General features: G+C 42.4%; 5 protein-coding genes across 7 annotated transcripts; 3 read left to right on the top strand and 2 right to left on the bottom strand.

The window, feature by feature from the left end:
* Positions 1-7,550: 7,550 nt before the first annotated feature.
* On the bottom strand, positions 7,551-14,726 carry LOC114784938 (NF-kappa-B inhibitor zeta). Of its 3 annotated transcripts, XM_028970825.1 has the most exons (12): positions 14,624-14,726; positions 14,370-14,542; positions 13,351-13,472; positions 13,251-13,269; positions 12,730-12,776; positions 12,048-12,595; positions 10,477-10,582; positions 10,235-10,381; positions 9,677-9,737; positions 9,175-9,338; positions 8,737-8,872; positions 7,551-8,663 (listed from the first exon to the last, which is right to left on the bottom strand). In XM_028970825.1, the coding sequence occupies exons 2-11, from the start codon at positions 14,500-14,502 to the stop codon at positions 8,744-8,746; spliced, it is 1,476 nt and encodes a 491-aa protein (XP_028826658.1). In that variant the 5' UTR covers positions 14,503-14,542; positions 14,624-14,726; the 3' UTR covers positions 7,551-8,663; positions 8,737-8,743. The 3 variants fall into 3 exon arrangements, with proteins under 3 accessions (XP_028826658.1, XP_028826657.1, XP_028826659.1); XM_028970824.1 differs by having other exon boundaries at positions 7,551-8,872; XM_028970826.1 differs by having other exon boundaries at positions 7,551-8,872; positions 12,048-12,121.
* A 10,785-nt stretch (positions 14,727-25,511) lies between these two features.
* snx19b (sorting nexin 19b) lies at positions 25,512-33,513 on the top strand. The gene is made up of 12 exons (XM_028970553.1): positions 25,512-25,663; positions 26,394-28,003; positions 28,119-28,257; positions 28,549-28,649; positions 28,733-28,852; positions 29,195-29,316; positions 29,409-29,502; positions 29,593-29,743; positions 30,415-30,541; positions 31,237-31,421; positions 31,512-31,599; positions 31,804-33,513. The coding sequence occupies exons 2-12, from the start codon at positions 26,402-26,404 to the stop codon at positions 31,943-31,945; spliced, it is 2,871 nt and encodes a 956-aa protein (XP_028826386.1). The 5' UTR covers positions 25,512-25,663; positions 26,394-26,401; the 3' UTR covers positions 31,946-33,513.
* A 2,834-nt stretch (positions 33,514-36,347) lies between these two features.
* pou2af2 (POU class 2 homeobox associating factor 2) lies at positions 36,348-43,432 on the top strand. The gene is made up of 5 exons (XM_028970808.1): positions 36,348-36,491; positions 37,685-37,785; positions 41,187-41,223; positions 41,321-41,604; positions 41,992-43,432. Exons 1-5 carry the CDS (start codon positions 36,482-36,484, stop codon positions 42,370-42,372), a joined length of 813 nt encoding a protein of 270 aa, XP_028826641.1. The 5' UTR covers positions 36,348-36,481; the 3' UTR covers positions 42,373-43,432.
* A 1,020-nt stretch (positions 43,433-44,452) lies between these two features.
* On the top strand, positions 44,453-47,181 carry linc.pou2af1 (lnc RNA pou2af1). Its single transcript, XM_028961693.1, has 6 exons — positions 44,453-44,459; positions 44,879-45,040; positions 45,807-45,904; positions 46,031-46,082; positions 46,251-46,465; positions 46,634-47,181. Exons 1-6 carry the CDS (start codon positions 44,453-44,455, stop codon positions 46,967-46,969), a joined length of 870 nt encoding a protein of 289 aa, XP_028817526.1. The 3' UTR covers positions 46,970-47,181.
* Positions 47,182-54,187: 7,006 nt separating this feature from the next.
* Positions 54,188-64,175, bottom strand: pou2af1 (POU class 2 homeobox associating factor 1). The gene is made up of 5 exons (XM_028970072.1): positions 63,308-64,175; positions 58,831-58,964; positions 55,549-55,591; positions 55,211-55,464; positions 54,188-54,489 (listed from the first exon to the last, which is right to left on the bottom strand). Exons 1-5 carry the CDS (start codon positions 63,321-63,323, stop codon positions 54,223-54,225), a joined length of 714 nt encoding a protein of 237 aa, XP_028825905.1. The 5' UTR covers positions 63,324-64,175; the 3' UTR covers positions 54,188-54,222.
* Between the last annotated feature and the right edge of the window lie 1,094 nt (positions 64,176-65,269).

Genomic DNA, 65,269 nt, shown 5'->3' with positions numbered 1-65,269 from the left:
GAATTAATACGAAAGCATTAATACATATCATATCATCTCAGCCTCACCATTCGTTTCATAAATCACCATAGCAAATCAAATGAATGAATAGATTTTAATCCAACAGAAATTAATGATAAATGTACAGCATTTTTCATTTTAAACAGCTATTCAAGGATAAAATCATCATGTTGCATAATCTCAGCTGTTTTATTAAAAATGACGTGACAAAACACATAATAATAATATGTAAAACAATATAACAAAAAAGCCAATGCTGTAGCAACACAATATACAAACCGATCTTTAAAAATGTTTTTAAAATATATGAATAACTTGCTATATATGTTTCTAATCCATAAATAATCAACATGACCAAACATCAAGGCTCTTTTCTTATATCAATAGTTTTATTTTTAATTTAGGGAATCCATAAAACATTGATATGATGTCCAATATAACAATACTGTTGACTCTTTGATATTCTGTACTTATCAGTTCTTTTTGAAGAAGAAAATAAGATGAAATTTTCTCATAAAAAAACTGCATTTTTAAAAATAAGCATTTTAACATCTAACATAAAAACTGTCTTACGTTGTTCCCTCACACACAGCTTCAGCTTCCCTACATCGATACCAGTACATGACCAGAGCTCAGTTGGTGCCGTATCTTTTGTTCCCACCTTAAATGTGCAGACAATAGTGTATGTGTATATAAATTTTGTATATTTAATTATTTAATAAGCAGTGTATTCGCATCAGGCAAAAATTCACATTTTATTCAGTTTTGAAAAGCTCAGTGTCATGATATTTTATAAAGCTATAGAAATTTACATTAATCTGGAACTCATTTTTCACTCTCGATGCTTTTGTAACTCTCTCTGTGGAGCAACCCTGTGATGTTTCTTATTATGATGCTAGAAATATTGATTCCCGGTGTCACGTTTTTTGATGCTATTACTGTATTCAGAAGCAGATCTTTAACTGGTTTTACACGTTAAATTAATTTGCAGTGTACACTGCTCAAATGCAGTGTATTAAAACGCACACATTTCATAATAGGCGATTGAGTATATTAAATGTAGCCAGCAATTCTAGCCAGAAAACTAGAGGCCGGAACGTGTTTTTCCTCTTTTATTAAGTGAGAGGGATTTCACATTTCCAGTGAAATCTGTACTGTGGAGTCTTTATACAGACTTATCTCAGTATGCTTGGAATAGCTGTCTCTATCACATGGTTATTTTATTCATGACAATGCAACTTAATGAAATTAAATGACTGTTTTGAAATGTATTGTTCAAAAATTTTTTGTTAATTTTCTGTCTCACTGTTCAAACGAACCTGCCATTTAAATGATAGACTGATCTTTTCTTTGTTAGTGGGCAAATTTACAAAATCAGCTAATTTTCTATGACTATCCCATCAATGTCTGTTCTATGGCTTATCAAAAATGAATAAATAAATTGTGCATTTTACTTAAAATATAATTTACAAGACATAAGAATTTTTTGACATATTCTAAATCATATTACACTTGGTGGAATGTGTGAAATAAACTACAACTTGATGTAAATACTACTGCCCCTTGCTGGCTGAAAGATAAACAGATGATGAATGGCCAGGCGGGGACATGTCCCTGCCTTAGCCTACCTGATGTCAAAAAGCTTCATAAATGTATTGCAGTTTTGGTGGGCATAACCAGAATTTGTGATGCACGTTTTGAGCAACAAAAAATTAAACATATTGAAGCTCACAATAATCCACTTGGAAGAGCAGAATATGGCTCTGCCGAACCCTGCACTATGGGAAGAGGGCAAGCCAAACAGTGGCCCAGTCACACTGCAAAAATGGTTCAAGGTTGCTTTCAAGGTATGGACTCAAAAATTTCACTATGATGAATCCAAGTGAAAATATATAGAGGATAACATTTTGTGGCAAAAAAATCACCAAACTTTTAATGTTTCACTTAATCAGATTTCCCTGGTTTAATCAGATTTTCCATACATGAAGTTTTTACGTGCTGATAGATATTGAAGGCGTAGTATTGACTCTTACAAATAGCTGGAAAATACCAATACCAAGATGTCTATAGAGAGACAAGACATAAAAGGATTTTGTTAAAAGGGTTCAATGGTCTGACCTCAGAAGATCAGATCTTGACCAGAATTAATGCATTGTCATAAATACCAGAAAGTCAGAAGTCAGAAAGTCAGAACAATTTAATGCCAGAGTCCTTTGTCTTTTCTGACATTTTAATATTATGATTTTTTATAACTGTTTTTTTTTCTTTAGTGAAATTGATCGAATCAGTAAAATCACTGTTTTACTGGGCCAAATCATAGACAAACAGCAATCCTCACTTTTGTATTTGCATACAGACAAGGATTCACACACTTTGCTGAAGATCAAAAGATAAGGTTTTGAAGTGTTTATTTGAGAAGAATTAAACAACCAGACAAGCAAAAAACACCACCACTACTAGAATTACCGATAATGCTTATAATGCTGATCGTTTCCACCAATCTCTTTTCTTCATTGAACAGGGACAAATGTAAACTTTATCAAGCTTTATTTTAAATAAAAAAAAAAATGATTCAGCACCAAATACCAGTTGCCTTGTCGAAGTCTGGAACCACTCAGCCCCACCGATAACTGGTCCATATCTGTCTGCAGTCTCCCATCTAGGACGGCGACCACAACATGTTATGGCTGATGCAGCACGCCAATGTGGCCTGTCATAGCTGAATATGAAGACTGTTGTTGCTCTTATTTTTGTCAGTCTGTTTCATTGTTTAACCTACAACACTACATCAGTGAAACCTGGATGTGTACATTTTCTTTCACTGCTGTGCACAATTATGCACAAGGTTCTTGTATTGTTTACATTATCCCTTTGGTATAGAATTATAATAATACCACAACGTTGCTTAAGTTCACCTTGGGTTATTAGCCAGAAAGCTTTCAGCATCAGGCATGTGTACCATGAATGTGTTACAGAATCTCAGTGCATGTGCAGAGCACATCTGACCCCATGGATGGGACTGGGCGGGGCACGATCAGGGTCAGGGTCAGGGTGGTAATGGTGGAGCAAGGGTTTAGTGGAATGTCACTCTTACCTGTCTTCAAAATTTGAGTGCCCACAATCTAATTAGCTTTCAACTAAATCAAGTTTATATTATTTTGTGTTTCTTTATTTGAAAGTGAAGTGATTGTCCTCAGTGGCACCTTGGCGGCCACCTCTGCCCCCAAAACCACCAAATTTATTAGGACCAGCACAACCCACCGCCACCACCACTCTCACTCCAAGCATGTCTTGATCTGCTTCGGAAGGGGTTACTCCAGGTGTGGGATCTGGACCGGAGTTTCATGTTTGTCCTGTGTAATGTTTCCTGATTGTTTTCACCTGTTTCTGCCTGTATAAAGCTGCCCTGTTTGTGTCTGTTCGCAGTTGGGTCATTGTTACATGTTACTTCCCTTCGTATGTGTCCTTCTTCCTCGCCATGTCCAGCCATCGTTCAGATCTACTGCCTCGCCATGTCAAACCAACGTGACAAAGCAAACTTCAAATCTTGAGAGCTCTGATGGCAAAAATAATGTCTGCGATTCATGCTTTGAATAATAATTTTTTAAAAAGACTATGCGGGAAGGAAATCTGAACAGATGGCCATGAATGCAAACAAGTTGACTTGTTGATAATCACACAAAAGCTGGTAATACAGCTTTGAGCACTTTCAATATATTGCTCATGTTGTGCCAAAACATTAAATGGGTTTGGCATCTAGTGGCTGTGAGAAAGTGTATCTGCTATCTATTGTCCTCATGTCTACAGATGTATATATGCACAAAAGATAAGTGGAAATATAACTCCCACAATTGTTTGAAATTAAATGTACTTTTAGGATTAATAATTAAACAAGAAAGGTTGTGCCATGGACGTAAATTTGTACATTTCCCACTTGTGGAATTAATAAAGTCCTTAAGAAGGAAATAAACATAGCAGGTTTGGGGAATGTCTTTTTGTAGCACTTGTGTTTCTTGTAATATTCCTTATAGTATAGACCATTTACCAAAACATTGTAGAATTACATTGAAAAGTTCACATTTAAATTCACATTTTGCCAATCAATTGCATATACAGTAGAATGAGTAAGGGTCTGAGCGACATCTATTGGAATTCGAGTGAATTGCAGTTGTTTAATCTACCATTGCCAAATTATTGGTAAAAAAAAAATACAATTGCAAATTCACTCAAAATCCAATAGATGTCGCCAAGGCCCTTTATGATTGTTTATACAATTGATTCTTTTCAGGCCATGTGTCTGATCTTATTGAGTTCTATATTTATCACTTTTCAACATTTTGACAAGGGAATGCAATTTATATTCTGATGAATTGTAACGCACAATAATTGTAACGCACAATAAGCTGGTGCTACAAAACCACATTAGACAAAATATTTCGATTTTACCTTCTTACTTTACTGCTTCTGTAGTAAAAGTGAAGTGATTGTCATTGTGATACACAGGAAGCACAGCACATGGTGTCACAACAAAATGTGTCCTCTGCTTTTAAATGTCACCCTTGGTGAGCAGTGGGCAGCCATGACAGACGCCCCGGGGAGCAGTGTGTGGGGTGCTTTGCTCAGTGGGCGGTACATTGCCCACTGCTTTCATATTATAGATCTATATAGTTCTGCAGGCATGAAGACAATAAATCTGAAATAACAGATTTCTTGTTGTTTGAGAAAATTCCATCTTTCAGCCCGTATTATTGTTTGATGGACTTTGTCTGCCAGATCCATTGCCATTGTTTTATGGCCTGAAATATACCTGTAGCTGAAAATAAGTGTGCTTTAAATGTGGACTTCTTGTTACAGGGTCTGTTAGGTATAAAAGCACAATTAACTATGATGTGATGTTCCTTTTCTAATGGTGAGACCCTTTATCTTAACTATTGTCTCTGATCAGCTCGGCCAGCGGCTCAATGCTGACATCAAATGCAATTTTCTTATTAGTTAGGCCATCTAATTCTCCGTGTGTTTAGTAGATTAATTGTTCTCTATGTGTAAACCTGAGGAGGCTCTGAAGCCAACAATTTCATAAGAGGTAATTGCATTATTTATTGGTGTCTGCAATGGGCTGGCATAAGTCTCTGGGATGTATTGAGTTCCTGGATGGGCTCCAGCAGCTGCGACCCTTCTTAAGAATAAGCAATTACGGAAAGTGAGGGTAATCTCTATATGACCGAAAACTTAAAACGTTAATGACAATTAAGTATTGAATGTTAAACCGTTGACGTATTCTTTCTGTTATAGCACCTGCTCAACTGTTGCATCAGATAAAGACGAATGGATGATTGCACTTCATACGATTCTGTGTTGCTGCTTGTTTTTTGTGTGTTGACTTTGCCTCATGCTTACTTTTTTCATTACTTGTCTTCTCTTCTGAATTACAGCAGAACCTACAGCAGCTGGACAATGCCCTCGCCACCCAAAGTCCCCTGGTGAGCCACTTCCCTGTTTCCAGCTCCACGCTGGGCAGAACACCTCACCTGTTGTCATCAGGGGTGTGCTCTCATCGACTCAGGGGCAGCCATGATCCTGATGGATCAGGATCTGGCCACCAATCTGCAGCTGCCTGTCGTAACCACCCCCAAGAGCTGTCCAGGGCCTAGTCTGGGGTTCAGGGCATTCCTATCATAGGCCTGTTGGGCACTCTTCTTTACCCAATTCCAATTCATGCTGTCATAGTGACCAGAGTCCAAGAACACTCTTCGTGCCTGCACCTGACATGGATGCACCATTCATGGACACCATACTTCCCACACCTCCCATCCATGCACAAGTACGTTGGGCACTGCTCCAGAACATGGTGGTGGGTCACCACAAGAACCACCACCACCAGAAACCTCTCTGGACTGGACCTTTGTCCCCGTGGCCCTGTGCCCTCATGTCCTCCAGCGTCCATAGGATCTCTTATTGCCCATGCTGGGCCCTCACCACCCTTGGTTTCACATCACTTTGTGAAAGGCCTACCCACCCCTGACGGCCACACAACCATTCTAGTGTTGGTTGACCAAATTTTAGATATTGTTCTGAGGGAAGTGGTGCGGTAGCACAGACCCCCAAAAATCTTCTTTCAGACAGGGAACCCAATTCATCATCAGGTTCTGGCGCTACTTATAGAGTCAGTTGGGGGTCTCCATAAGACGTCTCCATGGCTACGGACATCTCCCCTTTTGAGGCGGTCACCGGGCACCCTCCCATCTGGTTCCCCACTGATACGGCCAAGGGCCCAGTACTGTCTATCAATCTTTGCCTGCACCACCTTCACTGGTCATTAGACCTCGTTCACCGGCTCGCACCGCCGTCATGTGGGCTTGGGCTCTATACTGTTTCCCTGCACCCAAGCATTTTCTCATCTTCTACCTCTAAGTACCATCCGACCTCTACAACTCATACAAAATGCAGCAGCACGACTGATCTTCAACCTCCTCAAATTCTCCCACACCACCCCTCTGCTACGTTGCCTCCACTGGCTCCCAGCAGCTGCACGCATCAGGTTCAAAATACTGATGCTGGCCTACAAAGCCAAACATGGAGTAGCACCATCCTACCTCACAGCCCTTATTACACCACGCACTGCACCTCATATACTCTGAGCCTCCAGTACTGCTCGCCTGTCCCTGCATCACTAAAGGTAAAAGGAAGACACTCATCTAGACTCTTCTGTCTTGGCCCCTCATGGTGGAATGAACTTGACCTCGAGGTCAGAACAGCTCAGTCACTGAGTATTTTCAAACGGCAGCTCAAGACTTTCCTCTTTAGAGAATATTAGATTAACTTGTAATGTTCTTATTGTCGAACTTGTGTACAGAATCTACAACAGAGTGAATAAAAAGGTTGTATTCATAGTTGGGGTCCTAATGAACCGGAACTGATCACTTCATTGATGGTAACTTGAAAGCACGTTGTAAGTCGCTCTGGATAAGGCCGTCTGCCAAATGCCTTAAATGTAAATGTAAATGTAAATGTAATCTCCTGCCCTGCAGCCCACTCCAAACCATGCCCTCCTCCTGAGTCCCCCAACATTTCCAGCATGTCTGCAAATGCACCCTTATGTTTTATGTTTTACATTTACAGCATTTAACATTTTATGTTTTACTGCCTGCAATGCTTCCTTCAAACCTTAAGCACCTTTGATATGAACATGCAGAACAAGTTGCTGCAAGTTGCTGACTCTGCTGGAATCTCACCTAGCTGGATCAGCTAACAAAAACTTCTGATGGGTGAGGTCTGTTTGATCTGTATGAACACAGACTGTGCGTGACAAGCTGAATACTGCTGGTGTTGCCCTGCAGTCCATCAATGTGTTTTTAGCAAGGAGGAAGACCTGCTCTTTGAATGCACCTAATCCTGACAAGGTGTAAGACATAGTAAATTTCTAAATCTTTTTTATCACCTTTTTTATAATCACCTTTAGCAAACATAACCTTTAAACCAAACCACACAGAATTAGGTCATACACATTTTATTTTATTTTAAATTTTCCCTCCACAAATAATAATTGGTCATTTTGATGAACAATGAAATATGCTTTATTTGGTTTAATCTGTGAAAAGTAAAAACAAAGTCTCACAAACAAAACCTTCCACAACAATACAAATATCTTGGAATCCCATGCAAAATAAATTGATCTAAATATTGTAGAGATTTCTATATCTCCAAATGAAAAGATTAAACTCAAATATATTCCCTAGAATGTATATGCAATACATTTTTAAAAATTAATCATGATCTATAGCATATACTAACCGTTACACCTAAATACTGATATTTGTTTTACTATAAGACAAATGAACAAAACATATGCAAAACATATGCAGAAAAACTGCCCCTTATACCCTAAATAACTGAAGACTATATAGTAATGGCTATATTCTGACTAAAATTCTAACATAAAGTCCTATGAAAGTCACCTCTCAGTATGAAGGTCAAGATCACTATGGATTATACTGTATATCTGCTGACCATTTTGAGGGTGTAGAATGAAAGAGCCAAAACAAAAAATGTCCATATACCTAAATATACCCATATTTTTCACCTAACAAAGTAGGGACTATTTTTTGTCCATAGTTAAAAATTTCCAGCTGAATTACAAGAAAGGCTATCACACACACTTAAGACTGGATCTAATTTAAGAACAACATTTTCTTCAAGACTGCAGAAAGCAGGAAATGAGTTTTGGCATCAATGTTTGTTTCCATAGTGCTTATAGTTCTTGGTTACCTTTATGTTTTACAGATATATGTAGGAAATCATGACTCTACCACTTTTGCTCTTGGAGCAAAAGTACAGGCACCAACATGTTTATAACAGTCATCTTGCTACAAGAATGTAACAAACAGTTGAAGTTTCACAGAAACCAGCTACTACGCAACCTCTGCATATCTGAAAGAGTGAGCAACACTAGGCTGGGCCTGGTGTTGACAGCTTTGCAAAAACAGTTGCAAAATACATAGCTTTGTCCATACCTTGGGGTACAATCCTCTCAGCAGTTATGTTCTAAAATTTGGAGTATTTGATTATATCCAAGACAGGTTCAAGCTTGTATTAACTCAAAAACATTTACTGTCAGTTAACAGGACTCAAGGTTTATGGAACCACAGCTAGGTCATGCAGATCCCCTGTAAAGCAAATATATGATGCTTTTCTGTACATCAGGAGCACTGATCAGAATTAAGTTCACATGAAAAGTACCTCATTGTTATTTGGGGTGAAGTGGGGTCCTTGCATAGCCTTGTGGCTCCCAGTTGGCAGGTTGTATCTTGCCATGTGGGACTGAGATGAGTTTCTCTTTCTCACTGTCAGAATTGGCGTCAGCTGGAGACATGACCTGGGTCCAATCAAGCCAGAAGTTAAATGGCGCCGTGCCTCTTTGTGGACCCTGCAACTGTTCGGTTTGGTGTTGTTTTGAGTTCTGGCAATCGGCACACGCCTGCGGTCTAGTTTCAGTTCTCCCCTTTATTTCCCTGCTTTCGGCCATCGTGCCGTTGTTTATTTATTATTTAATAAATCCTTGTTCCCAGTATGTCCCACCTCTGTGCTTCCTTCCCCCATCAGCTCGCCGATGTGACACTCGTGCTCAGAAAGACCCACAAAAACACCTCCACAGACCTATTTTGCTCACTCACTTACCAGATGATGCATGGTGCCCTCCATCTTTAAGAGGCACTCCAGCGTCTCAATCATCTGGTGATGGCGCAGTGTCTGCAGCTGGGTCTGACTGGGGTCCTTGGTCTGTTCCACTGCTCTCCCAGTGCTGCCCAAGGCCACAGATGCACTCTGGAGTGCAGTGAGGCCTGCAAGACAGACTCATGATATGGTATTTTGTACACAGTGCAGCCTTGTTCATCTCACATTTCATTACTTCAACTATATCTCTCAAATTTGAATATAAGTGTGAGTGAGTGAATGCTATCATGTAGCATAAATATTAAGCTAATCATTCATTAATAATGCAGAATTAATGGTGAATGTAGTAGGCAGTGATAATAAACCTGCATTGTAAAATTGTTGTAACTGTTTAATTAAAATTGTTCATTTTTGTAGCAATAAAATCCAATATGAAGACAGTGGGTGGGACTATTTACTAAAATGGCCAAGCATGTGTAACATGAAACATGTAAACCATTTATACCATTACAGTCTTTGATCTCCATATCTACATGCAGACCACCTTTCATGAATTTGTCCAGCACCTGTAGCAAAATCAAATGAACTGCATCACTAACTCAGCAACAGGATTAACGTACAACAGCAGCGAAAAAAGGAAAAAAAAAAGCGTTCCAAGATACTATAGCAGTCAAGCATATATGAATCGGGGAAATAATTAACTTTCATACATGGACATTCCATGGCTGTCATAATTAATGCTTTAATTAGTAATGTTTTGATTACTATATGCTCATGTTTTTTCTGATTCTTTCAAAACCCACAGTATTCTTAAGATCAGTTCTCTGGCATGAGTTCTCTCATACCAGGCCCTGAGGAGATTAACATGGTATATCTATGTGGATTTACATGGTGAATTTCATATGTCGGCCTACCCCCTAATACACCCAATAAACACACTGCACTGAAGAGTTTCCTTTGGCAGTGGTTGATCTTTTTCACGTCACATTCATGACCTATGTGACACTCGTTCAGAAATTCATTTGTTTAAATTGTTATTTGAATATCTGAGTTGAAAACTCACCTCTAACACTCTAACGTAACCATTCTCAGCGCTCAGGTGGAAGCATGTCTTTCCATACATGTCTCTCTTATTAACATTAGCCCCAAGACAGAGCAGGTCCGACACCATCAGATGCTGATTTCTTTCTGCAGCCAGGTGAAGGGCAGTCTAAGGAAAAGAAAGGATGGTAGAAATGATAGTACCATGCATTTCAGGTGAAGACTTGTCTTAAGCTTGCTTTTAAAAAAGGGCTTAGCACTTCCCTTCCCTTCCTCATCTCGGACGTCCAGTTTCTCCATGCCAGCCATCCGCTTAGCAATGACATACACAGGTGCTCTCCTACCCTGTTCCACAAACTGATGGAGCATCCTAGACATAGATCAGATGCAAATGTTTTCAGTTCACTTCTACAGTGCCTATAAAAAGTATTCAGCTCCTTGGAAGTTTTATCATGATAAAAAAACCCAAAACAATACAGCACATTTAATGTCAAATTGAAAACAGATTTCTACAAAATATTGACATATCAAGTGATCACCCCCTTCATGTCAGTATTTAGTAGCTGCATGAGTCTGTGTGGATAGGTCCCAATCAGGCTGGCACATATGGACACACATATGTTCAAAACTTTTAAAGCTCTGTTGCGGTTGGGTGTGAACAGCCCTTTTTACGTCCAGACACAAATTATCTACCGAACTGAGGTCTGGGCTTTGACTTGTCCATTCCAGAACATCCACCTTGTTGTCTTGATGGAAAATCAGGCTGCAAGCTGCAGGTGTCTTGCAGATGGAATCAAATAGTCATCTGGGATTTTACTATATGTTACTGCATTCATTTTACCTTCTACATTTATAAGACTTCCAGGTCCCACTGCCAAGAAGAATCCACACAGCTGTCCCCACCATGCTTCACAGTGGGGATGGTGTGTTTTGTGGTGTGTTAGGGACTTAGAGTCTGCAACATGCCTTTTGGCAAACTCTAGATTAGACTAGAGTTTCTTCAATGGTGGCATTCTCATTGCCACTGTCCCATAAAGCTTTCACTGGTGAAGAACCCAGACAACCCATCTCAGCTGCAGAAACGGGTAACTCCTTCAGACTAGTCAAAGGTGTCCTGGTGGCCCTTCTCACTAGTCTCCTTGCACAGTTGCTCAGTTTATGAGGACGGCTTGGTCTTGATGGATTTAACTGAATTCTAGGGGATGGGATGTTCAGTTTTTTTATCCAACATATCCTCTTTAATAACCTTTTTTAAGTTGCTTGGAGTGTTCTTTTGTCTTCATTTTATAATGGTAACCAGGAATAATAAAGTGAAGTGATTGTCACATGTGATACACAGCAGCACAGCACACAGTGCACACAGTGAAATTTGTCCTCTGCATTTAACCCATCACCCTGAGTGAGCAGTGGGCAGCCATGACCGGCGCCCGGGGAGCAGTGTGTGGGGACGGTGCTTTGCTCAGTGGCACCTCAGTGGCACCTTGGCGGATCGGGATTCGAACCGGCAACCTTCTGATTACGGGGCCGCTTCCTTAACCGCTAGGCCACCACTGCCCCTATGATTAATGATTAACCAAACACAGTCACTGCAGTCAAGTGACCTCCTCTCCACTAATTACTTAAATTAGGGGTGAATATTTCATGCTTCATATTTGTATTTCATTATTTTGTAGAAATCAGTTTGACATTTTCTTCCGTAATTTTATTTTCCTCAGAAAACCTAATTTATTTTGACCATGATTGATTTTTATAAGCAAAGCAAGAGAGTTACACATCTTTATAGGCATTGAATAATGAAAATCTGTTCATTCTAATGGATCTGAATATCGACTTACATCTTCCCATTCTTATCAGGAACCAGTAGGTCTTGATTTGTGATGCTCTTCAGAAAACTGTTCTCCCACTCCACCTGAACCCAGAAAAAAAACACATTTTCCCACTCTTCATGAAAGATGTAGGGCGTTTTTGTTTCTGCAGTTTTCAGTGATCTGTCCAGAGGTTCTGTGCTGAAATTACAAATGGACCCCAATGTTCCATCGGAGGAAGAGGCCTCATGGGGCTTGAAACAAAACTTCAGATCCTCTGATTCATCACTGCTGTAACCCCCTGAGCCATCTGAGAAGGAAGTGAAGCTGGGACGGAATCCAGGGAAACACAGTGAGCTGGTGTCTTGAAGGAAGTCCGAGTCCCACACTTTCTCCTGGACAGCTTGAGGTGAACTTTTGTCAAGAAAAAACTCCTCTGACAGGCTGGCTTTGCTTGCAGGCCAGCTGAAGCAGCAAAGATCCTTATGTGGTTGTTGTAGAGATGTGGTCTTCAGGTCTTCCTCCAACACTTCTGCTATAATGGAAAGCTCCTCCAGGCTCTGTGCATTGAGCATTGTCTTCAGAAAAAACAAAGTGCACAGCACCTTTGAATGATCTAACATCTTATGTAAAACACTCTGAGATTTCAGGGTTTTTTAGTAAATGTCAAGTGGAAAATCACTGAAATAAAATGTCAATCTAGGGAACGTACCTGTCTGTTTCTACGACATGCTGATGTATTGACACGTTTCTTCTCTCCTTTAAAAAATAAATGCATGATAATTATTCCACATATAGGTAAACAACTTTTAAAGATGTACTAACTTGCAATTAATTTAATTTAGCCCTTCACTAATTTGTATGAATATAAATTTGTATAAAATTTGTTTATATTTCAACGTGTGACTATAAGCAAAATTGCGATAACTGTTTTTAAATGTATACACATGCAACAACAATGAGCACAGCTTTGTTCATGTGGGGATTCTGACATATCACACAAATGCAAAATCCCACCATATATAAAGATGGAGACAGACAATGAAGGGGTTTTCAGGCCAATTAAGAGGATGCATAACGAACCATTCAATTTCATGCACTTTTTTATTGATATGAGGTTTTCATCATGATTTAAATATTATAGTAAGCACAGTGTAAAGTGAAAGTATATCATGTAAGTATGTAGTATACAATAGGAGCAAAACAAATAGAACACAAGAATACTTTCCTTACCTTGCGATGGCAAGTTCCCCTGAGAAGGAATAACAGGTAGTTACTAGGACTCCCATTTTTGGGTCCATTTGAATTATTTCTTAAAACTGTAATTTGCTACCTGGGTGCCTTTGGGGTCAATTCCCTTGGCAATTCGGATGTTCTTCAGGATGTCTCTGACTGGCATTCGCACTCGGACACCAATGTAACTTTTATCAGGTTTTGACTCTGAGCATCTTGTGGCTGAATGGGAATAAAAATATCCCATGGGAATAGAGAAATGAACTCAAAATAATCATGCAATAATGTTGATCGCTGACAAAAACAAAACTTCGTAGGACCCTTTTCTAGTCACTTAGTCATCACAATATTACCTATATGTTTCCCAAAATTGTGGTTATCTTACATAATGATTACATAATAATGGCGATGTAAAAAAATATCTTATAGAGAAGAACGATAGCAATAAAATGTCTATGGTAACAGAAAAAGCAGATAAAGTGGCTATACATAAAATCCATGTGGTATTTGCATCCTTTTCTCTCTTTCGCACTCATTACATTAGGCTGAACAAATAAGGCCATGCAACATTTTCACACACAGGGTGGTCAGGGGTTACAAGGTCAGTACTGAGCTCTTGGGCAAATTGGGTTCCACAGCCTATACGACCTCTTGTGTTCTACATGAGAATGTTAAATATTAATATAGATTTTTTTTAAGGTGTGTTGCCTAGTCTGACAGCTAAACACAGGTGAAAAACATTTCATGGGTCTTTCAGATGGGCAAGAAAAACACTTGGCCAAAAAACCTTTACAACTTTGCCTCGATATGGACCCAACTTCTAAGAACACGTATTATGATCTCACATTCACTAATTATCCTTTCTTTTGACCACTAGGTCCACTGCAGACCAGGAACAAGAGCTGCGGTTCTGGGGATCATATGACCTGTAATGTGGCCGACATAAAAGTCACTCAAATCCTTAAACATTACCATTTTTTCCAATTTCAAAGACGAAATGCTGCCTAATCCGTCCCTCCCACCTCCAGATGGCATTACAAACATAAAATAAACTACTTGGTATGGAGGGCAGGCAAAAGTATGATTTAATATGGCTTTTAATTATTAAATTCTCATTACCTTTGAAGATTCTTGAATGTGTTCTTCTGCCTGCAAGTCTTTCATTACCTGAACTGCCACCCATTGTGTTTCCCAGTGGAATGGAAGCGCTTCCACGGTAAAGCTTGTTCCCTTCTCCGGCATCTTGCATCATTTACTTTATGTATATATAAATATATATTTACACTTTCGGCCTGCAAAACACAAAAGGATTTCAGGTAAATAAAACCCAATCTTTGCATGCAATGCAGAGTAATATAAATCTGAAGCAATACCTGGCAGTCCTGCTGCACCTCTGGTGCGAATGCCGAGCCAGTAAAACTAGCGCTGCTGCTTTACCAGAGGGTGCAGGGGGCGTGCACAAAGTCTCCTCCAAAAAAAAACATGGGGAAAAAAACACCTTTAGCTTTAATTACCTCATTCATTAATTATGCATTCACCGTTTGTTTCAGAAACTTTAAGCAATGTCAGATTTGTGTTGAGAAAATACATGTATGAAAATCTTGTGGCATGAACCACGCTTCACCCTTAGAGCCGGATGGATCCTGGCACTGTCACTTTGAAATATACCTGTGCCATCAGAAAAGAAAGAACCCGTTTATGGGTCATTTGATATATTTGGTTAGGGTTAGTGCCAACATCTTGAATTCCCACATCCTCCTGCATCTCCTGGACTGTCAAGCAGGTCTGCAAATGCACCCTCTGACAATTACAAATGTTTCATTAAAGTGCAGTTTGATGTCAAATGGGTTTTTGGGCTGCCTTAGTTTAGAGAAACATGCAGTAATATATTAAGAATCAGGTCATATGAAAGAAATCTGAAATTGTTAAATGACTGATATCATATGGCCTTTTTTATACCATTAAATGTCCCCCCATAATAAAACAGACTGAAGTAATCAAAGCATACAGGCACTTAAATGACAATAATCAATCAGACCATATCACTGAGGGGAAATGTGACAATTTAGATGCAAGTATGGAGTTTAAATCCATTTTCACTCTTTCTGGTGCAGTGTGAAGGACCACGTACAAGTAAGAGGGGGCGTAATAATGCCTGCAGACTGATCTGCTTCCACGGTTCTCTGTACGTTCTATGTATGTTATGCTGTATGTTTCACAGCATCCACAGCTTGAACCACACCCAAAAACCACACCCAGTAAAGTAATGCCATACAGGTTACTATGTGGTATTACCTGCTTAGGGTCAGTATTTGATGAATATGCTTTTTTTTTTTTTTTTTATTTATTGTCAAACATTGTCATATAGATTGGTACAGCATTTAATTTTTCTTTTACAACCACCTAACAAAAAAACAAACAAGCTAACTAATAATAATAATAATAGTACTTAAATGAACACAAGATCAAAGATATTATATATATAATATATATATATATATATATTAGTGGTGGGCCATTATCGGCATTAACGTGCTGCGTTAACGTGAGACTCTTATCGGGCGATAAAAAAAATATCGCCGTTAATCTATTCGCAAAGTTGGGTTGGGAGCTGGGTCTATACTACGCAAGCTATTGTGCCGGAGTTAAATGGTTACACTAGATTTATAAGTATATTTCTTCTTTCTTGTGTCTTTTATTTTCTTGTTTTCTAAAGACTTTTATTTTGTTTTTGAGACCCGGTTCAGGTCTCTTGGACACATGGTGTGAGTTGTGAGGTGCGTGCAAAAAGTTATTTCTTTCATTTTAATTTATGTACATATTAGGAATATTTTGCATGTGTGTTATTCTGTGAATATTTTTTAATGTTCTTTTAATACTGTATATTGTAGAGAGAGGTGCAGAAAGACGCGGTGTGTAATGCGATGTTGTTGCTTTTTGTACAGAATACACTTTGCACAGAAAATCTCTTGGGTGTCAGCTCATCATTTGTGGTTCAAGAAACGAAATCAAAAAGTTCCACAACGCAGAAGAAGAACCGCTACACTATGATGACTTTCACCTTGATATCTTAGCGCGGATGTATACCTAGCCGAATTGCACTGTAGGGGGCGAGAACGAGTCTTCCAACTGTGAAATTACCACATCAAACGTGACGTGGTAACATGGATGCAGCTATTTAACTGAATAAACAGTTGGTAAACACAAGTACATCTTATTGAACATAATTTATTTTCATCACCAATTATCATAGTAGAACAGCTTTCTCATGCAGTTTGTGATGCATTTTGGAAACAGGAGATGAGCCCCTGGTCTAATGCGCCACCTGGCTTGAGAAACCCGTTCTCAAAGACTTACTTTTAGTCATTATTTGGGTAGCACACATATTGTGAATGCCTTCGGCAGAATTCAACTGAGCCATTTTAATCTAGATTAATCTAGATGAATGTATATTACGATAGATTAATCTAGATTAATTCCAAGATTACAGTGAGATTAATCTAGATTAAGAAAATTAATCTATGACCACCTCTTAATATATATATATATATATTTTTTTTTTTTGATATTATTATTTTATTTTTATTTATTATTATTATTAGTTAGCTATAAGATACTTGTCTGTATATTTGCCATGCTTGAAGTCTATCATTAAATGATTCTTTAGATTTGGCCATAAACTGTTTATATAATGAAGATATTTGACCTTTACCTTTCAAGCATTTAAGTGTAATGTTTTCCAAAGTAGAAAATGGAGGTTCAACCAGGCTTTGACCTTTGACCTCTAGATTGATTGAAATTGCGTAATTGCAAATATTTGACTTTTTTTTGTTGTTGAATTTCTATTTTGGTTTCATCGGACCATGACATTCTCCCAATCCTCTTCTGGATCATCCAGATGCTCTCTAGCAAACTTCAGACGGGCCCAGACATGTACTGGCTTAAGCAGGGGAACACGTCTGGCACTGCAGGATTTGAGTCCCTGGCGGCGTAGTGTGTTACTGATGGTAGCCTTTGTTACTCTGGTCCCAGCTCTCTGCAGGTCATTCACTAGGTCCCCCCGTGTGCTTCTGGGTGCCTGCTGCTGTGCTTTGTTTAATTGTCAGGGCTTACACTGATGACATTAAAGTATGCAAACCATATAGTACAACCATTACAATGCTTGATGCTTAGGTTTCTACTGGCAATAGGTGTGGTCCTGAGATGCCTACAGTGATGCCCACCGACATAACCTGTGTACAAAGGAGACAGAGGAGATGGATCTATGGACAGGAGGGAGTTTAAATTGTACATACTGAGAATGTAGGGTGTGTCAGAGCTGTCAATCATTACAACAGGATATTTACTTTATTAACTTTGTTTATGAAAACATAATTATGGAATCCAAGATTATAGGATTGTCACAGGGGGAATTCGATGATGTACTTGCAGACATACTTTGGGCGTGGGGATAAGCCGTCGTACCGGTAGAGGACACTGGGCAAGCGGGGCAGGAGGACCGGAGGCGCCTGGCCGGCGAGGAATGAGGAAGCAATGGACGTGCTGCAACGCAGCGGGGAGTCAGTTCGGGATCTTTGGGAAGGACCGGGGCAGAGGAGAACCGGAAAACGGCGGGTTTCAGGATGGTCCGGGATCTTGGACTGGATGGGAGTAGGTCTTGGCTGGCAGGAAGGTAGGGGAGCATGGAATCCCGTCTTAACCGATGGGTCAGGTAGGTTCAAGGTCAGGGGCAGGTAGAGGTTGTAGCCAGGAAGTTCCGGTCGGGGTTCCTTTCGTGGTTTCCAGGGGGTCAGGCAATTCTCAAAGTCGTGGGCAGGCGAAGGTCGTATTTCAGGAAGGTACAATTATCTTGGGTTGGGGGTGAGAGAGCTAGCGTCTCTGGCGAGTAAACTCATACAACTCATACAAAGAGCGGGCGTGTCACCTTGGGGTTACCTCACTTTTATACTTGCCACCGCCCGCTTCCATTTCCTCTTCCGGGTCGTCGTCTCCCAGGCTGGTGAGGCGCCCTCTAGCGGGCTGGAGGCGCGTTGGCCATGACAAGGATTTATAGAATCTAATTCAAATTATTATTAAATTATTATTTCTGATAGCTGTCTTGCAACGGAGAGCTTGTATTTTGGTGCACAGACCTGCTCCTGAACACAGCAAAGAACAAGGAGATTGTTGTGGATTTCAGGTAAAGGAAACTGACCTCAAACCACTTTACATCAGTAGGGAATGTATGGAGAGAGTGTCGGACTTCCTTTTCCTGGGCGTTCACATCACGGAGGAACTCAGCAGAGCTGGTGAAGAAGGCTCAGCAGAGACTTTATTTCCTGATGTCTCTCAAAAACTGCTGGTGTCCCTCTACCGTTGTTGTATTGACAGCATCCTGTGCTACTGCCGGTGTGTGTGGGTTTTCTAGCTGCACAACAGCGCAGAGGACATCACTGGCTGTTCTCTACCCTCTCTGGATGAACTGCACAGCTCTCGCTGCCCAAAACATCATAAAGAACCCCTCACATCATGATCATGACCTGTTCCAACTGCTGCCATCAGGCAAAAGATACAGGAGCTTTAAAACAAGGACAAACAGCTTCTACCCTGTTGCCATCATGGCACTTAATGACATTTAATTCATTTTTTCACTTCCAACTTTCTTTTTCATGTGTAATAATGTTTCTACCTCACCCTTTCATTTAAATGGTATATTTTCTATTATATTTGTATATCTTTTTGTGCTGTTTGTTTTATATTGCTATTTGTACTGTATATTGTATTGTATTGCTTGCGAGACAAAGTCCTTGTATGTGTCTTGACCATTCTTGACCAATAACAATAATTCTGAAACTTACACATTCTATTCTTATTTTCTAATATTCAGTTAGAGTTCAACCCATCAGACAAGTATAGGCTTTCACTTACCACGATGGGTGATGGTGTACACACTACAGAATTAAACCTTTGGAAAGGAAAACCTGGCAAGGATTTGGTCAGTAGGAAGCTCATTAGCTTTGATCGCTCTGCCACCCAGTGGCAGTCCTCTAAATGCTTCAGGAGCCCAAGCTACAAGTATTTTGGCCTTGCCTCAGCTAATTTGGTGTAAATATTGTGTTACAATCATAATTCTCAGCAGCACAACCAGTCTGTTTTGTATATACAAAAGACTTCTAGGATCTAAATTCTAATTATTATTCAATTACTATTTCTGGCAGCACTAGTTGGACAATTGGTGACACTAGTTGGCCATTTTGCTGCACAAGTGCAAACAAAAACTCTCCGGTTTTTCTAGCCACTAGTAATACTTTTGTACAACTAGTACGTACAAAGGTTGCACTAGTGAGGCTGTGTGTTGCACTAGTAGTGCCAAATTCCAAACTTGTCATCATTTTGAAGCACTAGTGGTCATTTGGACTGAACTAGTACTGTCAAAAGGCTTTTTGGTTCACTAGTGACATGTTACAAATGTCTTTATTACAAATGTCTAAAAATAGCAGTGGTGGCTTGGTTAAGGAAGTAGCCTTGTTATCCGATGGTTGCTGGTTCAAATCCCAATCTGCCAAGGTGCTCCCCGGGCGCCTGTCATGGCTGCCCACTGCTCACCAAAGGTGATGGGTTAAATGCAAAGGACACATTTCATTGTGTCACCATGTCCTGTTCTGCATTGTTTCACAATGACAATCACTTTACTAGTACAACTAGTGAAAGCTAAAATGTCTTTACTAAAAATGACTTCAGATAATGCATGAAGCTATAAAAGAGTTGCTGCCCTTGAGTCATGGCCCGCCTCCATTCCAGGCAGAGTGCCCGGAGGGAGTGCCCGCCTCTCTTTTATTAACACCGGTAAATTTTTATTGCAATTACATGTGAATATTGTATGTAAAAAGGTACCAAGGTTACAGAGAAAACAAAAATGAGAAGAAAGAGTAAAGGGAGAGAGAAAGAGGCAGAGCCATGAGAAAAAAATGAGATGATAGAGCAGACTCGAAAACCAGAAGATCCGGTTTCGATGGAAAGACAGCTGGGAAAGAAAAAGCCCCTTCCCCACATGTGAACAGACCTTTATACCCCTGGCCTGCAGGAAGTTGTCACTGGCCTACAGGACGTTGTCACAGACCAATCAGATCCTGTTGTTTCTGATGTCACGCCCCCGGTGCCTCCCATCTGGGGAAGACAAAGAGAGTGGCCGGTCCTGACGGCCGACACCTCACACGTTTGACTCGGGGGCCTCCCGTCTAGGCAGGACAAAGAGGGTAGGCAGTCCTGACGGCCAACACCTCACACGTTTGGCTTGGGGGAGGTCGAAAAAAGGCAGTCCGACAAAAGGCATGTAAAACAGAGGTGTTGAATCTTCATGCACAACAATTGGCACAGGAATGTCACATTTCTTCTTGCAGACGGCCGCTACACAAAACAAAAGCATGGTCCTGCAACGCACCATCTTACAAGTCAATATACTTGAGAGACAAGGGTTTGACTAAAAATAATGATTTTATTAAATATACCACAAACACAAATACAAATTAATTTTGGAAAAGTTTATAAAACCAAAACAATAAATCAAACCAATGCACACCAATCAAACTGGCACAACAAGTGGAACTCATGAAACCTGAAAGCTTAGCGAAGGTAATACATACATACATACATACATATATGTAATGGCAAATGGCTTCAAACTGTTGCACCTTTCATTGAATGAAATAAAAAAGAAGAAAACAAACCTATAGATAATAATAAGCTGGGTGGCTGCGGGGCTGGTGACTCTGATGAAGCTGGTCACACGCTGCAAACACCGCCAGCCAGGATCTTGCTCCCTGTACTGAGCCACCAAGTCCCCAATACACACCAGCTGTCAGAGTACTAGTTAAAGAACCAGTAGTTTTTCAAACAGTCAAAGCAGCAGAGAGCAACAAAGTAGCTTCTCAGGCTAAGCAGCAGCTGGTCCGACCAAGCAAACCGACGGGACAGGGGCATAGCTGTGCACCTATTTAGAATAAAATTCAAGCTTAAGCTGCCTACCAGTCCGGCCCAGTAAACCTGTACGCTGCAGGCGATATACACTACTCACAATAAATTAGGAACATTGTGAGAGACTTAGTGGATGTCATACATACGGTGTATGTTTCACTTCAGACATTTTAGGGATAGGGAGGCAATTGTATTGGGGTGATAGACACACCTCATTTTGTGTTTTCCATGTAATGTTTTCATTGTGTACAGATGTGCCTTATATTGGGGACAATACCAAGAGACAACTTTCTCAATGTGGCATCAATTTCAACATTCTGTTGGTATAAAAAGTTGGTATTGTCAGTAAGTCATTAAAACTGACATGAACACATGAACACATGAACACATCACCTGGCCATGGCGCACCTTTGGGTCAGTGGCAGGCAGTCAGATGCTGCTCGTGAACTTGGTTTGTCTCAAAGTGTCATCAGCAGACTTGCATCAAGACACAGAACTACTCGCAGAGTTCTTGACAGACCCAGGAGTGGAGCCCCACGAGAGACTGATGGTGCACTGATGATTAGCACCTTAGGACCTATGCACTCAGACAATGTTATGCAACTGCCACACAGCTGCAGGCCTGGTTACGAGATATGAGGGGTACTAGGGTTCAGAACCGACTCCACCGCTTCGACTTGAATGCCAGACAACTGTTGCAGGTGACTCCACTGACACCAAGACACCACCGTGAACGTTTGCAGTGGGCACAAGACCATGTGACCTGGACAATGCAGCAGTGGTCTAGCGCCGGGTCACCGTGCAAAGAAATGATTGCTGCCAGCATTGCTGGAGAGGCAAGGTGAGTGATACGTTGAGGTCAACATGGTCCCCAGGGTTTGCTTTGGTGGAGGAAGTGCAACAGTCCGGGCAGGCATCACCAGTCACCGCAAAACAGATTATTGTTATGGTAACGGCATATTGTACGTGGCTGAGTTACTGCACGTTCTTACCTCAAAGACATCCACCAATTCCGCCAGAACACCCCCAACGTTCTGTTCATGGGTGATAAAGCTCAATAGAAAGTTGGAGTGCCTCATATGGAATGGCAATCAATGCTCCCTGACCTGAACCCCATAGAGCACAAATGGGACCAGAGACTGAATGGTCGTACCCCACCCCCATGGGACCTGGCAGAACTGGGTGTAGCACTTGTGGAAGGAACATGAGACGTTGCTGTCAAGCTGTCATTGCGGAAAATGGTGGAAACACCCGCTACTGACATAGTCAATTTTTGTTATTTGAGGCTATCCCTGTTATTGTCAAAATTTTGGGGGTAATGAAAATTGTGTTTCTTCTAATACATTATTAGTCATTTCAAAGGGAACTTTTACTTATTTAATTAAAATTGGAAAAATAGGAAAAGCACTCATGTAAATAACAATAGGGGCAGTGGTGGCCTAGCGGTTAAGGAATCAGCCCCGTAATCAGAAGGTTGCCAGTTCAAATCCCGATCCGCCAAGGTGCCACTGAGGTGCCACTGAGCAAAGCATCGTCCCCACACACTGCTCCCCTGGCGCCTGTCATGGCTGCCCACTGCTCACTCAGGGTGATGGGTTAAATGCTGTGCTGCTGTGTATCACGTGACAATCACTTCACTTCATATCCCTAACTTGTTGTAGTGTAGATTAGTAATTGAGAACAAATTAAGTTTACAGCCCAGTTAAGTTAAAGGTATGCGTCAAACATCACAGAATGCACATGGACTGTCACGCCGATGTGCTGACAGGGGAAGGAAGCGCAGAGCAGGACATGCTGGGAAGGGGGTTTTATTAATAATAATAAATAAACAGAAATAAACATGGCTCGGTGGCCGAAAACAATTTAACTTAAAGAAAGAACATAAACGAACCCGCAGGCATGTGGCGATTGCCAGAACTCAAAGTACACACAGTCACAAAAGTTCACAATCCTGACGGCTTTTATGCGCCGTCAGGATTGTCCACAGGTGATGAGCCCAGCTGCAGTCAAGCCTGACAGAGCCCCCCCCTCCAAGGGCTACATCCTCGGAGCCCCAGCAGTACCATCAGTGGAGGTGGCGGGGCAGACGGTGGAAAAACTGATCCCTCGGGCTGGCTCCCCGCCATGGTCAGGCGTGGCGGCCCCGGTCCCTCGGGTTGGCTCCCCGGCGTGGTCTGACGTAGTGGCCCCGGAACCGGACCCTGACTGGCGCTGGATGTGGCGGAGGGACAGAGTTCGATCCCTGAATTCGATCTCTCCCTGCTGCCAGAGGGCTGCGCTCCTGCCCCATGCTGACCCAGACAGACACACGAGGATGGTGGTGATCTCATCCACGTCTGCTGCCCCACTGAAGGGTCCCGGGACCATTGGGCTGTCCCACACCGACCACCCAACCAGCGTCATCCTGGTCGTTATCCGTGTCTCCCTCGTTTTCCTCATACACCCGGAAGTCACGTGGGTCATCACGGATGTCGCGATGATCTCGGACGCAAGCGATGGCGTCATCCATGTCCTCCCACCGGTGACTCCGAGGGTCGTCCACCCTGCGGACATCCTGGACCCAGGGCATGATCAGCTCCCATGGGCAGTACTCGGGCCATTCGGGCTGGAGCCTGCCCACCTCCTTGCTGGAGGAACGCCACCGTTGTCATCTGTCACACCCCTGGAAGTGACGCGGGTCCCCACGGACCTCGCGACGATCATGGACGGGCACGATGGGCGGAGCACAACTCACGTCTCCCGTGCTCTCGTCGTCGCCATCGTCGTTGTCGTCCCAGTCCACGGGGAGCCTTGCCAGCAGAGCTCAGAGTTGGGGGTCGCATCCTCTGAGCTCGCTGCCCACGCCACTTCCTCGCTGCTGCCGACGCCATCTTCTTCGCTCCGCCCACTCACCCGCTGACTTTGCCGCTTCCGGCAGGGGGTGACGTCATCATGCGGCGCCGCTCACCATGGCTCATCATGATTGCCAGAACTCAAAGTACACACAGTCACAAAAGTTCACAAAAATGTCAGCGCTGCCGAAGGGGCAAAATCTCCGGCTTTTATGCGGCGTCAGGATTGGCCACACGTGATAAGCCCAGCTGCAGTCAATCCTGACACAGACAAATAAATCACCTCAGGGTTTCCTACGTGCATTCAGTCCGCCTTTCTACAAAGATAAAACAAATAAACAAAGCGGTTCCAAAAAATTTACAGGAAGAGTCCTCCGTGGAGTCCTCTCCTGCCAAGCTACAAAACCGTTAGTCATGTGGGAGTGCAAGCCATTGGATGCATGTCACGTTCTCTGTGCTATGCTGGGGCTTTTATGGCTTTTATTTTTAAGTGTCTATCTGGGTATTGATTGACCTTTAGAATATTCGACCTAGACACCCCATACTGCCACATTTTCATCTGTGCTTAACTAGTGTGACATTTGTCCAACATGTTGTGACAATGTGTGGTTCGGGTTGGTGGCAGTGTCATGGGAAGCGCAGAAATCTCAGTCGTGGGCTGAAGGAGGTGTTGGTAGCATCGGCGTCAAAAACAAAAGGCAGGCAAGGGTAATCCAAAAGAATATTCAGGAACAAGACAGTCAATGTGATGCAGGGTCAATTGGGAATCAACAAATGAGTCTGCAGTGTTAGTGTTTACGTGCCGCCATTTTATGCTGTTCCCTGTATTCTTTGTGTTATTCTTCTGGCTTGTTGGGGCCACGGGGTGCCTTGTCGTTCGCTGGTGGCCTGGCGGGTTGATGACAGCTGTGACAGGACATCCCCCTCTAGGACCTGCACCGGATGGACCAGGAGCAGAAGGGTCATGGAACTCCTGGAGGAGAGCAGGGTCCAAGATGTCCTTGGCCACCAGAAGACACGCTATATAAGTTCCTGGGTTAGTTGGGTGGCTGTGGGGAGGTAAGAAAAGATAAGATAAGCGATATTAGTCCCACAAGTGGGAAATTTACAAGTGGACAGTACAAGCACAGCTACTCACCAACCAGAAACCAACAAAGGAAAATTTTGTTTTAATATCTGTATTCAGGTAGAACATTAAGGAAACGGACCCATAATCTGAAGGTTGCCAGTTCGAATACAAAACCGCCAAGGTGCCACTGAGCAAAGCGCCGTCCCCACACACTGCTCACCGGGCGCCTGTCATGGCTGCCCACTGAATATGATGGGTTAATAGCAGAGGACACATTTCTTTACGTGCACCGTGTGCTGTGCTTGCTGTGTATCACAATGACAATCGCACTCGGACTGCGTGGCTCTTGTTAAATATAGCACTTTATACTCCACACTGCAGGTGGCGCACAAGCGCTGCGCACGTTGGTGCAGCCGTAGAAGAAGAAGAAGAAGAAGCGAAAGTAAGCAGCCTGGAGACGATTCGACTGCTTATTTTTATCGACAGATGATGAGAGTCGTCATGTCGCGGAGCAGCTGGCGGATCTGAGATCTTTCCCCTTCATTCAGACGGGCGGGCAGGTGCTGACCGGACATCTGTCCATCTTGGTTGTGTGGTTGGCTGATTAGCTGTATTGCTATACAGGACGAAGCAGACTGTTTATTCCGACATTCCCTGCATGTCATCTATCTTTCTAGAGCACCAGAGCAGTAATGGTTATTGTAATGTTTCTTTAAATTAAATATTTAACTCGACAGGATTACTCCTGTCACCACAGTCGCCGATTTTCATTAATTATGACCTAATTTTGAGATCCATAAACATTTTGTATGTATGTATGTATGTATGTATGTATGTTTGCGCGTGCGTGCGTGCGTGCGTGCACTCTACTAGATCTCTAGGTTTGCTGTGGTGTCTGGTAACATGTCATCAGTAGCAGGCCCTATAAGTCACATTAGTTGTCAGATGATTAGTTGTCATTCTCCAAGAGAAAGATGTCGAATTAGATCATTTTTTTGTGTTCTTCAAACCATTCCTGAGCCATTTTTGCAGTGTGATTGTGTGCGTTATCATGCTGAAAGAGGGCAACTCGGACAACGCATAGCTAGCTCTTATGCATCACTCCACAACCCTATCATATGTTCTCAGTTTTTGATTCTTTGGATTAATTTTGGTTGTTTTGACCACTACTGTCATATACCGCTGCAATATTATAATCAATAATCTTTACTACATTTGTCGTAATGTTGTGGCTGATCAGTGTGTGTCTGACATATTAGGGGATTATTATTTTTTTTTTTATCTCTCCAGCTTCAGACATGGCAGAGCCTGCAGCTGGGGGGTTGTCAGGGGTCCTAGGGCAGCAGAGGAAGCTGCTGGGCTGTGGGCTGCTGTTGGCCTGGGTGTTCCTCTTCCACCTGCTGGTGAACATCTGGCTGCTCTGTCTCTTCACCAGTCTCCTAGTGGTGTTTGGAGGATGGCTGGGATGTCAGCTGGTGCTTGAGTCCAACTGCACTGTTCACCTGGAGCGCTTTGTCACTTTGGAGAGGATCCCTCCTTCAGGGGAAAGCGACTTGTTGCTGGATCATGAGATCCGGAGTACGGTTCGGAAGATCGTCCGTGATTTTGTGTCCTCCTGGTACTGCACAGTGTCCTCAGAAAAGGAGTTTGAGATGGAGGTGCAGAAGGCCATGATTTCCATGGCTGAAGAGCTGAAGCTCCGAGCACTGCAGATGGACAGAAAGGCTCTGACTGAAAGAGTACTGGAGCTGTGTGGCTGCCATCTTCAAAGCTACATGAGAGCCAGGAAACTGATGGCTGAGCACTCTGATTACTCCAGCGATGCACTCTGGAAACTCTACAGCACAGTGAGCACCCCACACCCTGCCCTGAAGAGCTCTGCCACCGAGGTGAACTACGCCCGGGCAATCATTGACCTCCTCCTTCATGTGCTGGTTCCTCCTCCCCACTTGGAGACACGGACAGGGAGGTTTGTGGTGGGAGAGCTAATCACCTGCAACATCCTCCTTCCGCTCATCTCCAAGCTGTCTGATCCTGACTGGCTCAACATGTTCATTGTTGACGTGTTTACAAAGTCCATGGAGATTGTATCAGAACCAGTGGATCCCCCGCAAGCCCAGGCTCCACCATCAGACTTGATGCTGGTTCAGGTTCCTCAGAGAGACGTGGAGGTGCCATCCTCTTTGACGCTACCAATGAAGCCTGAACAGCCCAGTTTAGCTGAATCCCTGATTCCTGAACTGGCTGCTTATGATGTCATAGACTCAGCTGAGCTCTATACTCACAATAACACAGAGGAGGATGAAGATGAGGAGGAAGAGTCACGCCATCTGAAACCATTTGCTGAGCCCAGTTCTGGCTTGAGCCCAGTGGACTTCCTCAGACTCCGTAAATCCAACCCTTTCTACCAGGAGAACGATTCTGACTTGGACTCTCCACTTGCAGACTTTAAGAAGAGCTCCATGGAGTCCCTCCTTCTAAACGGTCCAGAAGAATCCCTGGGAGGCCAAGGGAAGCAGTTTCCTGCTTCTGTGGGTGAAGCCCCTGATGTCGACCAGGATCTTCAGGTTCCTCCGGATTCCGTGGAGAACGTTGGCCCGACGGTGCTGGTTTCGGAAGGCCAAGACTCTACTGACAGTGGGTCCGACATGCTGAGGATCTCTGAGGGGTGCACCCTCCCCAACCTGGATGCGGGTGTGACTGACCATTCCAGGGACCTGGCATGTGGTGAGCAGCCCTCTCCCACAATGGCAGCGATACCCTTGACTGCTTTTAATTTTGAGCACCTCAGTAGTCCAGAAGGTCCTGTCATCATCCAGAACTTGCGCATCACTGGGACCATCACAGCCAAGGAACACCGCGGGACAGGGTCCCATCCCTACACCCTCTACACCATCAAAGTGAGTGGTCAAGTGGGCTTTGTGCCTGTTTGACATGACAATTTGGGTGCCTTGCGATATGGAGAGTTAAGGGATTGTGTGTATTTGTGTGTCTGTTTTCCTGTACCGGTTTTAGTATGAAACAGCAATGGATACTGACAACCCAGGATCGTTGCAGTCAGTGGCCTATCACATGGTCAACCGCCGCTACAGCGAATTCCTCAACCTGCAGACACGTCTGGAGGAGAAGCCTGAACTGCGCAAGATCCTTAAAAGTATGTTAGCTTCTTCACCAACAGCACTCTCAAGTAACAGCTCATTTTAATCTAAATCCAATACTTTCAGCCCATATGGCTGCAGGAAATTCACGAATCCCCAGTATCAGTAATGGCACTGAAGTTTTAATTTATTGATTCCTAAATACAAGTAAAATACTGAACATTAATTTCCTCTGATGTGTGGCTCCTTGGGATAAGTGTGCTTGACCTACATTTGAATAAGGAGGAAAATGTTGTTCCTTGGTTTTATCCCTGTTGAGATTTTAAAAGTGTTTTTATTTTTCAAAGATGTTAAGGGACCAAAGAAAATATTTCCTGATCTTCCATTTGGGAACATGGACAGTGACAAGGTAGAGGCCAGGAAAGGTCTTTTGGAAACATTTCTCAAGGTTTGTTCGATTCTTATGTACAAGATATGAACATTTGTGTGTTTGTTGTTTTTAATATTCCACCTGTTCATTCTGGTTTGTAGCAACTGTGCGCAATTCCTGAAACTGCAAACAGTGAGGAAATGCAGGAGTTCCTTGCTCTCAACACCGATGCAAGAATTGCCTTCGTGAAGAAGCCTTTTATTGGTTCCCGTATAGACAAGGTACAGAATGTGGTCACGGAACATGTATAATAATAATTTAAAGATAAAAGCACTGTTTTTTGGCATATAAAGGAAAATGCTGTGGAGATTGCTGAATACTGAGAACATTTCCATAAATAAAGGCAGTCCCTTCTTTCACTCGATATTTTACTAGGTCTATGTAGACCCCCCCTGGCCAACGACATGAAAATCCCAGGAGGGGGATATTATTCAATATTATTTATTTATTTCCGGACTGACTGATTGTCATGGTGGTTTCTAGTTTGCAGTAGGCAATGTGTGTTTTGCTAGTCATAACTGGAATCTGCTGTTTTGTAGAGTTGTGTGGTTTTATCATTACAGATAGTGGTGAATGCTATAGTGGACACTCTCAAAACCGCCTTCCCACGTTCAGAGCCGACCAGCCCCACTGAAGAAGTGGAGACAGAGTATGATGGGAAATCTACTTCAGACAAAAAAACAAAGTGAGTCCTGAAACAAGTTTCATTTAAACAGTCTGATTGATATTGTGTCCTAGTAAATTGTGCCAATTCTGATTATTTTTTTGCGAATTAAGGTCTAGACTCAGGTTCTCTAGTAAAATCACCCCGGTGCTCAGTGTGGCGGACATCAGGCCCAAAGTCCTGTACTGTGTTGACAAGGAAAGAACAGTAAGTCTCCTTAGTGATGATTATTGTTGTACTCTGAATGTCAATGTGAGGTTTAAATATGGATTGTCCTTCTATCTTTGTCACTTATAGGTGTTTAACAGGCCCAGTCTAGATCAGCTTGAAGACTTTATAGCAGAACAAGAGAGGATTGTGGTTAAGAGCGCCTTGTTTGAGCCTCTTGGGGGGAAAGACACAGAGCTCACCCTGCAGGAAAAGGAGGAGGACATCTTTCAGAATCCTGGTAAGTACTGTTGTATAGTTCAGGAGTAGCATTTGCAGTGGTTCCCAACCTTTTTTTCCTGATGCTACCCCTGCCTGTGTCCAAGACATGCCAGGACCACTCCCAACCCCAATTCCTCCACAAATACACAATTTAAAAGAATAAAAATGTTAATTACAACCTTTTATTTTCCAAAGAAATAAACAGCTGTTGTGGGGTTTTGTTCTTATTCTCCTTGTTTTACACTGCAGGCTATATAGAGTCTATATTGGAGCTGTAATTGTCCCTAAAAAGTTAGACCTGACCCAACCCGAACCCGACAGAATTCAGGCATCGCATCACCTGAAAATGTTTAATGAATCAAATGTACAACATGCGAAACACTTTTACAAATCACCAAAACAAATTTACAAGCAGTGAAAATGATAGAAACTGTAAGACCAGAAGTTCATGCTGACGGACCTCAAGCTGACCAGAGCCTGACAAAAACGATAGGAATTGAGTACGAACAGCTCTAGTCTATATAGCGTACAGGATCATACAGAGTTTGATTATCCGTTTTGGGTGGTTGTACGCAAGGTGGTACAGTAATGCTTCTGTTCTCATTACCCCCATCACTGTGTTGAAAGCTCTGACTGACGTTGTGATGTTGATAGTATTGATGACCTGATGTTGTTTGTGATTGTGTTTAGGGGTCAGTCCACTCGCTGATGTGGCTCTAGATGTTCTGTATTTACTGATGAGGGAACAGTGGAGCTTCCTCTGTATGGAGAACATCCAGAGAACAGTCCGACTGCTGTTTGGGACTCTGATAGACAGGTGCTGATTGACAAAAGCACACATACATGATTGACTGAATGTCCATGGTTAGCATTTTTGTGACCATAACAAAATACTCAGTCAAACATTCATCATATATTGATTTAACTAAACAATTTATTTCATTTTTTCATTATCATTGAACTTAGAAATGTCAGCGTTAACATTGGGTAATTTCACTACTATCTTAAACCTTTGTAAACCTACAGTACTGTAGATACATATACACTACCGTTCAAAAGTTTAGGGTCATTTGGACATTTTCTTGTTTGAAATAGAGAAAAACTGTAACAAGTAAATAATCGTTTACAAAGTCTGAAGTAATGATGTAGCCAGACCCACATCTGCTGATGTAGCACTAGAGACTATTAGTGTGAATTTTGCCACTTTTATTGCATCTTTAATCACGTTTTCAACTGTGCTCAGATCATTGAAAAGGGGGTTTCTAAGAATCAATTAAGCTTTTCAAGTTACACACTTGCTTTAACGAACACAGCAATCCACTGGAACTCACGTACACTAAACAATTGTCACAAATAGTTATTGTGCTTTGTGTAGTAGGGTGGTAGTAGCATAGATGATCACAAAGTCACAGGTTGCAACCCCACTCACTCCCTCAGTGTCTCAAAGGGCACTGTAACCAGTCATGGAATTAGAATTGATGCCGATTGGATGCCCTTAAACTATGTGTGCAGGTGGCTGGATGTGGCTGTGGCTAACTTGATGTGTACCCAGTACTGGGTGGTCTACTTGCGTGTGCTGCAGGAGGCTGTGTGGCCCAGTGGCCACCTTCCCACACACCCTCGCCCACAACGCAGCGAGCAGCAGAAGAAAGACACCAAAGAGCAGTCCTTACACTGCCTCATGAAACTCTTGCCGGGTACCCCTTACTCGCCGCCAGATTAGCTTTTTTTCAGAACCGTCCCTGCACTTCTTCAGTTCCGAACTCCTCTGAGATTTTATTTTGCAGACATGGTGTCTGATGTCCTGGGCTCTGAGAAGTACAGAATTTCCTGGCAGACAGTGCTGGAGTCGCTACAGGACCCTCACATCAACAGGTAAATGATGTCACAGAGGAAGACTCCCCTGACAGTCACCCTGACAGTGACCGATTCAGCAAAATATTTATTTCTGTGGGTCTCATGTAGAACTGCTGGCAGACTATGTTCTTATGTAAAACTGTAACAACAAAAACCTTTTAAATGTTTTTAAACATATTACATAATAGAGCATGAGAACAGTGTGTGTGTGTGTGTGTCCAGGTACCTGCTGTACTGTATGTGGGACATGCTGCTGGAGTTTCTGGTCCCAGAGGCAGGAGAGCCGGAGTTTCAGAAGCCACTGCTGCAGAGCTTGTCGAAGAACAATGAGAGAAACCTGGCACACGCACATACACACAGATAATCACACACACACACAGATAATCACACACACACACACACACACACACACACACACACACACACACACATATCTCATTAAAACTTATATATTCTCACATAACTTCAATCACTGCTGATGTTGAGTTGACCACCGACCTACACCATCCCCAGGTTTCAAAATTCACAAATAAAATATTACGCCATTCACAAATATATTTCTTGATTCAGCAACAAATGTAACAAGATTCACAAATGCATTTCTCGACTCGAGGAAAAAAAAAAAAAAGATACATGATGCACAAATGTCTGTGCAGTTACATTTCTTCACAAACTGCTAAACCTGCATTTACAAACCGCCGTGGATTTTTGAAACTTCCCTGACTGCGCTCAATTCATAAATGTGTTTTTTCAAAAGGTAGCCAATCAAATGTCTACAGATCACATCAACTGATGTTCGAGGGTTTGATTTAATGGTGACAACATTGCGCTACCTATGCACATCATCGTGGTCTCTTGGAAGGAATTGTGAAAACACAAGTTTCATAAAACGAATCGGGACAAAAGTCATAAATATAACGCACATTGTCCAGTGTTTTGTTGTGGTAGTAACTGTGGCTCTGCTGAATTTAAATGAAAGTTCCCCTGCTCGCTCATGTCAAACGGTGTCCATCACATGTCAACACAGACAGCCTGTCTGGATAAACCCTGGATACAAGAATACGATCTGAATTTCAGTGAACAGCTTAACAGCAAAATCCTTTCAACCCAATGAGAAGGGAGGTTCGAGTGCAAATCCTGTTTGTAAATCTTGTTAAATTTGTTGCTGAATCAAGAAATACATTTGAGGTGTGATTTCTCCGTACTTTCCCGCCCCTCTCTCCAACGTTCAAGTCCATTTGATTTTCAAAGCTTACTACTGTTTGAATGTCCTCAGTGAAAAACTTGTGATTGAGGTCCACTGCACTTTATATTCGATGTTGTACAATCAGTTGAATGTATTTAATGGTGGTGTTTGTGTTTGTGCTCCTGCCCGTAGTATTTTTCAGTTGGCAAGTTTAGAAATCTATCACCACTACAATAATAACCGGATTTTTCTCTGAATATTGGGAGCAGTGTTCTTCACCCTGACTGTCTTAATGAAACAAATGGTTCCGGATGATTCCAGTTTTTTTTAAACAATCTACAGCCCTTTTTGAACATGAGTGTATTTTGTGTTCATTTTCATTCCATTTGTACTTTTGTGTATTTATTTGTATTTATTTGTGCAGCTGTGAATTTGTGTGAATGTCTGACTTCAGAGTGAAATGAGAATTATGAAATTGCCTTAATGATTGCACAATAGAATAAAGCGCACAGGACCAAATGTTAGCGAGGCGTCTGAAGTCGGTGCTGTACGGGTCATTCTCTTATTCTGATGTAGCTTGATTTATAGCCAGCCAGTGTTGCAGTCATCAGTGCTGTTCGTTCCTTCCCTGCCCCACTGTGAGAATGCAGGCTTGTACATTGATAACGCTCTGGTTTTGCCGCTTTCTTTGAGATTGTCTGGATGTGGGTCCTGTTTTGTAAGTAATAAAGCTCTTTCGAACGTAAGTCTTATGTCTGTCTACATCATTTCAAATGCAGACATTAAGAAAATGATACCTGTGGGTTATGTGTGACGACCTTTGACATATCAGGCTTACGAAGGGACTTCGTCTGCAAAAGTCACATTTTTCATAGTAGTGACATTATCCCAATGCATGGGAAATAGGTTAAGACAATGCTAGACCTCATGTGGCTAGAGTGGTAGCAGTTCCTGCAAGATGAAGGTATTGATACTATGGACCGACCCACCCGTTCCCCAGACCTCAATCCAGTTGAGCACATCTGGGACATCATGTCTCGCACCAGCCACCACAGACCACATCAGGAGCATGCCCAGGTGTTGTAGGGAGGTCATACAGGCACGTGAAGGCCACACACACAACTGAGCCTCATTTTGACTAGTTTTAAGGACATTACATCAGCGTTGGATCACTTTAATTTTTGAGTGTTCCAAACATTGTTAAGAAGAACAACATAGTTTTTTGGAAGGCATAATGACTACTGGGAATTAAGTTATTTCCCCGGGACATTCAAATATCATAAACCAACCTTCCAACTTGTTGCAGATTGGTACTGCATGAACAGACAATAGAGGTCGCTGTTTGCACTCTATGTGAACTTAATGGTAACATTAATTCAGTAACATGAAAAGGAATGCTAATGGAATCAAGAGTGAGGAAAACATCCTTTTCTAATTGTTTTGCTTTGTTTATATGTAATTTGGTTATATGTCCAAATGCAACATTACATACTTACTAAAATACTGTAAACGACCATAATAGTACACTTTTCCAAACTTTACACTGGCTCTTTAGATGTCTAGGTATGTCCTGCTCCACACCAAAGTAAGCTATTTGTTCACAGAAATCAAAAGCAGTGATTCATTTTGTGTACCAAACTGATAAAAGTACCACTTCTTTGTTAGACACCCCTCAAAAGGAAAACACGATGGGAAAACACGCAGGGCCATAACCTTGGGAAGGAGTCATTCCATCCAGTATGTCCATTGTCATGGTCCATGTTCATGCAAATCATCCAAGTAATTGACTGGTGATGCAGAGTCTGTAGTTTCCAGAGTAGGCTGAAGACAGGCAGCACGTAAGCATGGTACATTACAGTGGCCAATTCTTAACCATTACATATGCATTATGTGTAGCTAAATAGTTATGTGAGTGATAGAGATCAGGGTGGTAGTAGCCTAGTGGGTAACACACTCGCCTATGAACCAAAAGACCCAGGTACATATCCCACTTACTACTATTGTGTCCCCGAGCAAGACACTTAACCCTAAAATGGCTTAACCCTAAAATTGCAGAGACTGTCCCTGTAACTACTGATTGTAAGTCGCTATGGATAAGGGCGTCTGATAAATGCTGTAAATGTAAATGGATCAGTGGTGACCGAGTCAAACTAGACAAAAGATTTGTCATTAGGTTATCGTTTAAGAACAAAATGAGGACAGTGACAACACATGACATTGTTTAGGTGGATTTTCAGTGCATTTCTTGTCTTCAGTGTGACTGAAGTTTTGTCTGTTGTTGTTGTTAATAGCCCATTGTTGTATTTCAGTCTGACCCTAAACAAATTAGTACCTTGATTCTGTTTGAGCACAGGGTGCACAGTCAGGGGCGTGGCCACAGAGCCTTGAAACCTGTTTGGCCAACCCAAATCAGTCAATCAGTTTGTTCAATTAGTGTTTCAGAATCTGAAGCCTCTTGGGGCGAGTAAACAGTTGTAATGTAAGTTCAAGTTGACATTTAGTTGACTAAGTTCTCAGTAAGTTGTGCAGAGTTAGGGTGACCAGATGTCTGGCCGGGTTTTTTTGAGGTGATAAACATTCGTCACGTCACGTCACACATCCTCGTTCACCACTCACCGCTACTCTATGCCCCAGCCTGGCCCCACCAACAAACAAAGTTTAGACACGCCCCTGTGCACAGTTGATCAGGATGTGCCAGTGTGTGACCTATGATGACCATTGTGTCTCAACTCAGACCATGTATTCACATCCAACTTGATTGAGTTAATTAAAAACTGCACTGAAGAACTGATTACTCAGTTCACAGTGAATTACGTTTATGGTATTTATCAGACGCCATTATCCAGAGCATTTCACAGTCAGTAGTGACAGGGACTGTCCCTCCGGAGATGCTCAGGGACACAGTGGTAGTTAGTGGGGTTTGAACCTGTGACTTTGTGGTCTTATGGTTTCACCATAGCCAAGAACTGAAAGCCATGAATAAATGATTATCTCTAAATCCATAGATGCCATGTCAGATTTTTCAACCAGTATTCTGTCCTATGCAGTTATGCTCAATTTGGGTGATCAAATCACTGAGACCTAATCTCAATGCAAGATATGAACAGGACCTTTGATTCCTGTAATTCAACAAAATATATTCAGAACCCTGCTACATTCAGATCCCCAGAGTCATGTGCTTTCAGTTCATCTTTGGCTTCTAATTAAAGCAAAAGTGACAGAAGTGCTGTAGTTTCAATGGTGTCTCATTGTCTGGCCATGCGGATTAAAAAATGTATCATATTCGTATCAAAAGAGAAATAGCACCATAACACAATCAACCAATAACTGACAGACGACTAGATCTGTAGTCCAATCAGCAGCAACAGCAGGAAGTATTACTCTTCTGATCATTAACGAAGGGACAAGTCAACATGAGCTCATGCTAGGCTCCTGCTATGGAGAAGGCTGTCCATATTATTCCCTAATCTAGATGATGCAAATACTCCAAAAACGTCTAACCTTGTATTTGCATTTAAACAAATGTACAGGTCACTTCAGAAGAAGCCCTCCCATTCCAGCTAAAATGGTAAATGTCCTTTAGTGGGGGAGCTTTTTCCGACAAAGGGAGCATGAGCCACCATCATATTGGATTTTGTATTGTTTTATGTTCTCAGTTGGAATAGAAAACTAACAACCACTGTTCCTCACAAGACCACCTGATTCGTCAAGGTCATGGAAACTGGTAGGACAAAATATACATGCAGCATAACACAGCACCGAATGAATGTCTGAAATTTAAATGCATGAGGCCTCATAGCTGCGTTGTTTGTTTGCTGAAGGGTGTATTCGGGGGAGTAGACTGCACTTGGTATGCATTCGATTCCCACTCAACAGTTTGAATTTAAAAAATCTGTGCCGTATGTGCTGAATTGCTCAGTTTAAACTGGCCAATTTGCATTGACCAAAACGAAAGAACATTTACATGCAATTTACAAGTGAAGGCACTGACAAATAATGTAGCTGATCATAAAACTGTAAAATGATGCAAATAAAAATAAGTTTGTGGTATTGGAAAAGAATTCTGTTCATCTCTCAGTCATGGCCAAGCTAGGACAGGAATGAAGATCCAGACGACTTGGTGATGCCAACCAATGTAATTCCTATTCAGACAGCAGCTCTTCATGCAACAAATAAAAACTTTTAAATGTCTAAAATACAAGCACAATGTTCTGAGCATAGAATTCCATATATTTTAATTTAATGGAATTATGTGCATGATAATCTGTCATTACATGTAGTAATGTTAGCTATTCTATTAGTCCTGTGCTATTTTAGTGCTGGCTGGAACGGTAGACCACTCACTTGCTGTATGTAGACATCTGGCAGGCGGCAGGTACCATGGAACCTTATCCTGGTCCTGATATATGTAGACAGCTCTGGGAAAAGTTAGCAAATTTTGGATCACAGCTTTTCTGTTTCTTTGGCAGCCATTCCATGTACATTAACAGTTTTTTTAAATTGTATTGCATTTGCGCTTTTATTTCTGTTTTGGAAAAAAGTTTGATTCCAACATGATAATTTTATGACAAACACATTGCATGATACATGCATTAAATTGTAACATAATAACTGAAGTTACTGTTGTATGCTATTCCTGCTAGTTTAGTTTCTTAGTTATCCCTCCATGCTTTAAAGTGTGAAATGGCTGGAAAGGGAATGATGATTTGGTGTATGAACAATGATAATTAACAGACATATCAGATTAAATTAATAAATCAAATCACAAGAGGTCTTTCTTTATTTGTGTTAAACACAGTATTTTTGAAAAACTGTTTTCTTGAATATGACATTTTAAAGGCTTTTAGTCCTGTACAAAATAAGAAATGAAGGGTCTTTGTAGTTTATTGAACCTCACTCTTTATCCTTCCTAAACAGACATATCCAAACGAGTGTATCAGGGAGTGAGAGTAAAACACACAGTGAAAGACTTGTTGGCAGAGAAACGCTCACGACAGACAAATGGACCCCGATACAGTGTAAGTTGGCTCATTAAGCCTCGTGGTCATTTTGCACAATGCTCTATTTAGCTCCTTTAATTTCTTTGTGCCTTTCATTGCTCTGTCCATTCTCTCTGTTTCTTTCTCATGAGCACACGTTGAAAGTCAGTTTGGCCATTATATGGTGCCATCATTCCACCTTTCACCATGTTTGCTCTGTGGTTTATCTTTTCATGGCACTAATTCACATCCCATGGGCTGCACTGCAGGCCTGTACAGTGCTGGGCTTTTCTCTGCTTGTTCAGCTCGCCTGTAAATACCAACACACAGAGGACACAGATCTCCTCTGGGTTCAGGAGACCACAGGCAACAATGCTGGCTGCTGATAACCGCCGGGAGGCCTCTGAGACGAGGCCATCTCTCTCGCTGGCTGCACGGCTATGCAAAACCAGCCTCACGCACACCTGGCAACCTCTATTGTTCTGCCTGCTGATGACAGACAAGGCTGCGCATTGTTGTCCCCGCCATGCCAGATGCAGCCTGCAGAGCTTACATACCCAAAGAGGTGAAGCTTTTCAGCCATTAGACCACCAAGCAGCATCCTCCAATTCACCTCACTCTTACACAACCCCACCTCTCCTCCACGCTCCAGCCCGTCAGCCCCACATTCACCCATTTTCCCATATACAGGGGCGTGATTGATGTGTGGTGCAGAGGAGCCTGGGTAGGATTATAAGGTATTAATATTATGAAAAGGTTAAAAGGTTTGAAAGCCAAGCAGGTCCAAACTTGTACCAAAATAGTGAGAGCTAATAGCTTTTTCACAAACTATGTGTGTGTGTGTAATAAATTTTAAATAACTTAAATAGACAACACATTTTTAATGGATGGGTGTGAGTGCAAGCTGAACTTTAAACAGGCTGCTGTAGACGTACAAGATTTTAATGTTTCCAATATGTTGACTTGTCCTGAGTCCGCCTTACTTTTTGCTCTTTTGTAAGTTACCTTGGTTGAAAGTGTGTACCACCTGAGTAAGTGTAAATGTTGGGTTACAAGCACTTGACCTTTGAAAGTCCAACTGTCCTAAATATAACTAATTTGTCTCAAAATGTTGAAATTTGAACCAACAAATGACCCGCCAAAGCATTCTCTTCTTGTGTTATATCCCACACAGTGGAAAAGTAACATTGTTATGGTCATTGCTGTATATGACCTTAGGAGAAGCCATAGAGAGTAAAAGGGCTAAAACCACGTCCACAGTTGCATTTACCTGTTGCAGTTCTTCTGTTTGCTCTGCTTTATCCAGGAAAGAAAAGCCCTCGACAGACAGGCAAACTCTGTCTGTATTTATTTTTTTCAAGACCAGACATGGAGCAGGGACAATGACCACTAGATTTGTACTGTGTCAGCTGAACAAAACCAGTCCTACATAAGCTACAGTAAGGATAAACTAAAGACATGTACATGCAGTCAAGGGCCAAAGAACCCCGAAACAAAGGAATCTGAAATACAAATGTCTGCAGTTCATAAGGTCACACCCACATTCTCCAAATTCATGTTCAGTGGAGGACAGCACTGGGGTTAAATTTATATGTGTTTGTCTGTGTGTTAAACATATGATTCATTTATTTCCTATTTGACTCGGATCTGAATCTTCATTCAGATGAGGAATCAGTGTGAATCAAATGGTGACAAAACTGGGAACAGAAGTTAAAAATCACCCTGTAACCTCAACCAACACACTCACACTAATACATCAGTTTGGTACTGTTTATAATATAACAAGGACATGGATAATCATGTAATGATTTAATTATTCTGAATAATTATTTTAACAGCAATAAGGTTACAGCTGACCAGGTTATCAGGTTAAAGAAAAAAGTCGGTGTATCAATAAATGGCGAAATCATCACCATTCAACCACTGCCAGTTGTAAAGTAACAAAGTAAATTTAATTTGTTACTGTATTTGATTAAGTAACATTTTTGCATAACTCTACTCTAATAAAGTATTTCTATTTTTGGAGAGTCAGTTTATACACAGACATACATATGCACTGTTTAATCACTTCACTTTCAGTTTCACTTAATGTTTTTATATATATTTAAATTAAATTAATTAATTTAAGTAATTTGTTCTCATATTCTCAGCCACTTGATACGATCTCATGGTTTGCCTGATGTTATAATATGATTATATTTTGAAAGACATCACTGTCAGAGTAATTCATCACAAGATATAAAAATATTGGAAAATATTGGTGTGTTTAGAGTGACCTCAGAGTCTTTTCACTTAAAATGAGTTGTAATCAGAGTACTATTATTTGAATACTTTAGGAAAGCAAATATTTTTGTACTATACTACTTTCCTGTAGTTATTGACTATTTACAGGCACAATTTTTTAACATGGTTCACCTGATCTTTTCATTTTAATCAAAGGCAGAGAGGCATCTGACAGAAAACAACTGTAGCTTTGTGTATAAGTGCCTGTGTCGTACTTTCTGAGCTCGGACCTCATCCAGCAGCATTTCCCCTTTATCCTGCTCATCCCCCTCTCAGCTCCTCCTGGATTGAACAGCCTGTTTTCTATATTCCAGTGGCCCAAATACTTTTTACACAAGGAACTCTTGGCCTTCGCAAATCATATTCAAATACCAGCCTCAACATTTGTTTACCTCCTAGCCCGTCCAGCCCTGATATCTACTCGTTCATGTTTGCAATATGCAAACGTTGAGGAGCCGGCTCTGTCTATGGGATCGTCTTTGACCCTGTCCTTTAACCCTCCTCACAACACTGACACCTACATATCCTTCCAGCTTCCTCTTCACCCAAAAACATCAGCATTGTGTACCAAGGGGGGGCGTTATATCACCAGAAACTTGGGTGTCCACTAGGCCTGTCCACAGAACTTATGTTAGAGAGGAAACAGCCGTTGCATAGATGAACCCGGAAACATTTGCAGCTATCTCTTATCATGGCCTCACTATTTCATTAAGTCTCAAAAATCCTTTTATGACTCATTCTGTCAATAGGTTTTTTTGTCAATAAGTTATTTAATCATTTTTATTTAAGATTTTTTGTGAAACTGCAGCTAGTTAGCTAGCTGTTAAGCCAACTCAAAGAAATTAAAAGTAAATTTTCCACTATGTGTTGATACAAAACATTTCTACTGAGATGGCTGAGGTACTGCCATCTTTGTCGAAAATGTCCGCAGTTCTTCTGGCTTGCTTTCTGACTGGACGATTGAAGGATTTGCTGAGGCTTACTGGTTAGCATGCCTGTGCTGCACAATGCATTCGTTTCTTCCCGTAACTAAGCTGTTGCTTTTCTAGATTCCTCTGGACTAAGATTTTAGTCCATGTGTTATCATGTGTAGACATCTGTATCAACATGGGGATTGTGTTAATTGACTGAAAGTCCAAACCTTTCTGTTGTGTTAGGTGACAACCTCTCAGTCATCGTTTGTGCCAATGCAAGGTAAAGCAAACTCTTAGTTTACCTAATCCAAAATTCACCAAGCACTAATTAAAATCTCACAATTCACAACTGAATGGGATCTTCTTTGTAATTTCAGGTTACTACAGCATGAGAAGGTCCTTCAACTCAGATATGGATTTCTGCCTCTCTGGCAAACAGTTCTGCCCAGATGTCTACTCATCTCCCATCGCTGGGAAGACCCTGACCTCCGACTCCACCTCCATGCCCACCTACTCCTCCTTCATAGACAGCTACTACCCCGAGTCTTTTGGGGACTACCGCAGCCCCTCGTTCACGAGTGGGGGAAGTTCCATATTCTCGCCCCCCACGCTGTCTTCTCTCCTGCCCCCATTTTCAGGAGAGTCCTCGCATGTTCTTCTGGTGAGTGTCCTATACCTGCAGAACCATCAGCCTCTTCATCTGGGGTGTCAGATCCCTTTCAGTGTCAGTGTCACTCGTAACTGAAGGGTTGCGGGATCCCGAACCGCCAGGGTACCACCGAGGTGCCCACACACTGCTCCCCGGGTGCCTTTCATGGCTGCCCACTGCTTACTAAGGGTGATGGTTAAATGCAGAGGACACATTTCGCTGTGTCACCATGCGTGCTGTGTATCATATTTTCCTGTTACATTTACGCCTTGAAGTAAAAGCAGGTAAAACATCCAAGTGTGTTCTCATTTTCAGTGCTAATAAGAAAGGTAGAGAAAAATGAGAAAAATTCAATTAGCAAGTTGTTAACAGAGTTAACAGTTATTTCTCCTCCCATAGAGGGACACATGGGACCCAGTCGGGGTCGAAACTGTGACACAAGCGGACGGCCTGTGTGCTGAAGGCCTCATGCCCACCCATGTTCCGTCTTGCCTCAGCAGCTCTGAAGCGGGTGGGGCGTCACCATGTCGGTCCCCACAACGCGGGGGTGGGCTGCCCATCCAGCCTTACTCCCTCCACCCCTTGGATGAGGTCCCATACCCCACATCCTACCTGCAACAGCCTGGCTTTTGCGGACCTTATGCGACCGCATCCAGTGACCTCACTGCTAAAGGGCCACCGCTGGCCCCTGATGAGCCAACTGAGAGTGACGGCAGTGCCTGGGGGAAATTGGATGTGAGTAATGGCTGGCCGGCCTATGAAGGTCGGAGGGTCTTGTGACGAGCGGGAAAGTGGGGAAAAGTTCCCTCGAGGACAATTTCCTCCCAGATCCTTCAGTAAACCTAAAACATGTTTCCAACTGATTAAACAACGGGCGTCAGAATTTGCCAAGTTAGCAATACTTAAGACTGTTGAATGCTACATATTGGCAATTATGACAAGCTCACATATACAATGATGCCTCAAGATGGCCACGTCATGTGAATGTTGAGTCCATCTTTCAAATATTGTCTACATGTGTTTCATTTATCATTTGAGTCTTCTAAAACCGACATAACCAAGGTCTAAATATGATGTGTAACAGAAACAATTAACATATATATAGTTATCATGAATAATCATTAATCATAACAACATTAACAACAATATGTTCTTATATCTGAAAACTCGCCGCTTCCTGATTGTGTTCTACAATGAGGACATTTTAAGCAGTTCAGGCTTTAAAGAGGATCTCTAATACTTTCATTTTAAAATATAAATACAGCTCATTTTATTTTATGATGTACATTTGATGTCATGTAGAGACGGGGTGTCGCATAGTTTACTGTACACCGAGACGGACCGGACACCAGGGGGCGATGTTGCGCGTTGGATGGACGCGCCGCGTCAGGGGGCTTCGGGGCACAAGTCGAGGAGGCAGAGTCCCCGGGGGTATTTCGGAGGAGGATTAAATAAATCATTGAAAAGAATAAACCCTGTCTGTCCAACACGCGGCGGGGTGAGGAACGTCCCAGGCCGCAGCAGTGACCCCCCCCCCCCCCCCCCCCCCCCCAGCCCGAGACTGAGATTAATAGATGACGCCACCTTCATCCGTGATGCGCATCAAATAAAACGATAATAATAGACACGGAGGCTCGGTGGAAGATGAATACGCCGACTAATTTTTATTGCTCACTGGGAACAAATCACCACATGTTGATAATTATTACATATATTAAATATATAAAGCTTTCATTAGAAATTGTTATTTTTTAGTTATAATTACGTACTAATAGTGTGATTTGCATTTATGTGATTCTGTAATTGTTTCTGAATAAATATCGGGTGGAATAAAGTCCAATTCAAGTCGCGTCTACGTCATTCTTTAGTACAGACTTATTTTTTCAAGTCCGTAATGATGAAAGTTGCTTTTAATGCATATTTAAAAAATGTATGCGTATCGTATTCCTCTGTGAGAAGTTTTAATCACTACGTCCCACATCCGGATGGGAAATGGGGTCACCCCCCCCCCGCCCCAAATCATACAATAACCGCATCATCCCATCGTGATCCACATCAGATCTAAAGGACGTGATGTCAGATGGAGGATGGATGCGCGAGGCAGGGTCGTGGCACCGTGATGTCGCGGCCTGTCCCTGGACCATCATGTCACTGCAATCTGACTCCTGGACCTGCTGCTGTCCGTACAGTGCGTGTGGTGGGGACGCGTGTGGCACAGAGTGTCGCCACCACATGGCCGTGATGACAAACATGGCTGCTGATGCCACGCCCACTTTGCAACACTTTCACCAAATGGCGTGAAAAGTGGCATTAAAAAGTGCCGCTTTGCGAAATGTGGGTCTGGCGGCCGACACGGGCCCGTGTCGGAACCGGCGGGTGGGCAGGGGAGCGGGGTTCGGACCCGGGATGAGGGGCGGGAGCGGAAGCCGGTCCTGCTGAGGGACTCCCAGCACCTTTATTAAAAGAGTGGCAAAATGTTCAAAATGATTCAATGTTTGGGGTCTGGGGGTGAAAGTGCGTCATATTCTATTGCAGAAAAGCATTTTGGAAGCCTTCAGATGTTGAAAAGGTTGAAAATATTGATCTTTTTACGAAGCCTTTGAATATTCAAATTGAAAGTATCGCGCAATCAAATGATTGTCAAATCGTGGACTTCTAGGGCTTTTAAATAGTCGGCATGGGGAGAGAAAATCTCAAAGTAATATGTTCCCAGCTATATTCCCATATTGTTGCACGCTCTGAGGCTGCTCTGGGAGAATTTTGTAAAGACTTTGTGCAAGTTTTATGAATAATTGGTTCTTGGCCATACAACAGAGCCAGATTGAGAGGCTGAAGAAGCCCACAGCAGCGATCTTCCAACATGTCTGGTGAGTAGCTCTTCATTTTCATCCATTCTCCCGCTTCTCCTTCTCGTGCAGCCTGAAATAGAGACAGAAATCGGACAAACGAAAAAAGAATTTAGAAATTAGAAAGATTTATTAGGTGGACTGGAGCATGGCACCGGGCGGAACGAGGTCCGACAGGTCGCTTTAAAACGGAGCACGGTGGCGTTTTGGGAGGTTTTGGGAGATTTCTGGTGAAATGTATTTGTAAGGTCACGGAGGGACGATGAAGTTGTTTTTTTTTATTTTTTTTTATATCATTCGTGGAGACGATCGGGCGCAGCGGCTGCCGGCCGAGCCGCGCTTTCACGCGTTTTGCGCTCGGGGGACGCGGGGGAACCCGGACTCATTTAAATAACTTCTTCCACATTACGATGAGATCTTTACGTATGAATATTTATCAGAATGTCTCCCGGACCGCGGGAATGGCACCCGACCAACAACACCCCTAAATCTCCCCGCTGTCTTCACGGGCGCAGCCGTTGAGTGGCGTTGTTTCGAATTAAAGCCTTTGGTGGATTTTTTTTTTTTTAAACGCGGAACTTCCAAGGCGAACATCTGTCTCTGTATGCAGATGTTTCTACTTTACGCGCGATTCTCCGCGCTCGCCTTACTTTCCTTATGTAACTCGGATCATTATTATTAAATATCATATTTTCGGAACTTTCGGAACCCCGCGCGCGTCATCATTTCTCGGTTAAGCACGTCTCGCCACTTTTACTTTTAGAACGTGTGAAATGTATATAAGTGTACATTTGATTTCTTACCCACGCTCGTTGGTAGGAAGAAGCGGCGCGCCCTTTGTTCCACGTTCCCTCCTCCGTTCCATCTCCGGGTTCTACCAGGAAGCGCCGCGGCGTTCCTGCGCCGATCGCCTTTCTCGTGTTTCCCGGATCGATTCGCGACAAATCGGCGTCACATCGGCCGCGTAACTCGCCCGACGCCGCTCCTCCGGCGACCCGCGGCTGGAACCCGCGACCCGCGGCTGGAAGCCGGCTTTTGTCCTGCAGCCGCCCGGAGAGCCGGCGGTCTGATTTTAATTACAAATGAACCCGGAACGAACCCGAGCCGCTCCGCTCACCAACTTCTGGCCTTTTTATCCAAGCCGATGGTTCACCAGAGAAAGAAAAACACCCGTAACAGCAGAGCTCTGGGACGGATCCCGGTTTATTCGTTTCATTCAGAAGAATAGTGGAGTTTATTGGAACAAACGTGTGGGGATGAGTGGGGTACGGTGTGGTGTGATTGTTGCGGAACTGTGTGTGTGTGTGTGTGGGGGGGGGGGGGTCTCCCCACGCTGCAGCCACGTGTTCTAACCCGCGTTCTCCACAGATAAGCCCAAGGTGTACCAGGGGGTGCGGGTGAAGACCACCGTGAAGGAGCTGCTGCAGAAGCGGAGAGCTCTCCAGGACGCCATCAGGAGCGCGGCGGTGAGAGCTGTTCTCAGATCAGCTGGCGGCGGAGTGGGCGGGGCTTTTACACAGACCCCGTCACGCGCACGAACCGCAGTCGAACTAATTAAGTCATAAATGTACAAATTTCCTCTCTGTTTTCAGAAATCGCAAAACCTGCCGACTCCGGACGTTTCCCTCACCACGCCGCTACCCGGTAGGTCCGAGAGTCGCCAAAACCGCTTCAGTAACGACTGGAGAGTGTGTCTGTATTTTAAAAAGTCAGGCACTTCCAGAAGATTTCAGCAATTTCCTCGCCGTTTTTATAAAGCCGCTTTCCGGCGCGGTGACGTCACTGACGTGCCCCCCCCCTCTCTCCCCGCAGCGCATCACTTCCCCGCCGCCGCGCCCACGCACGACTGCGGCTTCCAGCCTCGGACCCTGCCCGACTGCGCCTACTACGACGACCACCACCACCACCACCACCAGCACCAGCAGCAGCAGCAGCTCTTCGCCATGATGCCCGCCGAGCAGCAGCGCTGGGCACCGGAGTACCAGGACGCCGCGCCCGACTACTACAGCGGCGGCGGCTGTCACGTGGTACGCCCGTCTTACCCCTGCCTGCTTGTTTGAAGGGGGGGGGGGGCTTTTCAGTGTTTGAGGGGTGTCGGATGAAGGCGACTGTGAATCCCATCCACAAAGCTGGGACTGTAGTGGGCATCACGGCTGCGTGGGGGTAACCTTTCCGCTCTCTGCTCACTTCTCCAGGCGCCCGGCTCCCCGACGGACTCCCTGAACCTGCCAAGTCCGGCGGACTGCAGCAGCTACTCGCCGCCGCAGTCCTACTCTTCATCCTCCTCCTCCTCCTGCTACAGCTCGCCCTCTCGCATGGACAGCGGCTGCGGCCTCCTGCCCGACACGCACCACGGCCAGTTCTGCACCTTCCAGGACTCTCCCTGCCTGCTGCCCTGGAGCGGCATCCAGGAGCCCCCCCCGTCGTTCGAGGTCCCCCCTTACAGCAACACGGACTGCTGGTTCTCCTCGTCCCTGGAGAGCAGCTTCTTCAGGAGGGACCCGGGCGGCTCCGAGATCTGCTACTTATAAATCCCCCTTCCTGCACAAACCTGTAGCTACATGTTGTTTTACATTTCAGGGCTGATGGGGGATCACGAGCGATTCCGACGATCCCATGCTGTAGATATTCGTTTCAGATGCTTCTCATCATCCAGGACTTTATAAGAGTTATGAACAAAGCTGGATGCATATTTTTTTAAACACATTTTTTCCCCCTCAATAAAATATATTTTTCTAAATGATTCATGTGTGTTTCTGTTTGCTCAACAAAATAAAGGGAACACTTAAATAACACCACGTAACTCCAACTGTCCAACACTGTCAACACTGACTGACAATCAACTTCACATGCTGTTGAGCAAATGGAATAGAAATCGGGTGGAAATTAAAGGCAATTAGCAAGACGTCCCCAATAAAAGTCTGGTTCTGCCGGTGGTGACCACAGACCACTTCTCAGTTCCTCTGCTTCCTGACTGATGTTTTGGTCACTTTTGAGGGCACAACGTCCACACGTGGGGGTCGTGCTTACAGCTCCACACCGTGCAGCACGTTTCGCCAGACAGCAGCCAGATTGGCAAATTCGCCACTGGTGCCCTGTGCTCTTTACAGATGAAAGCAGGTTCATTCTGAGCACATCTGTCACATGTGGAGAAGGTGGAGAACGTTCTGCTGCCTGCAACATCCTCCAGCATGACTGGTTTGGCAGAAGGTCAGAAATGGTGTGGGGGGTAATACAGCCCTCCACATGCTTGCCAGAGGTCACTGACTGCTATTAGGTAGTCCAAGATGAGACCATGTGCTGGTGCGGTTGGCCCTGGGTTCTTCCTAATGCAAGACAGTGCTAGACCTCATGTAGCTGGAGTGTGTCAGCAGTCCCTGCGAGTCGAAGGCGTTGATGCTACAGACCGGCCCGCCCGTTCCCCAGACCTGAATCCAATTGAGCACGTCTGGGACATCATGTCTCGCTCCATCCACGAATGCAACGTTGCACCACAGAATGTCGAGGTCTGGGAGGAGATCCCGCAGGAGACCATCCACAGGAGCTTGTCCAGGCGTTGTAGGGAGGTCATGCATGCATGTGGAGGCCACACACACACTACTGAGCCTCATTTTGACTTGTTTTAAGGACATTACATCAAAGATGTGTCAGCCTGTAGTGTTTTTTGACTCCGAATCCAGATCTGCATGGGATGATTCATTTGATTTCCCGCTTACTACCATCGTGTCCCTGAGCAAGACACTTAACCCTAAGTTGCTCCGGGGGGGGACAATACTGATTGTAAGTCGCTCTGGATAAGGGCGTCTGATAAATGCCATACATGTAATGTAAAATGTAAATGATTTCCATAGATAATTGTTGTTTGATTTTGTTGTCAGCACCTTCAACTATGTAAAAAAACAAAGTATTTAATAAGAATATTTTATTCATTCAGATCTAGGATGTCTTTTTTGTGTTCCTTTTCTTTTTCTTTGAGCAGTGCATGTGTGTGCTTGTATGTAAAATGTTTTTTTCATACAATCCCTGCAATAAAGCAAAAAAAAAGAGACAGTGTCTGGTGTACCAGAATTATTTCCAGTTGAGATTTATTTTCATATACTTTAACCTATTGACGTAATATCTGCTTCTCATTCACAATTATTCATTTGTAAAAATGCAATTTGTAGCCTAAACAATGAAGGAACATCGACCACTGTAAACTCCCATAATCCTGTGTCTTAATTATGAAATGTGAGAGTCACACGTTCCAGGATAACCAGGGGATCTAATTTCATGGGAATCATAAACTTGGAGTATGACCCTGGGAAGCGTGATGTGGCCAGACGAGGTCCAATTTCCACCTTAAAAAAAACTGTCTGCTAACAATAGACAGTATAATAATGTGACACGGCGGTCACAGGTGAACGAGGCTGTGATTTCGGCAGATGCCACCGCACAGGGCGAGAGCTGACACTTGGCAGGACTGTATTTTTGAAAAGTGTCCTCGCCTGTAAACCCTCCAGCCACGTAGCCCCGGCGTCTTGGCACCTGCCTCTCCATTCACTGCCCTGTGTCAACAGAGCAATCGGGTTGAGTCGCACATGAACTCTGCCACTCTGATAAGAGGGCGTGACTGCCGCTCACATGCTGGAGCTGAGTGGAATTCCCCCTGAAGAGGCAGGTGGGGGAAATCCACATCCCGATTTCTCCCGCTGACAGCTCCCTCCCTGCAGCTGATAAAAGCTCCTATCTGCAGGTTGGAATCATATTTACTCCCTACAGATAAAGATTCACTTTTCGTCAGAAAAAGTGGCCCTTCTCACAAAAAACGTTCTAAGGAATCAGGTAACGGTGCTTTTACTGGCCTGGGAACAGCATGTGACTGGGAACTCTACCGGTTGTCATTTCTACCAGCTTCAAGTTTTTTCAGTTTTGTGCTATTACCTTTACAATTTAAAGTACAGTCTAGTACCATGCTGTGTCTGAGAGATTATACAGTAAATTATTATACATTCATATTCAGTGTATATCTAGAGTAAATTGCTGACAATCTTCCTCTTTTCCCTTCACCACAATGCCAAGAGTCCTTATTGTCAAATGCCCTCCCCGTTTACCTGATGCGCATACCCAGTTTCCCGGGAAACAGTAAGTTGCTGCATCGCTTTCTCGTTCATTAAATTGCGTGAAAGGTTGAAGGGAGGCACATGGTATGCCACAGCAACATGACTTTTAATAAAAAGTGCAGCAATGGCAGAATCTGAGCTGAACTGTCCCCAAAAACCTTGGCCTGGGAGCAAATGGGGCGGAGCAGTCCATGGGAGATAACAGCGCGAGATCCTGATGGCAGGCCTGATTGAGGGTCCTGGCTGTTTCACTGGAGGCTAGAGGAGGCTGGAGACACTGCGACGTCTCCCCATAACCAATTTCATTTCTCACCTTTAAATGGTGGGAAGGCCATTTTATTGTCTGAAGCACAAAGTGGGGTCAGTGAAATATGAGCAGGTGCTTCTAAAAGTTGAAAAAACATCAACCCAGACATCATCTCTGTCACCTTTTTAAATTAGGTTATCATTACACATTTGCATATTTTAAAATAAGAGCAACTGTTAAACACATTATATTTGTTGTGCACGGGAAGTAATCTGATTAGGTTTGTTGTTGGTGTTCAGTAAAAAAAAAAGGCACTGGAACGTGCAGTTGTATTCTTCAAACTATATCTTCAAACTGTTGAGACCACGAGCCTGTGAAAACATGCAGGAAATATTAAAATGTTAGAAACGTTAGGATTTTATTTTGTGGTGCGAAAAAGACATTTTTTAAATATTGGTAGTTAACCAGATTTTGCGTATTAATTGGTGTTTAGGTGACACACATGCTCCTTTATGCAGCTCCCAAGCTTCTCGAACCTCTCATCTGAAATTCTCCAGTCATTCCAGTCGTCATACAAATCGTCCCAAAATTTGTGGTCATCTAAGGAAGCAGGTACCTGATGTGAGTACTTCACAGAGCGTCTCAGTCATGTTTTGGAGGTTTTACATGCCAGTAATAAATAAGTACAGTCAGTACACAATCCTCAAATGATGTCATGTGAAATTAATAAAAAAGAACACTGAACACTCGACAGAAATCGGTGTTTTTTTTTTAAAGAGTGCCACCAAGAGTCCCTGTGTATCAGTGCGGACGGCTGCAGTGCCATGTCCCTACTTCAGGAAGTCGTGTCTGCGCCATGCAAACTGGCTCCATGAGATGAAGGAAAAGAACTTGGCCTGTTCACCGAAAGATAAGATTTAATGCAAAAGTATTCTGAGACACACCCTGCAGTTTCACTGACACCCGTTTAGTGTGAAACACACCCCTCCTTCTGCCGCCAGACTGAGGCAGGGCAGGCTGGAGCCTGCTCTGTTCGTACAGCTGCCAGTCACACGGGCACACAAACTCACACATGTGCCTGCAAATACATATTATCTATATAAAAAAAAGCACGACTATATCAGAATGATTTAGTGTCTTGACTGAACCGTACAAAAGAACAAAATGAAGTTATTTCCAAGAAATCCAATTTCCCACTGCTATCTAAACAGAGCTCAGGAGCCTGCAGTTTCTAGACGTCAGCGTTTTTTGTCATGATGAGTGGATGGACCCTGAAGGCACGAGTGTCTTCTCTGCTAAATTCCCCTCCATCTTTCGTTCTTTGAAAGACCTCTCAGTGATGCTCATGCTCACAAGCAGTCAGCTGACCAGGTGAAGTGCCTCTCATGATGACTGATTGGAGAATAATTCACCCTCGGCACGTCTTTGCCGTTTCTGTTCAGGGGGTCCAGCCAGGCTCAGCAGTTAAAGACTTTTTTTAATAACGTTATTTTACCAAGTTCCACACCAGGAGCCTAATTTACATTGGCAGCAGTAAGGGTTTTGGAGGTTTGAGCATTGTCTGTCCAGCCTTTCTTGAACAGAGCTTGGTCTCCCCCTTACAGAGTTTAGTTGTTTGCTGAGCTCCCTAAATGAAGTGAAAGAGACTGTTTTTATGTCATTGTGATACACAGCATGGTGAAATTTGTCCTCTGCATTGAACCCACCACCATTTTAAGATCAGTGAGCACAGTGGAGTGGGATCCTTGGGATGTGTGTGTGTGTGTGTGTGTGTGTGTCTTCATCTTTATGTTGGCCCTTTGTTTTTTTATTAATGCAACTCTCAAACATTTAATAAAACAAACACATCTGAAGCAAATAAAAAAACAGGAAACAGCAACTCTCATATCAGCTCTTTTGGAACGTTCCTGGGATGGAATAATGTACTGCTCAGGTCATTTTAAGATGTCTGACACAATTTAAAATAAAATTCTCAGTTTAAATTGAAAGCTGAGGACATGACTATTGGTCAACTCCATTAGGTACACACGAAGCTTGAAGTGTTTAATGGATGTTGCATGTATTTGAAATAAGAAACAACTAAATTAACTGTAAATTAAAATATTACGATTATGAAGCATACAAACATTACATACCGGAAATGTTCTAAATGTCTCCGTGTCTGCCCTTATCCACCGTTAGTCTAGCAAACAATACAGGGAGTAAGTGAGGGAGCACGTGAACGAGCAAATGAATAAGAGCAAGAAAGTGAGTGAGTGTGAGAACAAATGAGTGAGTGAGGTGAGATAGATAGATAATTATATTGATAGGAAAACAGGGTTCTGAAAGATTTCTTGTCATGCCTCGTCTCTGTTGTTGTTGTTCCCTGTTATCTCTGGAGAAACTGCTCTGGGCCACCTGCCGCGTCCCTATAAGCACCGGTTCAAATCCCGCTGCAAACAAATAATCCACACAATCCAGAGTGGCACTCCGGCATGGCTCGCAATAATGCATCACAGTACAGCTCGTGCAAGTGCCACGGACTACCTGCAGAATAAGGGGATGGGATGAGATTCTCAGACACGTAGCTGATGGCTTGAAGCACAATTATTATCTGTGCCCAATCAATCACAACACGCTCCTTTCGCTCTGCAGACAGTCGGTCTACACCTGCTATTGTCTGAAACTCCACTGTTCTCCAGAATTCCTGCCATTGTTTTGGCTTGGCGAGTGATCTTTTCTCCCATCTCAGCTGCTTTGCCTTTCGGAGGCGTGAATCTTTACCACACAGATTAGTCAAAACACAGTAATGGCTGTACACTGAACTCGCAATTCTTGTAACAACAAAGTACAAGCCATAAAAATGGCAGGAACTCAAATGCACTCCTGAGATCTTAAACCACTTTTTGCTTTTTTCATCATGACACGACTGAACTTTTGGAGGAACTGCTGGAAAATTGGAAAGTCAGAAAACTGTCAGCAGAATCTAATAGAGCCTTTTGTGACTAGAAGGTGCATCTAAAGGGTCATGGGTGTCTCCGAACATCTGCACGGACAGAAGGAAGCTACAAAAAATGGAGGGTTTTATTGAGGGTGGTTCAGTGGTTGTCAAAATTGAGCTCCGTGGCATAGACGCTGTGAACTTGTCTACTGCCATTAAGCAGGGAACTAGAGGTATCTTGGTGTGGGACTGGTATCAGCTGCTGGTACTGGTGCATTCAGCAGACACCCTTTTATACAGACATTTAAATCTTTTGATTTCCCTTTAAACACAAATGAACCAGGAAAAATGAGTGTGTGAGAGACGAATTGACGGGGGGATTCAGAAGGAGGAAGTATGGTGTGTGGGAGCTGCCAGTCATGTTTTGGAATTAATGGCACACTGCGTGGGTAGTTATTTCCTCCTGTCATAAGAAACAGATGATTAGTGTCCTTTCTTGCGTTACAGTGACCTGTCACTTGGAGTAAAGTAATGTTCAAATAAAGTGTGTGAAAATAAAACCACATAAAATCCACTAAATATATTATCCAAAATAACCAGTGGCCCCTAAAATGGCAATAAAAATCATTTTTAAAAAAGTAAAAATGTTATAATACAATGACATATAAAATATGTGATAAAATGTGTGTGTGTGCGTGGGAGTGTGTGTTAAAATGGCGCTCTAGTGCCATTATCCATGAAGACATCTTTGAAGATTGTTACATGGAAAGACCTGGGGAAAATGATATGTTTACCAAGGAGGATGAAAAACTGGATGTGCAGCTATTGGAGCCAAGAATGAAAAGTGGAGCATGAACCGCCACAGAATCACTCTGAATGATATGAATGTAGACATGTTAGATCAAATCAAGTTCAGGGCAGCAAGTCCCTGTTTTTATCAGTCCCATGACATAACTGTCTATTATTCTGTCATATTATAGTCTGTTCTATGCATTTTCTTCAGCTTGTAAACTACACTGGGCTTTACACACTGATACAGGAAGATGCACGTGTGCCGATTCCCTCTCTGACAATTCATACATTATCTTTAAAATTACTCGTTGCCTAGGGGGACAGAGGAATACAAAAGACAAAATGAGTGAAGAAATGTTAATCATTCCTCCTACTGTCTAAAGACACGCTGGTGCTTTGACACTAATTGACTTTGATTGACAAGTTCACCTTTACGTGAAAAGTCTTTCTTTGTCTTTTTGTGCTTTATAATTGTATCAACAAGCAGATCCCATCCAGTTCACAGCTAAAAATGAACCTTTTTCCCATATAAATTTGTATTTTTCGTTGATTTAGATAACATAAGGGCCTTCATGCAGTTTTACTTAGCAGCTTTTTATGTGGTCTGAATTTGCCGCAGCAACAGGCAAAAAGCTCTGAGTAGAACAAAATCTTTTTATTTGCATTGGCATTAGCATTCAGCGCGGGAGAGATTACTTTATCTGTGATCTACAGCGACACCCCTCAGACACCTTGAGGGAACAGGGGGCCCTCGAACACCTCCTCCCCCTCCTGCAGCAGCTTCTCCAGCGAGGTCCGTGTGTTCTCCAGCTGCTGAGGGCTGGGCTCTGGCAGAACCATGGGCATGGACATGGGCAGCGATGGGGAGCAGGGCGAACACTGTACTGCTGGGCCCGAGAGTGGTGCCAGCGGCTGTGCCCAGGGGATGTAGGTCAGCGGCTTCTCCTGCAGGTCCATTTGTGGCAAAGTGGAAGGCGAGGAGCTAATTGTCTGAAAGGGAAATCACTGCAAATAACCACACAGTGATCAAACTCACCAAATATGTGCAGACAGGTAAAAGGACTAAGAATTAATCAGTCAGAAATGGTATAATACGTAATAAAATATTTTATTAGCACAGCAGCTAATGCAGATGTGGTGAGAAGTTTGCAAATACTCATGACATATGCATAAATGGAATTAAATGCAGGTGTATGGGTGTACATAGATATGTGTAATTTTAAAGGAACCGTGTCCATAATCGATGAATGTAAACTGACCATCTTTGTTGCCGGTAGCAACGTGATGTAAGAACCCACTGCCACTGAATGATTTTGCAGCAGCTGGATCATACATGTAATGAAGTCTCCATTGTATCCACAGCCATCCATAAATACTGACAGTAATTCACCATAATACACCCCAGGGAACGTCACTGTGTCAGACATATACACTGCTGTGCTGTGGTAGCAGGCACAGGGCCAAAGGCTGCCAAAAACACTTCCTCTTACGTTTTACTGCTTATAAACCGCCAGTCTGTTCTGCTATTTTGTTTGTCCTTTCATGAAGATTGTTCACTTGAACTCATTTCAATCTGGGTCTAAAACGTACCTACAGCAAACTGCATGCTCAACCATAATGGCAATAATGGTTTTGTCAGATAAAATAAAGGGATACACTCTCTAAGGGAGATAAATCAGTCATGAAGTGTAAGAAACAGAGGCTCACTCACCCCGAAGTTGGTGAACAGTGGCGTGTGTGCTAACGTCAGCATGGACGACGCCCCTACCACCGCGTAGCTGGGACAGACTGGCTGGACGAACATGTCAGTAGAGTCAGGATGCAGGTATTCGGTTGGGGACCAGTGGGCCATTGGTTGAAGGGTGGTGGGGGGAGGCTGGGCGATCCACCCAGTGTACACTGCTCCTACATCGGCAGCCGAGTCAGTGTTGCCAGGAGAACCAACCTCCAAAAACCCCGAACCTCCTTCAGATTTCAGCAGCAGAGTGAGATAGAGCTCGAGCAACACAGCAGCAACACATCTAAAATAAAACAGCCATGGCGACTTACCCATGTGGGGGAATGAAGGCAAGGTGTTGTTCGGTACCACAACCTGAGGGCCAGTCAGCAGATATCAATCAGAGCATTAGCAGGCTACATCAATCAATTACAGTAACATAGCTTGGCTGACAAATTCATGTTTCATTGTTGTCCATTTTGCATGTTTGTCCATAGTGTTGCAGGTTAAAGGCCGATTCACATAAAGGAGAATGAAATGTTCATAGGTCTTTTTTTTTATATTTTAAACGCATTTGCTCCTTGTTTATGAGTCTATGCTCGTTCATAACACAACTTCATAACATAACACAACTGCCTGAAATCAGTGACTAGACACTCCACCCTCATTCTCCCTCAATGGCTGATCTGCAAATTGTACTGAACGTGTACTGACTGTGGTAAGAAATTAGAATTCCAGTTTTCACTGCTGCATTTGAAGTCACTGGGAAATGTAACTGAAGCCTTAAGACAAAAGTGAAACATTAGGTTCTTAAAATCAAACAAATGAGCTTATTGTCTTGAGACTTAAGTGCTATATGACATTAACAGACTTGGACTTGCTCATACTTGCAAACTGAGCCCCTGTGAGCCCCTGAGAATGATATAACATGAAATCTGATCTTTTTGTCCTAAAGCAAAAGATGAATTATGTTCTAATGATGGATTTGATGGAAATTCGGCCTCTGGTCACCATTCTTGGGAAAGCATTGCAACATGAGAATAGGAAAACCAAATATATGCATGAACTTCCTGCTGCTGCTATTCAATAGACAGCAGTAGCACTAGACTAGCACTGATTTAATCTCACATGTTATGGTTGAACAATGTTTGAGGTAGGTGTGAGGTGGAGGACGGATGGATGAAAAAATGAGACAATTTGGTATACCTGTCATATGTGTGTGAATGTCAAGCAGTGTCAGTTTTCTAATGTAAAAGGGGAAAGAGTTTATGGACACTGATCTGAAATGTACACACATTCATTGGAATGGCTGTTCTCCAATTATGATATTTACAAATTAAATCATGATAATAGTTATTATTATTTATTTTAATAATATTATCATTATTATAATATCACCATCACTGTGTTTGTGCAGGTACAAACAAATTTCCACACTTTGACTATGTTCCTGGTGGGTTTTTTAAGCAGTGGTGGCCTAGCAGTTAAGGAAGCGGCCCCATAATCAGAAGGTTGCCGGTTGAAATCCTGACCCGCCAAGGTGCTACTGAGGAGCCACTAAGCGAAGCACCGTCCCCACACACTGCTCCCTGGGTGCCTGTCATGGCTGCCCACTGCTCACCAAGGGTGATGGTTAAAAGCAGAGGACACATTTCATTGTGTCGCCGTGTGCTGTGTATCACAATGACAATCACTTTCACTTCTTTCATTTGGCTCATGTAAGACTGATATACTTCACGCACAGCTTGAAATCTAAACAATAATTTCTTTACAGTCTATTGATGACTTTTGAGTGTTTTAAACACTGCACATTTACCTTAAAGCCCCTGAGCTTGACCTAACATGACCTTTGTATGTTATGCTGAAAAGAAATTTTCCAAGAAAGTAAGGGATGCGTTCTACTGGTCGATTTAAAACAATTCAGACTCCCAGTTCTGTTATGATGTAAAACAAAGCCCCAAAACTAACAGTAATTAATCAAGGCGGCTGAATAAATAAATACAATTTTAAATGCTAATTTAAGCAACATGTAAAACACTATAATTCATTCATTAAAATAACTACAATAACTCATACAAGTTAGCAAGAAGGAAAATAATAAAACAATAAAACTATGAACATGCATCTGAAAGGAATTCATAAGCATAGAGAACATTAATTGACATCAACTCACTATTGAAAGTACTGTTCACATTCCGTAAACTGTAATGGAAGGTTTGGGATCTGGATAATTGAGGTGAGGATGGAGAAGACATTGGGACAAAGCATTAACTACCTTATGGATCATTAGCAGCACCTCATCACCTCATTATTGCTACTGGACTTCCGTGGAGACAGCAACATGACTACAAACCCCTCAACATCAGTGGGACTCCAGTGGAGAGGACCTGACCTGGTCTGAACCCATCCAGGTTCTGACCAAAAGGGCAAAGCAGTTCCTTAGAAACTTCAGGGTGTCTCCAAACATCCTAAACACTTTCTACAGGGTCGCCGTGGAGAGCATACTGACACAGAACCTTTCTTCATGGTTTGGTGACATCTGTGACCTGTCTCGCAAAGGCCTACAGAGAGTGATCTGTGCTGCTGCAGGTCACCTCTTCCATCTCCGCAGGACATTAACTCCAAGAGATGCAGGACATATCACACCACAAATAAACACCTAAAATTCACTTAAAAAGCAAAAGACTCCGGAGCATCTTGGCCAGGAACGAGAGACCCAGGAGGAGTTTTTATCCTCAGGCCATGCCACCACACCTCACACCCCGAAACCGACCATCTGAATGTCTACTTCATTCTGTTGCTGTTACCCTGGTCATTGCACAATGCACTTTAGTAGCGGATTCCTCCATAACCAACTGTCTCATGTAAATATCTTGCTTGTGTTATAGCTTACCTACTACTTTTATTAACCTTCTTCTTTAATTATATTTTAGTCACCTCTTCATTCTAGTTTATTTATTTCTATAACTATTACTTTAACTATTCGCAGTCAAAACAGAGCAGTTCAGGATGCATTTCACTGCGTTCTGAACTGCTATAACTATGCACGTGACAAATATAAATCACGAATCTAGTAAAAAACTTGATCCACAAAAGTAAAAAACTTGATCCACAAAACCAAACTTCAAATGGGATTGGAATTATTGGTATTCTTAAATTGAACAGGGACAGTGTACAGTGGTTGACGGTGTAGCTTACTCTCTCGTGAAACATTATTTTCTTCATGTGAATGTGAATGTGGACATTGTGCTGCCAGACGTGATTAGGAGCAGGAGGAGGTGCAGGATTGGGGTGCGCTCTTTGGTGAGGCCCAGTTCTGATTTGCATAGGCGCTGTGCCCAGCCCTGCAGCACTCAGAGGGGAATGGTCTAACTGTCACCGAAAAACACCTGGATTATATAAAAGCACCCCCCCCCCCCCTCCCAGAGTTGGGATATTTGAGACACTGCTTCTTCCTCATGCAAGTTTTCGTCTGACAAAGTCATGATTCGGTGTAAAATGCATTACATTTTGTTTGAACCTGTCCATCTGTTTGTATGTGCAGCGTATTGTGTGGGGTAGGGGTGATGATGACGGCAGGGCTGTGCGGAGAAGCACGGTGCAGTTTCCCTCACCGTTGTGGGGGGCGCTGTTTTGATGCTGGGGCCACCGGCAGTGTTACTCCCTCTCTTGCGTCTCAGCAGCTCCTTGACCGGGTCTTTAACTCTAACACCTTGATATGGTTTAGTATTGTGCTGTGCTGCAGCCGCTATGGGGGGGAAAAGAAAAGGTCACATAAGAATGCATAAACATAACAAATGTAAAAATAAAATGTCAGTTTCTCTCTTCTCTCCTAGCGGCACGTCCTCTTGGGTCATTTGTCTGTGAAAGTTATGGACCAGGCCGTGTTGGGGCATGTGTGTTGATTTTTCCCACTGTGTGTTACAATATTCTAGTGGGGTTAAAAGGTAAGCATCGCTCAAGAGCACACAGAGCCTTGATCCTTTTCCTCTGACTCATTTCATTCATAAAAAAAAAATCTCCAGGATATCAATCATATCTGAGCGGCCTCATTTGGAACATATTTTTTCCTAGCCATTCAGAAAATTGTATTTCCTGAAATAACCGTATTATCTCATCAAAAGCTGCATCCCTATCACCTCACTAGGCAACCAAAATTCGTCGCAATCTCATGCGGCTGCTCCTGCTATGAAGAGATGTTTCTAATGTGGACCTCACGCATGCAGCCCACTCCCTGTTTGAACAGAGAGGGTGCGGTGCTCCAGAGAGCCAACGTGCTCTCCGCTGCAGCCACTCACAACTGTATACAGTCACAACCACAACTGCTCACAACCACAACCATCTGCAGAAAAAAGCAGGTAGTACAATACAACAGTCACCTGTTATACTGATTTAAATGTAAAGTGTCTGTGGTCACATTGCTTTTAATTTCTTGGAAGCTCAAATGCGTGTAAAACTGTCAAGGCACAAATTTAAAGCTCATTTCGCAACTCTGTTCTATTTATCCTTCACACCTCATAAGGTCCCTGAAGTCTTAAGGGGCTTTTTCCTTTTTTCAACATGTGCCAAAAAATTTTTTACAGGTGCACGAGCAGTCATGTAAAGGTCTTTGTGAAAAGCAAAAAAGATTCATCATACCCAGGGCTGGACTGTAACAATCATTCTTTATTTTGCCCGAACGGCCCACCATGATTGGACACCATCCCAGCAGACACCCCTCTTAAACACTCATGTGTACCACGGGTGTGTACTATTCTATTCCCCAAAGCTATACTTAAGTAACTGATATGCCTTAGACAAGAGAGCAACCGTACTGACTCGCTTTTTGACTGGTGCCCAGGGGGTCATGCCAGTGCAGTACAGTACTGCCAAAGTACTGCCAAAGAAAAGACTTTATTTCGAAATATTTTTTAACATGCCTTCCGGTCATTTAACCACCATTAACACACTAACATGCATTTCAAGTTTCCGTTAACACAGAAAACCATGGGCAGCCAATAACCTCTGTTCCCATGTTGCCTGTGAGATGAATAGCTGTGTCGGGCAGCTGTGACACTCCCTGCTTTTGAATCATTTTACTAGGGTGACAGAAAGATAAAAGAAGTACAGCACTGTGCTTAGTCCAGCTCTTCTTATTCTTTTACTCCTCAGCAGGCTATAGACACCAAATAGCAGGTGACGCTCACAAAACAGTCAAAAGTTTGGAAGCACCTTTTCTTTGGTGGTTATGGAGGCTACGATGGGGCCATTTTGAAGAATCAAATGCAAGAAACATAAATAGGATTTGTTGTATCAGGAGAAAGTGAATTATGTTTGATGAATCTTTTATTTTTTTCAGCCACCTCTTTTTTTACCTTCATGGCTGCTTTGTTCACTACTGTCATCATCAAAAGTTGCTTCATGAGTTGCTCATTGACATGAGTCAAGTGTTCAGCATAAAGCTTTGGCACCGTTAGGGACCATCCTCATTGTCTAACTTAAGGTGGTGGAGAGAAGCCAATATTGTGAAATGCTTCCATCCCTGCATTGGATAGACTCAAATCTTCAACTTTTTGCCGCTTGCTATTTTTTTTTTTTTGCTTATTATGTCATGTGTTATTCCATAGTCCCGTGTCTTCAGTTTTGTTCTATATTGTAAAACAATATATTACCGAAACAATATATTACCAAATACACATTATAATTACAAACTCTTATTTGCAAAGAAACAGCAGTTGTAGATTCTTATTCTCCTTGGCTATATAGAGTCCTTTGTCAGAGCTGTTAGTGCCGTTTTGTCCCAAGCCCGACAGAATTCAGCCCGGCCCGGCCCAACCGTTATTATACAGGGTTTGATTATCCTTATTGGGTGAGTTATGGTTTATACTTTACTTTACTTTAGTTAGCAGACGCTTTTATCCAAAGCGACTTACAAGAGGAAGACAGCAGCAATTCTCATTCAGTTTCTATAGAATTTGAGTTGCAAAACTCTGAGCCCTGACAAGGCATAACCTGTCAGGAAAAGAACATGCTAGGGAATTGTTAAGTGCTAGACTAATTTTATTTTTTTTTGTGCAGTGTGTGTGCATGTGTGTGTGTTAGTGTTAGACTTGCCTGAAATACTTTTTAAACAAGTGGGTTTTCAACTGCTTCTTAAAGGTGGAAAAGTTTGACTGTCTTAAGTGTTGCTAACCCCTTGACCCTCAGATTAAAAGTCTGATGCTCTACCGACTCTTGGAAACATTAAACATACATTTAATGTTTACAGATAATTTTGGTGAACTCAGCACAGATACCTTCAGAGGGCGCAGACTCCAGGTTGGGAACCACTGACCACTGTGTTCCAACTTTTTACTGATAATGTGCTTTTAGAGTACCAAAACTGTACCAGTGCTCCAGTGCCTGGTATGCAAAAATAGAGCCAGGCCTGTGGCCACCAGACAAATGGCCAATATACCACTAAGCCCTGCATCTACCTAACGTGAGCAGCATAGCTGGAGAAAAGACAACACAGGGGGACAAACAGACCATGCAGTGGGGCTTCACACTGAAAAAGAGGAAGCGCTGCAGCTGTGGCGGGCCCAACAGTGGAGGACCAATTTTGCTGCTTTGCATATCAAGATTAAGACAACTATGCTCTATGTGCACCAACCTCCCCGAAAAAAGTCTTCCTCTTTCCTGGGAGGTCTATCACTACATATACCTTATTTATTTATATTATTTAATTACACACTGAGCTTTTGGATACCGAAATAAAATATCAAAATTCTCTCTCGCTAAATCGATCCAAAAATTGGGTATATTTTGATGGATCATCTATTTATAAGATGGTCCTACCCAATACTAAAATTACTATTATAATTACTATTATTATATTTTGTATAAAATTTTTTGCTAATTAGATTTGTTCAAAATTGATTTTCAGAGAATATGTTGAAATGATTTATGCTCACGAATAATTATTTATGCTCACAAAGGTGACATAACACTAATTTTTTTTTAAAAACGTGATTGAAATTATCAGTGTATTTTAATTAAGTGGTTTAAACATAATTAATGAATTAATTCATGGGACAAGAGTCAATAATTCTGGTCCATGTCAATAATTGACTTTTCTAAAGTAATAATTTATCTAAATACTTAAAATAAAATTTCAACAAACCATGTTGAATTGTAGTGTTGATAAGCAGGTAAAGTGTTAAAGTTTTTTTTAGCCATTTTGCCCAATCCTTCATAATGGGTGATATGGGTCAACTCCATCATCAAGACGTCACCTCTATCAGGTGGATTATCATTAAATATATGCTCATACTGATAAATAAATGGGTTTATTTCATAAAATATTTCAGTTTTACACACAAGGCATTTTACATGGCATTTAAAAACAAATGAATATTTACAAAAATTGTAAATGGCCACTATTATAATAGTATTTCCTGGTATTGTTTTCCTTCATATATAGTTATAGTTCATTTATAGTTTTTGTAAAGCCAGTGTAATGGTCTTCTATCTTATGCAACAAAGTCCATGAAACACCTCCTTCAGGCTTTAAGATTTTGTGTGCCTGACAATGTTGACAAAATGCTAATTTTTTAATGTTGATTTGTATCAGCTGCATCAGCTATTTTTTGTCTTATCAATCAATCTACTACTAGCACTTAAAAACTGAGCAATTTTTTTTGAGGTATAACTTGCCATGTGTTATTAGAGCACAATGAATACTGTTCATTGTTGTTTTGCTGTCCATTCTAAATCGCCTCACATGCATTTCATAATAAACTGAATGTTTTTTAATTTGCTGGTTTGTTCAGTTGGTTGGTCAGTCAGTTACTTTGTTTAAACAAATTTCCTGCTGATTGGACCGTCACACGACAAAACAGCCATTGATGCACATGCTATGATGAGAAGATTATTGTAAAATGCCACAGTGTCGCCGATGCACTATAAGATCTCTCCTACCACCTTCTAAAATTAAAATGATTTTTTTCAGTACCCTACATAAACATTGGTTAGAATTGCTGGAGGAAAGAATTATTTTAATGTTCATTAGCTGGAGAGATGATTGTATACATGAAATTATGTCTAAATACACCTGACATTATATCTACTTACATTTTCCAAGGTGCATTATTATTTAGGGTTTGTCCGTCTTGTGATAAGTCCAGAATTTTCTTGGTCCTTATGCTGTGATTTCCTCTGTTGGCCTCTTTATAAGTCCATTGGAATCTGTAGTGATGTCACAGCACTTCCAACCACAGGTCTCCTCTTCACATGCATTGTTGCTGCAAATGGACATGAACTGCAACAGAAACTTCACCACAGTCTGTCATGCAATAAATCCTTTTTTAAAGTGAATCTAATTTTCATTTTCCTGTCCAAGACATTGCCCTCCTTCTTCCTTTTCTTGTTGTTGTTATTGTCAATAGGCATTTTTCGAGGATCATTACGGTTTAAGGCTAAATGACGCATTAGTGAAATATAACAGCTATACTGAAATATACTGAAAAAACAATGAAGTATCTGGTCAGAATGAAAGACCTAAATATGCACTTTTGCACAGATCCAAATACTCCTGCACACATATTCACTCAATATTCCTGCATACATATTCAAGACAGTTGGATAAATGGATGGATTTAGAAAAACTGTGATTATCAAGAGCTCTGTGACAGATCCAGATGATTCAGCCAGATAAGAACATGCTCCCAAAGCATCAAACCAAAATCAAGCAAAAAAAATGGAGCAATAATGTGTTTACTTCTAAAGTGATTCTTCAAATTCACCAAATCCATTCAGCTGAATTTTTCTTGCTCTGTTATTTTGACCTGAAACATGATGAAGATGTTAAAGACTCCTGCACATCCTGTTTGTGCCACAGCAACAGCCTCCAGTGTTCATTCAAGCGACACCCGCAGTCATCACCAAAGGTGCTTCAACACAAGAATATTACCACACTGTTAAATACTGTGGGAACACAGTAAACAACTTGTATATGACCAGTCAAATGCATATTTGCACGCCTATCTTTATGCATTATTGACTGTGTGCTGTAGGAAAATATAGTGCTTGTCTGACCACAATCTAGTTCATAGATGAAAAGTCAAGTAATAGAAATTTATTTAGAATTTAGTGTCTGAAAACAAAGATTGAGTTTTTGCTTCTGATTGACTGTGAGGGCATAAATCCAATGCCAACAAAACCAGAAGTGGCGTACGAGTTCTGCACTGCAAAGTGCAGCTAAATCTGCACCGAGAGTCAATTTATGGGTGTCAGAAAGGAAACACCTGCATGTGCTATAAGGTTCACTGACCACTGTTCCCCCAAGATCGTTTCGTTCCTTCTATAAGATTTCTAAGTCTGCAACATTAAACAGACAGGCTCGATATTCTTTATAAATGCAAATGTGGACAATAGTGTGTGGAACTTTCAATAGCAGAACATGCAAGTCTGCACCATTAAAAAGCTGATCCAGCAATTCAGTGGTTTGGTGTGTGTGGCACCAGTTGGTGTACAACGAGTGTTAATGAGTGTTACAGTTTTTAGGTTTTATGTGTCATGCCAGCACTCGACTAACTGTTTGAAAATGAGTGAGTCATGGTCATGAGAATCCGTTACTCCGTGTGACTCAGCCAGGCATTGATGCTCCCCATTTATTCTTTTAGAATCAACTCCAGCAATTTCAACCAATTTCCAGCAGTTTCTTGATGCCTTTTGTTGGATAGACACACAATATTGCCTAATACATCAAATGATGCATGATGCATGAAATCAGACGAGTCCACTCCTGAGGATTTATGTAGATTTCACGCAGCTACAGACTCAGTTCAAATCCACAAGGGGTAGAGTTTTAAAAAAAAAGGTATTTGCAGGTTGCATGCAAATTCAGCTCTTGCATAGACTCAAGGCTAGACGTAAACAAAACAGTCTGTGCTTATCTCATTTGCTGAATCTTCAAAAGCAACAATTAAGTGACAATCTCTTTGAAAATAAAACAACTACGCAAGCAGTTAGTAAGGTGGCTAATTCATGAAGGCATCTACGGCCTCCAACTTAACATTCTATGCTACTTGTCAT

This window comes from Denticeps clupeoides, chromosome 2 (genome assembly GCF_900700375.1).
Source record: "Denticeps clupeoides chromosome 2, fDenClu1.1, whole genome shotgun sequence".
NCBI lineage: Eukaryota > Metazoa > Chordata > Actinopteri > Clupeiformes > Denticipitidae > Denticeps > Denticeps clupeoides.
Note: the sequence above shows the minus strand (reverse complement) of the source record. Positions and strands in the feature narration are given on the sequence as shown.

Coding starts and splice junctions, on each gene's coding strand:
- LOC114784938 (XM_028970824.1), bottom strand. CDS start 14,502: ATGATGCAAGATGCCGGAGAAGGGAACAAGCTTTACCGTGGAAGCGCT. Junction 10,382..10,476: donor TCCGAGATGAGGAAGGGAAG/GGAAGTGCTAAG, acceptor TCTTTTCCTTAG/ACTGCCCTTCACCTGGCTGC. Junction 9,738..10,234: donor GTTACGTTAGAGTGTTAGAG/GTGAGTTTTCAA, acceptor ATTTTGCTACAG/GTGCTGGACAAATTCATGAA.
- pou2af1 (XM_028970072.1), bottom strand. Junction 55,465..55,548: donor GCCTTCATTCCCCCACATGG/GTAAGTCGCCAT, acceptor TGAAATCTGAAG/GAGGTTCGGGGTTTTTGGAG. Junction 54,490..55,210: donor CACTGTTCACCAACTTCGGG/GTGAGTGAGCCT, acceptor TTTCCCTTTCAG/ACAATTAGCTCCTCGCCTTC.
- snx19b (XM_028970553.1), top strand. CDS start 26,402: ATGGCAGAGCCTGCAGCTGGGGGGTTGTCAGGGGTCCTAGGGCAGCAG. Junction 28,650..28,732: donor TTTTGGAAACATTTCTCAAG/GTTTGTTCGATT, acceptor TCTGGTTTGTAG/CAACTGTGCGCAATTCCTGA. Junction 31,422..31,511: donor CCTCATGAAACTCTTGCCGG/GTACCCCTTACT, acceptor TTTATTTTGCAG/ACATGGTGTCTGATGTCCTG.
- pou2af2 (XM_028970808.1), top strand. Junction 37,786..41,186: donor CAAATGGACCCCGATACAGT/GTAAGTTGGCTC, acceptor CTGTTGTGTTAG/GTGACAACCTCTCAGTCATC. Junction 41,605..41,991: donor AGTCCTCGCATGTTCTTCTG/GTGAGTGTCCTA, acceptor CTCCTCCCATAG/AGGGACACATGGGACCCAGT.
- linc.pou2af1 (XM_028961693.1), top strand. Junction 45,905..46,030: donor ACGCCATCAGGAGCGCGGCG/GTGAGAGCTGTT, acceptor CTCTGTTTTCAG/AAATCGCAAAACCTGCCGAC. Junction 46,466..46,633: donor GCGGCGGCGGCTGTCACGTG/GTACGCCCGTCT, acceptor TCACTTCTCCAG/GCGCCCGGCTCCCCGACGGA.